Source organism: Lepus europaeus, chromosome 4 (genome assembly GCF_033115175.1).
Source record: "Lepus europaeus isolate LE1 chromosome 4, mLepTim1.pri, whole genome shotgun sequence".
Lineage (NCBI taxonomy): Eukaryota > Metazoa > Chordata > Mammalia > Lagomorpha > Leporidae > Lepus > Lepus europaeus.
Window position 1 is genome coordinate 129123056 of NC_084830.1, and position 62091 is coordinate 129185146.

Genomic DNA, 62091 nt, shown 5'->3' on the forward strand with positions numbered 1-62091 from the left:
GATGAACTGTGATTTCTTGCTATTAAGCATGGCTAATGTTAAAATGTACTATAGGGGGTCTGCAGTGTGGTGTAGTGGGTAAAGCTGCTGCCTGTGATGCTGGCATCCCACGTGGGTACTAGTTTGGGTACCAGCTGCTCCACTTCCAATCCAGCTCTCTCCTAATGTGCCTGGGAAAGCAGTGAAAGATGGCCTAAGGCCTTGGGTCCCTGCACCCATATGGGAGACCTGGAAGAAGCTCCTGGGCTCCTGACTTATGCCTGGACCAGCCCTGGCTGTTGTAGCCATTTGAGGAAGTGAACTAGTGGATGGAAGATATCTCTCCCCTCCCTATAACTCTGCCTTTCAAATAAAATAAATAAATCTTCAAAAAATCTTAATAGAGGAGGGCCTTCAAAATGCTCATGGGAAATATGTATTATGAAAAAAAACTACACATAGATTTCAAAATTCTTTTGTACTAAAACAAATTTATCTTGAATTCTGTTTTGTTCCATGAGCTTTTTGAAGTACCTCTGTATACCAGGTACCCTGCTAGGTCATTTGCCTTTGTTGTGTGATTTACTTTCCATGACATTCCTACGAGATAGATAACATTCTTTCACCTATTCTACAGAAGAGAAAATCGAGGTTCACAGAGGTCCAATAACTTGCCTAGAAAGTCACTCACCCAGCCTGTCTGCAGCTCCTGTGGGTGCAGATGCAGCATGGTGTGGCTGGAGCTCAGTCCTGATGGAGGGGCTCTGAAGGGATGACAGAAAAGAGAGACGTTTAGAGCCACGTTGTTTAGCTTGAATTTCTGGCTTAGAGCTGAGGCTTTTTCACCATCATAGGGGGCCACAGAGCATACTGGGAAGAAGGAGTAGGACAGTGATGGGGGCTGTATTGCAATTGCCATGGCCATGGGAGAGCTCCGTGAACTAGTCTCTTATCCTTCAACTGCCTTGTCATGTGGCTGTTTGGGGCCAGGGCACCCTCTGCTGTGGGTGGCTCTCCTGTGTAGTGGCATTGCTGGCATCTGCCCACCAGTAGAACTCCCCCCAAGCCGTAACAGCCAAAAACATCTTCAGACATTGCCAAATGACCTTTGACAGGGCCTGCACACAGAAGGAAGTGTTTCTCTCCTAACCTGCACCCATGCTTTCTTTTGTACCAGGGTTTTGGGAGTTTTTTCACCATGACTATTGCCTTGCTGGGTCTGGTCATTTTCTTGCTCCATTGTGCAACCTGTGAGAAGCCCCTAGAAGGAATCCTTTCGTCCTCAGCTTGGCACTTCACACACCCCCTCTACAATGCCACCATCTATGAGAACTCTGCCCCCAAGACCTACGTGGAGAGCTCCGTGAAAATGGGCATCTATCTCACGGATCCCCAGTGGACAGTGAGGTACCGGATCATCTCCGGGGATGTGGCCAATGTATTTAAAACAGAGGAGTATGTGGTAGGCAACTTTTGCTTTCTGAGAATAAGGACAAAGAGCAGCAACACGGCCCTCCTGAACAGGGAGGTGCAAGACAGCTATACACTCATCATCCAAGCCACAGAGAAGACCTTGGAGTTGGAAGCGTTGGCCCGCGTGGTGATCCACATCCTGGACCAGAATGACCTGAAGCCTCTCTTCTCCCCACCTTCGTACCGAGTCACCATCTCCGGGGATGTGCCCCTCAGGAGCCCCATCTGCAAGGTGACCGCCACGGACGCTGATCTGGGGCAGAACGCTGAGTTCTACTATGCCTTTAACACGAGGTCAGAGATGTTTGCCATCCATCCCACCAGTGGCGTGGTCACCGTGGCAGGGAAGCTCAACGTCACCTGGAGAGGGAAGTACGAGCTGCAGGTGCTGGCCGTGGACCGCATGCGCAAGATCGCAGAGGGCAATGGGTTTGGCAACTTGGCTGCCCTTGTCATCCACGTGGAGCCCGCCCTCAGGAAGCCCCCCGCCATTGCCTCGGTGGTGGTGAGTCCACCAGATGGCAGTGAGGGCACCACCTATGCCACCGTAGTGGTCGATACAAATGGCTCCAGAGCCACTGTGGACTCAGTGGAAGTTGTTGGCGGTGACCCTGGAAAGCACTTCAAAGCCATCCAGTCTTATGCCCGGAGTAACGAGTTCAGTTTAGTGTCCATCAAAGACATCAACTGGGTGGAGCACCTGCACGGCTTCAACCTGAGCCTCCAGGTCAGGAGCAGGAGTGGACCTCCTTTTCATTCCCAGATCCGGGGCTTTCACCTACCTGCTTCTGCGCTGGCTTCTCTTAGATTCGAGAAGGCCGTTTACAGGGTGCAGCTCAGTGAGTTTTCCCCTCCTGGCAGCCGCGTGGTGAGGGTGAAGGTAACCCCGGCCTTCCCCAACCTGCAGTATACTCTGAAGCCATCCTCGGGGAGTGCGGGGTTCACACTGAATGCTCGCACTGGGCTGATCACCACCACGAGGTTCCTGGACTTCCGTGACGGAGCTCACTACCAGCTGCATGTCAGAACCGCCCCGGGCCTGGCCTCCACCACGGTGGTAATTGACATTGTGGACTGTAACAACCACACTCCCGTCTTCAACAGGTCTTCCTACGAGGGCACCTTGGATGAAAACGTCCCTCCAGGCACCAGCGTTCTGGCTGTCACTGCCACAGACGGGGATCACGGGGAGAATGGGTTCGTCACTTACTCCATCGCTGGTCCCAAAGGTGTGCCGTTCTCTATCGACCCTTACCTGGGGATCATCTCCACCTCCAAACCCATGGACTATGAGCTCATGAGGAGAATTTATACCTTCCGGGTCCGGGCATCGGACTGGGGCTCCCCGTTTCGCCGGGAGAAGGAAGTGTCTGTTTCTCTCAGGCTCCAGAACCTGAATGACAACCAGCCCATGTTTGAGGACGTCAACTGCACGGGGTCTATCCGCCAAGACTGGCCGGTGGGGAAGTCAGTGATGACCATGTCGGCCATCGATGTGGATGAGCTTCAGAACCTGAAGTACGAGATCGTGTCAGGCAACGAACTGGACTATTTTGACATAAATTATTTCTCCGGAGTGGTCTCCCTCAAGCGTTCTCTGACAGATCTTACTGTGGGTCAACCCACCAGCTATTCACTGAAAATTACAGCTTCCGATGGCAAAAACTATGCATCGCCGACCACACTGAACCTTACTGTGGTGAAGGATCCTCGTTTTGAGGTCCCTGTAACATGTGATAAAACAGGGGTGCTGACACATTTCACAAAGACCATCCTCCACTCGGTGGGACTTCAGAACCAGGAGTCCAGTGAGGATGAGTTCATGTCCTTCAGCATGTACCAGCTCAATCGGCATCCCCCCCAGTTTGAGGACCACTTCCCCCAGTCCATCGACATCCTTGAGAGTGTACCCATCAACACCCCCTTGGCCCGCCTGGTGGCCACTGACCCTGACACTGGCTTCAGTGGCAAACTGGTCTATGTGATTGCAGATGGCAATGAGGAGGGTTGCTTTGACATTGAGCTGGAGACAGGGCTGTTCTCTGTAGTTGCTCCCCTGGACTATGAAACCACCAGTTTCTACATCCTCAATATAACGGTGTATGACCTAGGCACTCCCCAGAAGTCCTCCTGGAAGCTGTTGCCAGTGAACGTGAAAGATTGGAATGACAATGCACCCAGATTCCCTCCTGGGGGTTACCAGCTAACCATCTCAGAGGACACAGAAGTTGGAACCACAATCACAGAGCTGCAAACAAAAGATGCTGACTCTGAGGACAATGGGAGGGTTCGCTACTCCCTGCTAAGCCCGACAGAGAAGTTCTCCCTCCACCCCCTTACCGGGGAACTGGTTGTCACGGGGCCTCTCGACCGGGAATCAGAACCTCAGCACATCCTCAAAGTGGAGGCCAGGGATCAGCCTAGAAAGGGCCACCAGCTCTTCTCCGTCACTGACCTGATAGTCACCTTAGAGGATGCCAACGACAACTCTCCCCAGTGCATCACAGAACTCAACAGCCTGAAGGTCCCAGAGGACCTGCCCCCAGGGACCGTCCTGACGTTTCTGGATGCCTCTGATCCTGATCTGGGCCCTGCGGGGGAATTGCGGTATGTTCTGTTGGATGACGCCCACGGGACCTTCCGGGTGGACCTGATGACCGGGGCACTCAGCCTGGAGAGGGAGCTGGACTTCGAGAGACGGGCTGGGTACAATCTGAGCCTGTGGGTCAGTGACAGTGGGAGGCCTGTGGCCCGCCGGACCCTGTGCCACGTGGAGGTGATGGTCCTGGATGTGAATGAGAACCTCCACCCTCCCCGCTTTGCCTCCTTCGTGCACCAGGGCCAGGTGCAGGAGAACAGCCCCTCAGGAGCTCAGGTGATGCTGGTGGCTGCCCACGACGACGACAGTGGCTTGGACGGGGAGCTCCAGTACTTCCTGCGGGCTGGCACTGGCCTCGCAGCCTTCAGCATCAACCAAGACACAGGTACTGGGAGCGAGGGGCATGGGAGTGAAATCAGGGGCTGTTGTGGGAGAAATCAGGCTGCAGGCAGAAAAGCAAGTCCGTAAATAGGGATTCTCTTCCCTGTTCCTTTTATCTTAAATTTCTTGCAACTAGAGTTATATATGTATCTACATGTATGTGTATGGAACCATGTATAGTTACTTCACAATGTTTGTGGGAAAATTAAATAAAAAGATTAATTCCTTGTTGGAAAAATTTTGAAATCTATATATACAGGAATCTTTAAAAAGTTCATGAAAAACTATGTATGAATTTAAAAAATTCTACCTGTCAATATATATTTAATCTCATTTTCCACAAACTTTTTGAAGTACTCTCATATATGAGAGTATATAAGCATACACATGTACACACATGCTCGTATATATTCTATTTATGAAATTAACACGTGCTAGTTGTGAATTCTTATAAATAACTTAAAAAATGAATGTTCCCCTGTGTTTCATCTCCCCAGATGGAATCTTTATTAACAATTTGGTACATAATCTTCTAAATTTTTTCTCTTTATACCTGATATGTTATTTTTGCTCATTATGTTATTATGAAAATATAATATAATAGGGATACTTTCATAACTTTCTTTCTTCCTATAATATAACATCAGGACATTATGTTCACCAGTACAAACATTTTCTGTTATTTATTGGTTGCACACTATTCTGTCATTTGACTCTAACATCTTTGTTTAGCCTACTTTTATTCATATGCATGTCTCTATAGGAAGACCTCTTAAAAATGAAGTTTCTGAGTCAAAGGATATTTGTACATTTCAAATGCGAATAGGTATTTCCAAACTGCCTTCCAAAGAGGGGAAACCAACTTATTTGTTTAAAGCTTCATAGAAAATCAGTGCACCAAGCACCCACCACATGTAAGGTCCTCAGCTGGGCACCTTGAGAAGACCCCAGGGGAACAGAGGCAGGTTACTCCTGCCTTCAGGAGTTTATAGCCTGGTGGAGGGTTTCCAGGGGAAAGGGCAGGGTGGTGTGATAGAAAGAACATCAGACTGACAGTCAATTCCAGACCCAGTTCTTCTTCCCCTTACTTGCTCCATGATCTTGGTCAAGTCCTGCTCCCTCTCGGTGCCTCAGTTTCCCCCACTGCCTTCTGTGACATGCTCTGGCTCTGAGTACAGGATGTGTGTCCATCCCTCATTCCCCTCTACCCGTGCCACCACTAACCTGGCCTGCTAGGTGACTGTGATCTGTGAGAGTTTAGGGTGTTAGCTTCTTTTGCTCATTCTTGGACCCCAACTTTTTTTAAAAGACAGATTTATTTATTTATTTGAAAGGCAGAGTTAAAGACAGAGAAGGAGAGACAGAGAAAGACTTCCACCTGCTGGTTCACTCCCCAGATGGCCCCAGTGGCCAGGGCTAGGCCAGGGTGAAGGCAGAAGCCAGAAGCTTCATCTGGGTCTCCCATGTGGGTGCAGGGCCCAAACACTTGGGGCATTTTCCCCTGATTTTCCAGGTATATTAGCAGAGAGATGGATTGGAGGTAGAGCAGCCAGGACTCGAAACATTTCCCCTGTGGGATGCTGGTGTTGCAGGTGGCGGCTTAAACTGCTGTACTACAACGCCAGCCCCAAGGATCCCCAACTTCTAAAACAGTAAGCAATCTGTGGAGTGGATGTGGTAAAGAATGCAACTAAATCATGAAGAGGATGGAGAAGGAATGGCAATTTATTTATTCAGTCCCTAACCCTTAAACTGATTAACTGCCAGGACTTAAAAGTGTGAAGGAAACTATTTAAGGACAGCCAAAAGGGAATCTCACATACAGTAGGTGGAATAAATCAGTGGAACCTGGTTTGAAAGAGTCAGGAGAAAGTAGGCCAACTACCACTGCCTCCTGGAAACCCTACACTTGCCCGTATGCTGGAGTCGTGTGCCTGTTCAGCAGAGAAAGGCCCAGAGGGTCTACAGTAAGGATATTAATCCCCCTGTGTTCTACTCTGGATCTCCTAAATCACATCAGCAACGGTTCCCTGTTTCGTGGAGTATCTGTTAATACTCTATCCACAGTGTAGTTCCAGGATGTTGGGCATGGGGATTCCTAAAGCCACTTAAAGCTCTAAAACATCTTGGATTTGATTCACTGTTCCAGGAATGATTCAGACTCTGGCGCCCCTGGACCGAGAGTTTGTTCCCTTCTACTGGTTGACGGTACTGGCCGTGGATAGGGGTTCCGTGCCCCTCTCGTCTGTCACTGAAGTCTACATAGAGGTCACGGATGTCAATGACAACCCACCCCGCATGCATAGACCTGTGTTCTACACCTCCATCCAGGAGGGAGTGCCAGTAGGCACCTCCGTGCTTCAGCTAGAAGCTTGGGACCCAGACTCCAGCTCCAAAGGGAAGCTGACCTTCAACATCACCAGTGGGGACCACGTGGGATTCTTTGCTATTCACCCATTTACAGGTAAGGGACCAGGAAGCTGGACGAACCTCTGCGATGGTGGTTCTCAAAGTGTGGTTGTGGCCTGCACCGTGAGCATCGACTGCAAAGCTGTGGGAAAGTCAGATTCTCAGGAGTTACCCCAGGCCTACAGAGTGATTCTGAGGGTGGGAGCCAGCAACCTCTTTGCACAAAACATCCAGTGTGTGCGCTGCAGTTTGAGAACACAGCTCTACCAAGTCATTGCCGAAGGAAAACAGGGAGAACCTGTCATCAGCTTTCTTTCCTGGGGCCAGGGAAGCTAAGCAGGTTGCCTGGTGGTCAAGATTGGATTATTTCAGATCTCCATGTGCTCCCAAGCAGGCAAGGATGGTGGCTGCTTTAGAGTGATCCAGAGGTCATCAGTTGGCAGCAGGAAGCCAGTTTTTCTTGACTTGTGATCTTTAAACAATGATTTTCTAAGTTGTTGACTATACTTAAAATTTAAGGACTTTCACAAAACTGTCCATATTTCTGCTCGTTCTTTTAAAATGGGGATATGTGGCCACACTGTCGGCAGATTCTCACTGGGCCAACAGCAGCTCCCTGTGTTGGCCAGGCACATGTCCACTAGGCCCCACCATCTCCACCATCCTCTGCTGCATTAGTCCCAGCCTGCTTCCCTCATCTATGCCACCTGCCTGGCTCCCATTGGCCCTAGGGTTTGCGAGTCAATTCCCACTGCTGTGGACACTGCTAAAAGGCCACGTCCTTCTCCTGGGGGATGAACAATGCTGTTGTAGAGAAGGTTATTTTCTCTTCTGGAGCCAACATCCTACTCTCCAGCTCCAACACTTTACTTCTCTCCTGGAAGGATGAAACCCAGGTGAGACTGCAGGCAGGGGAAGGGGAGCATGCCAGGGAGGCAGTCCCCTGAGCCTAAGGACAAGAGGGGCAGAGTGATGGGCCTGGGGGGTCCTAGGACAGAGGCTGGCTGGTACATACAAGTGTCTATGACATCAGTTGGGGGCCTTTCCTGTTCACCTTTGACCTCAGGGTATGGATTAGTTCTCCTGGAAAGAGGACACTTTGCTCCTGGAAAACAAGCCTGATCTGGTTCTGCCCCTGGGCCAGCCCTGTCTCTGCCTCCCTGGGAGAGGGAAGAGCTCTCTCACCTAAGGCATTAGCTTCTCAACTTCTTCCAAGTCCTTGTTCCGTTTACAATCAACAGCTCCCTGACAGCAGGTCTGGCAACATGCCCAAGGGCAGAAATGCTCTGAGTCTTCCTGCTGGTGAGGAGGAGAAATCTTCATCAGCACGGACATTTATAAAACTAGAAACGTGGATCAGCAGTGAGCCCCAGGAGGCCTTTCTCAGCCCCACCATTGCACTGTCCCACTGCCCTACCCGGACAGTTTGGGCAAGATTTTTCTGGGTCCTGAAGATGAAGCCAGAGCTTGCCCTGTCCCAGAGACCTGTGCTTGACCTGCTCTACTGCCCTCTCTGGGGTCCAGCTGCAAGGCTGCCTTGGTCCATGCCCCTCCAGCCCAGGGCTCTGCATCCCTGGTCTCTCCCCCAGGGCTCCTCTCTGCTTTCATCTGGTTAACTCCTGCAGTCAGTCCTGCAGGCCCCAGCCCAGCTATTCTTCCCTTAGAGAAGTCTGTCCCGACACCAGGCCACACTTCCTAACACTACTTGCTTCCTTCTGTAACACCTGACATACAGGCTGTGACACTGTACACTTTCACGATTAATCCACAAATCTCCCAAGTCCTTGAAAGTTTCCCCAGAAAAGGAACCATGGCTGTGTTTGCCCATGGTAATATCCTCAGACCTGGCACATAGTAAAAGCTCAACAAAAAACTGCTAAATGGATGAATGAATCTCTGCCAGCATCTACAGTGTTTTGTTACCCCCAAGATTCATTCAGCAAACGTTTACAGGTATCTGCCCTTACAAGGCTTTTAACAGGTTCAGGTGTGGGAGACTTCAGTCCGTCAGGAACATGAAGAATTGGACAGAAATACTACAGGGCCCGGGGGATAGCACAGCATTGTAAAACACATGTGGATGTGACCACTGCTGCTCAGAGGAGAGAAGCAGCTGCCAGTGTGGAGAATCTGCAGGAGTTTCCTGTAGCGGGGCCTTGAGCTAAGGGTCGGGAGGGTTTTGATAGGCAGCAGTCTTAGGGGGCATCTGGGCAAGGAGAAGTTCCTGGAGGGAAGAAGATCCAGGTCCTGTTGAGGACGGAGTGAGTGGGTGGATTTTATAAGGGCATACCCCAGTCACACCACTTAGAAATGGTGAGGTCTTGGAAGGTGATTCAACTGCTCTGTGCCAGATTTTTCTCACCAGTAAATGGAGATGATAATAATAGTGATTCCCAGGACCTTAGACAGCAGGAGATGGCAGTGGTGAGATAAGGTCAGAGAGAGAGAGAGATTCTGAGATTCAGAGAGAGCCTTGGGGAGAAGGGAGAGAAGCGGATGGGGTGGTCTGGGACAGTGTCCACACTAGATCCAGGGCATGTGTCTTGAGTTTCCACTTGCCTTCCTTCCTAACTGAAGGCTGCCCAGGTAGGGGTTTTTCCAGAGACTTTGCTGATTCCTCCCATACCCGTCCTGTACTCAGTTAGGGAGACAAAAGCTGGGATGGCCTGTGTTCTACTGTGTAAGGCAAGAAACGTGGCTGAACAGAGGCCACGTCCTCACACCTCAGTCCCGTTTACAGTATGGGAGGCTCTAGCACCACTGCCTCCCCTGACCCTCACTGAGCTCTTCCCATGGAACTTCTGTTCTCTTCACTGAGCTTCATTTCATGCTTGCTTCTATTATTTGCATCACTTCATCACTGAAACAGGATCAAGAAACTTAAACTTTCCAGATGGCCCACTGCCCCCCCACCAATGGCTCTGCTTGCATTTCAAAGGGGCCTTCTGTAACTGACCAGGACATCTCAAGCTAAGGGCTCAGACTGAGCTTCTGGGACCTGGATAATCTCAACCCTGACTTCCCTGAATCCTGCAGAGAACCTGCCCCTTCCCTGCCTGCTTGCTTCAGCTGAGAGCCAGTATGGCTCAGCAAGTTAAAACCAGATTTATAGATCACTACATCCAACTTCCTAAATTGACAGATGAGAAGACAGAGCCCTCCTCTGACTCATCTGAGGCAGCCAGCTCCAGGAAAAGCTGGCACTGGGACTCATGCATGATAAAACAACAACAGCAACGAACTAAAAAAGCTACCACTTTGTGAATTTTCTAGAACGGAACATAATGATGGTGATCTCTATGGCAACTCCTGATGAGCTGCTTTTTTAAATCAGTAATTTGAGGATTCTTAAAAAGTTCAAGGAAAGCATAATTAAAAGGTAAATTTATTTGAGTGCAAGAAAAGTGGACTCTGTCTCTCTGGATAAACAGATAAAATCAAAATTAAAATTCATATGTAGTATTTTCGTAATTCACACTTCCCATGAACTGTTTGAAGACCATGCATATGCATGGATTTTAAAATGTTTTGCACTAAAATAAACTTATCTGTTAACTCCATTTTGATGAAATTTTTGAAGTACCTTCATATATAGTACATAGCATTTCTGCATCTACAAAAATATAATTTAAATGGCTGCTTTATGTTCCTTTTCAATGTGTAATTTATGTAACTTTTCCCTTTTATGGATTGTGTTTAGTGGTTTACTTGTTAAGATGTTACCATGATGAACACCCTTGGGCACACCACTTCCCATATTTATGTGTTGGTTTCTCTGGAATAAATTCCAGGACAGCGGGAGGAGACATCAGAACCTAAGGCCAGCAGGACCTTGAAGGTGTCCCAATTCAGCTCCTCCTTTGACAGAGGAGGGTGGGGCTGAGGAACCACAGAAGAGGTAGGGATAAGCAGGAGCCTCCTGGAGTCAGGGCCGGAAAGAGAGAGTTGGTGAGCCTACTGTGTGCCTGCTGAGGCTGGAACTGAGGTTGGCAGTGCCAGGGAGGGGCAGGGAGGGACTGAACCAGGAAGCACCATCCTTCCTGAGGCAGGGGTCTCGCCGTTCCAAAGACCCCGATTGCTTCCTCTGCCCCACTGTGAACCCCACCCCTGCCCTGTCCAGCACATGAAATCTCAGCGTGGATTTGGATGTCAGGACTTCTCCAGATGTAAAAGATGGAAACCCAATCTAGGTTGGCTGAAGCAACGAGAGACATTTTTCTTACCTTACTGAAAAGTCCAGACATGTGTAGTGGCAGGCACAGCTGCAGCCAGCGCTCAGATGAGGTCATGCAGGCTCTGCCTCCTCCCATCTCTCGGCCTCACTTCCTCTGAGCAGGTTCTGTTCTCAGGAGCCTGTCTCCACGCTGCTCTTGGGTTTCACCCTGTCCTCTCGGCAGATGCAGCAGCAGACTCTTTCCTGCATGGTTCTCATGTGAATGGCAGACACCCAGTTAGCTGAGCCATCACTGCTGCCTCCCAGGGTCTACATTAGCAGGATGTTGGAGTCAGGCAGGAACCCAGTCTGGAAATCAAACCTAGGAAGTCCAACGTGCAATGCAGGTGCCTGCTCCTGCTCAGTTGTTGACCTGTGACCCCCGCCTAATGGAGAAAGTAGGAAGAGGTGGGGCCTTTGGCTAACACCTTGTCCCTGCTCTGTTCTCGCTCACCTACTGCCTTCCCCATTCCTTTCTCCAGAGTTCCATCCATTCTTAATGTACCTGTTCTCCAAAGACCAGAATTTCCATCTCGGACATGATGGATGTCATGTCCTTGAACTTGCCCCAGTAAAGCAGCCCTGGGAGCCCGCTGCTCATCAAATCTTCCTCTTACCATCTCTTCCCCAGGTCTCCTCACCACCGCCAGGCAGCTAGATCGAGAGAACAAGGAAGAACACATTCTGGAGGTGAGTGACGGTGGTGAAGCCATGTGCTGTGCTGGAATGCTTCCTCAGGGAGGCCAGGCCGAGGTCCTTCAGGAAGCCAAGCCAGGCCTTGGGGTCACAAGCATGCCTCTGGTGCTATGGCTGAGAACAGCGCTGGGCTCAGGGAGGAGGACATGTTGGAGCTGAGCCTTGCTCTGAGTGTTTGCTGGCTCTTCAGCACTGAGAAGGCAAGGAATCTGAAGCCAGTTCAGCTGGGCAGGAACCACTGATTGATTAGTAATGCCTTCAGTGAGTGCAGGAAGGGGCAGTGCATGCATATCCTATGTACTTGTCAGGTCTGATTTTCAACACCCACCTCCCCTGCCCTCCACACACACACACACACACACGCCTGAGAGATGGAGAGCAGGGGAGGGAGGGTAGAGGGGAGAGAGAGAGAGAATCATCCAAGGTCAAACACTAGGTCAATAGCAAAACTCAGACTTTTGTCTATAGGATCAGTTCTTCCTAGGATCTCTAAAATCACATGGCATCCAAGGAGAAGCTTCATTCTGTGAGTGGGAGGGGTTCTAATCAGAAGAGATTCCATCTGTTTCGCCCCTGGGCTGTCCATGACTGATGAGCAGGTCTCTCTTCTAAAGGCCTCAGCAGGTGGGACACACACTCCTCAGCAGGTGGGAAGTGAATGTTGCCTGCTATGCCCCTGGGCTCTGCACCTTGCGCTCTTTGTAAGAAACAGTTGTAATTAGTCAGCAGCAGATATGAGGCCTTCTTGAGTTCCTGAGGACTGAAGCATTCTCCGTAGTGCAGTAACAGACTTAGACACCAAAATGCTGTTTAAATGTGCAACCATTCGAGGTGGAACACCCATGTCACCCAGTGCCCTTGGGGCTGTCCATGCTGGGGATGATCTGCCCTACAGGAAACAGTTCCTGATTCTGAAATGGCTTTGACGCCTTCTCCCTCCCTCTGGGTTTCGTTTCATGCCATTGGCCACAGGTGCCACACCATCCTTTGTAAACATCTCCTCATTGGCTTTTCTTAACCTCAAGTGGCTTAAGGAAACGAGAGAGCAGAGCTTATGAGAAGTCAGCGGTCTTCCCATGGGCCTTCCCGAGCAGAGAGCCAGCTTCTGTGCAGAGGTTTGGAATCTCTCCCTCCGCTTCTTTCCTCTGATCCCACTGTCTGAGTAGGTGAGGTTCTGATAATAAACATAAGGCGTGTAGACCAAAGAGCAGACTGGCCAGTATTTCCAGGCTGTCACAGAGGTGGCAGGGTTGTGGTGGGAGGTGATGCGTAGTCAGTGCCTCATGCTTGCTTCTGTCCCCAGGTGACTGTGCTGGACCACGGGGAGCCTGCCCTGAAGTCCACATCCAGGGTGGTGGTGCGTGTCCTGGACATCAATGACAACCCACCTGTGTTCTCCCATAAGCTCTTCAATGTCCGCCTTCCAGAGAGGCTGAGCCCCACGTCCCCTGGGCCTGTGTACAGGCTGGTGGCCTCAGACCTGGATGACGGGCTCAATGGCAGGATCACCTACAGTGTTGAGGACAGTGACGAGGAGGGCTTCCACATCGACCCTGTCACGGGCGTGGTGTCATCCAGCAGGACCTTCGCAGCTGGAGAATACAACATCCTCACGGTGAGTGGTGCACAAAGGGAGACGGAGCAGCACAGCTGCGTAGCCGTTTTCCTGGAGGGCGCAGGGGGTGGGAGCCAGCCAGGTGGCAGGATGCAAGTGGCACTCCCTTCCCTCGGCTTCTCCAGAGCACCTGCAAGTACCACCTTCTATCAAAGGACCAGAGTCTGGGCCTGTCTGGTTGGGAGCAATGAAGACCTTGCCAGGAAATCCTCTCCAAGAGACAAAGATTTTAGTGAGGATAACAGGGTCTTTGGAATCAAGAGAAGCCTGGATTCTGACCTTAGTACTTTTATTTTATGCTCATGTGGTTTTAAGAACAAAGTTTAGACATACATTTTTATCTCCTTGAAAGTCAGACTGGGAGGGGGTGAGGCAGAGAGATCTTCCAACCACTGGTTCATACTCCAAATGTCCACAGCACCCAGGGCTGGGTCAGGGAGAAGCCAGGGGCCAGGGACAACACCTAGGACTCTCATGTGCATAGGAGGGGCCCGCGTGCTTCAGCTATCATCTGCTGTCTCCCAGGACATGCACTAACAGGAAGCTGGCAGGTACTCCAATAAGGGATGTAGTTGTCCCAAGTAGCAGCTTAACTGGCAGCATCATGACACCCACCTGACCTGTGCAATCTTGGACAAGCCATTTAACCCCATTTGAATCTCTATTTTATATCTGTAAAAATAAGAACAAAGCCTGTTTCTTGGAAGAAGCCAATAAACATGATGGCCAGAGCATAGGTTCTCCTATCAGACCAGTCTGAATGCTACCCCAGCCTCATTACCAGTGAGATACATAATCCAGCAGGTGGATTCGCCACACTGAGCCCATTTTCTTCTGTGAAAGGGAGATAACAGCACCTCTCTCAGGGCCCCTATGAGGATTCAGTTAGCTACTGCACACCAAGTTCTCAGAGCAAGACCTGGTAATACTGAGAGCTCAATGAAGCCTAGCTCCTGATGTTTCTGGTTGTTGGGCAGAGCAAGGGGCTCACTTGTGTAAAGGCCAGTGCAGGAGCCAGCACACAGAAAGCCTTTAGGTAAGGGTGACTTTTATTATTTTTCACTAACTATGACGTTTTTGAGCTTAGGTAGTAGGTTTTTTTCCATCACTGTGTCTGCTGCAGCAACTCGAATGGCGACTGTTGACAGTCAGCCCTCAAGTGTGTGTGGATGGAATGACTGAGGGGATGGAAGGCCTGGTGGGCACAATCACACAACACTCGGTTCTCAGCCTGGACGCCTGGGTCTTCTTGCTTGTTGACCCTAACTCTCAATTTTGTGTTGGTCTCTTCAGGTCAAGGCGACAGACGGCGGGCAGCCACCGCTCTCAGCCAGCGTCCGGCTCCACATAGAGTGGATCCCCCCGCCTCGCCCATCTTCCATACCACTGGCCTTTGACGAGACTCACTACAGCTTTACAGTCATGGAGACAGACCCTGTGAACCACATGGTGGGGGTCATCAGTGTGGAGGGCAGACCTGGCCTCTTCTGGTTCAACATCTCAGGTGAGGCGAGGCCTGCAGTCCAAGGAGGGCCAGCCGCTCCCTCCCTATAGACTAGCCTTGGTCCCGTGGTACAGCCCTGCTGCTTGCTCTTGCAGTCATGCTCCTCGGCAGCCCCCCTTTGGCTCTGTGGGCACTGCCCCTTCCCTGGCCGTGGGAGGCAGAGTGTAGTAGGAATGGCACTTCAGCCAGGCTTTCCTTCCACCCCAGTGTGATCGCAGGAGGAATGTCTGTGATCTTGCTGGTTACCCCACCAGATGTGGGCAGTGCCCCAGCTACCCCACCTGCCTAGGAGACCTAAAATGAAGGGCTCGAGGAGACCCAGAGATGAAAGTACCAGCTTTGTGTTTCCTCTTCTGCCTTAATGTGAAAATAATTCATTAACCATGAGCCTGAAGCCAGCTATACCCTGGGGTCACATTCAATGTTCTGGTCCCAGGTCCATCATCAAGATCAGAGGAAAATACCCATTCTCATCCAAGGAGGCACTTGGAGCCAGGCTCTTGAGAGCTCCTCTGGAATCCTTCTCTATCTTTAAGTCAAAATTTTGCTTAAACTTCTGGGGGCAGCAGAACTCTTTGGAAACCTGATGAATGATTAGGTCTCCTTCCCAGAAAGTCTCACTCTGTCACACACACACACACACACACACACAGAGTAAATGTGCATACACATTGAGAGATTTTTATAAACTCTCAGACCTATCCAGAGATTCTAAGTTGAAAGATCTCTAGCTTAAGAGATTCAGCACCCATGACCTATTCCAGTTTCCAGCCTGGCTCAGAGTTAGGATAGGACATGCACCTGACCCAAGCTCTTTAACCTCTTGGACTAACTTCTGGTTCTGATTCACTGCTATTCTAATTGTTTGACTTTTTTTGTTTCATACATTATTAATACATATGCCCTACACAGAATTTAGAAAACACCAATGCACAGAGAAGAAATAGAAGATAATGAAGTTAAAAGTTCAATGTATTTTCTTCTAGTCATTTTCTTACCCACACACAAACACCCTTTTAAAGTATTTTACAATGCAATATGTCATGAACATATTTCCATGTCACCAACCAAATTTCTATTTAGCAGACATTTAAATAACCTCATACTGTTATACGTGTTGGATCATTATGGTTTATTAAATCAATTCTTTCTCGCTGAAAAGTGACTTTCACTTTTTCCTATGGCAGGCCTATTGCATAGGACTATTTCTTGAAAGCCATGGGGCAGACTCCATTGTCCCTGCATGTCTCTAACCTAGGAGAAGACAGAGTTCTATGGAAAATTTTACATCTTCCTCCAGGACCCTTGAGTCCGATAGGTCTGCCTTCTTCTGTAACCTGACAGCATAAATGATAGCTTTTAACTCCTGGGGGAGGTAAACTCCAGCCACTCACACAGACATCAAGCTGTTTCTGAGAGGAATTTCAGGATCCCTGATTCCGATTCTTCCTTGAATGCCTACAGTCCCACTAGCCAAGGTTGGCATCAACCTCCACATCCCCTAAATCTGACAGCCAAATTCCACGTTATGCTACTGTTGCCTGAACCACTGAGGTTGCATGTGATTCTTCCCACTTCTCTCCAGGTGGGGATAAAGACATGGACTTTGACATTGAGAAGACCACGGGCAGCATTGTCATTGCCAGGCCTCTTGATACGAGGAGGAGGTCAAACTATAACTTGACCGTGGAGGTGACGGATGGCTCCCACACCATTACTACCCAGGTTAGAGGCCTCAGCTGGGGACCACTGAGTTGAGAGAACATGGGAGGACTCCTTGGTTGGAATGAGGCTACAGAACACTTTCAGTGGAGGTGGTGTAGCTCAAAGGACACTGAATTCAGAATCAAGGTCTGGGCTCCAGTCTTACCTAACACATGCTCTACTTTTGTGATCTTGGGGGAACTGCTGTTCTCACTCTGGGTCTCTTCATAATGAAAGGTTTGTTTAAGTGAGCAGGTATAATTAAATAGAGTGCCATAGGGGCTACCATGGGTAAGAGCAATGATGACTGGCTCAGTGGGGCTCTGAATATCCACTCAGGCCTCATGTACTGGGAGTTCATACAACATTTCATTTGAAGTAAAGGTCCTTTCATAAAATGTTTGGTTTTGTAAATCACCAGTGTGGTATCTGAAAGCCTTGTGACTTTGAAATCCTATTATTCATTCAACAAATATATATTGAGTGGCTGCTGTGTGCCAGGGATGGAGCTAAGCACAGGTGGTACAGTGGAGATTCAGACAGCCGCAGGCTCTGCTCCCATGGAAGTTACATTCCTCCCCCTCTCTTTCTCTCTTGCTGCCCTCTATAGGTTGACATCTTCATGATTGCCAATGTTAACCATCATCGACCTCAGTTTCTAGAATCTCACTATGAGGTCAAGGTTCCCCAGGACACGCTGCCAGGGGTGGAGCTCCTTCGCATCCAGGCCACTGATCAAGACAAGGGCAAGGGCCTCATCTATACAATACATAGCAGCCAAGACCCAGAAAGTGCCAGCCTCTTCCAGCTGGATCCAAGCAGTGGTGTTTTGGTTACTGTGGGGAAGCTAGACCTGAGCTCAGGGCCCTCTGAGCACACACTGACAGTCATGGTGAGTACACTGGAAAACCAGCAAAGCATGAGCCTGCCTGCCAATGCACAGGGGTGGCCATGCTTAGGGCATGCCACAGGTCCCCCTTCCCTTGATGAGTCAGGCATACGGATGCTCATAACAGTAATCCACAGGACAGGATCAGGACATTTCACAGCTGCTCAGAGGCACTTTCTGTAAGGGATGGCTCAGAGTGAAGACAGAGACAGGATGGCTGCAAAGGAAGCTTCTGTCAACCTTGGCTTTCTCTGAACTCACCCAAACAGCCCCCAGCAGCTCTCTCCCTGCTCCATGACTTCATGACCATAATGCAGATTTATACACAGTCAAATGGAAAAAACTCAGAGACCACCCCATGCACAGAGCAAGGACCAGGGTCAGGCAAGTGAGCCGTGTAAGGCCCCAAACTGCAGGAAGATTCCCTCTCTGAATCATGTACCTGCATTTTTATGACCCTGAGAGTGACAGCCTCCCTAAATGCTGCATCCGACACACCTTGCTTGCCTCACCTTAAACCCAGCTCTAAGGCTGCCCAGTTCTCTACAGTCTTAAGCCCGAGGCGCACAGATGAAGACAGACTTCTTCACTGTCATACAGTTACTTACGATGCAGCTAGAATCAGAGGCTGGTCCTCTGTCCTGAAGGTCAGTGCTCTGTGCTAATTTAAGGTCCTCTGAACACATCAGTATGTATTAAAGGCTCTGAGAGGTCCTACAACAAAGAATATCATTTAACTTCTTATTACCATTCCCCAAATTGACATGGCCATAGAACACTTTTGTCCTGCCTAACAAGTTACAGTCCTGTACTACTGATAGTCTCCCAGACCCAATTTGAAAAACATTACTTTTCCACCTATTTTGGCCTTTCTCCTGAAGTGAAATTATTCATTAAAATAGCCAGGCCTAATAATCAACAAATGATAAATGTATTTAAAAAGAAAAAAGATCAAAGCACAGCAAGATTTAAAGGAATGCGGAGTTTCATGAGTTGGGTGTAATTTTCAGTGGCATTCTACCTCGTTGACCTTACTCTAACCCCGCCTCCTTTCATTCTGTTTGCTGCTCACCCTGTTGCTCCTTGGGGACACCAGGTCCGAGACCAGGAGATGCCCATCAAGAGGAACTTTGTGTGGGTGACCATTCACGTGGAAGATGGAAATCTTCACCCACCTCACTTCACCCGGCACCATTATGAGGCAAGTGTTCCAGACACCATAGCCCCCGGCACAGAGCTGCTACAGGTCCGAGCCACGGATGCTGACCGGGGAGCCAATGCTGAGGTCCATTACTCTCTGCTGAAAGGTGAGGCCTGGCCACGAGTTCAGAGGATGGGCAAAGGCTCTTGGGAAACAAAGCAATGTGCCACACACATGGATTTACAAACTAATCGAGGACCAAGTTGTCTAAGATCTGGTAAATGATAGTTCTAGAGCTCTCTCCAGGACCATGGTGACCTAAGTGAATGCATTTCCAAATATGGTGATAACAGTAACAGAAAGACTCTTCCTGTTATGGGAGAATTTACATATGCATTATATAAGCCACTAATGACTGTATCTGTGGAGGTCTGTGAAGTCCATGCAGCATTTTAACTTTAATAACTCCATACATGTACATTAGGAAGGACCTGTAAATACTTTATGAGATGCTAAGGCCACATATTATATGGTTGCCTTCATCTCAAAAATGGGAATATTACTGATGCAAAAAAGTCATTGTAAGGATTAAAAGAGAAAATGCAAGTTAACACATGCTGCAAATTGTAAAATGTTATACAAATGTCGGAGGTTATTACTATCATTGATAAATGTTAATTATAAGTAATTAATGTAACAAAAGTGGCAATATCCAGTATCTACCTCATTATTAATGATAATTTGTCATGGTTGATAATGTATACTTAATGACATTTAATAGCAATAATTACTTTTAATAATAATGACTACTCCTTATGGCAAGATGCTGCCGAGGGACAGGGATGCACATGGCTTACTCTCTGCCCTCCACGGCATGGGATTTACCTGCTGCGTGTAGTGTCATACAGGAGGGTACTCTAAAATGTGCTGCAAAGTGTTCATGCACTTGAGGGGTCTTCATACAGTGCATGACAAAAATGCATGTTATGGAAAACAATGCATGAATTTCAAATTTTTTTTTGCACAAAATAAATTTACCTTTTACTTCCATTTTCCCCTCAAACTTTTTGAACTACCTTTGTGTACTTTCAAGGAATTTGAGCTTTTTACATGTTCCTTTTTGAGAAAAATAATTTCCTTATGACAAAAGTGTATTCATCCATGAATAATCATAACAGTAGTACAATGAATTAACTATATCACAAATTTGACTAAATCACAAGTCACCTCAACAGGCAACTGGAAAAGCGCTTGGAAGAGTATCAGATTCAAAGTTTTTTTTTGTTTGTTTGTTTGTTTGTTTTTGATAGGCAGAATGGACAGTGAGAGAGAGAGACAGAGAGAAAGGTCTTCTTTTGCCGTTGGTTCACCCTCCAATGGCCGCCGCAGTAGGTGCGCTGCGGCTGGCGCACCAGGCTGATCCGAAGGCTGGAGCCAGGTGCTTCTCCTGGTCTCCCATGGGGTGCAGGGCCCAAGCACTTGGGCCATCCTCCACTGCACTCCCTGGCCACAGCAGAGAGCTGGCCTGGAAGAGGGGCAACCGGGACAGAATCCGGCGCCCTGACCGGGACTAGAACCTGGTGTGCCGGCGCCGCAGGCGGAGGATTAGCCTAGTGAGCTGCAGTGCCGGCCAGATTCAAAGTTTTATGATGAAGCTCAGCTGTTTGCTTTGCTGTAGAAATCACAGTATTTGCACCTATGTGATAAAAGGGAATAAGAAATGTGAAGAGAATTATTTCCCTGAGTGCAAGACCTGCAGCACTACTGAAGAGAAAAATAACTCAGGTGTTACTCAGTTACAGCCTTAAATAGGTAATCAGAGGTGAGCATTTGGCCTAACAGTTAAGATACCCACATCCTATAATCCCAGTCCCTGGGTTTCATATTCATCTCTGGCTCCAGACTCCAGCTTCCTGATAATGCAGACCCTGGGAGGCAGTAATTTTAGCTCAAGTAATTGGATTCCTGCCACCCACATGGAAGACTTGGGTTGAATTCCCAGGCACCAGCTTTGACCTTGGTCCAGCCCCAATGGTCTTTTGCAAAGTGAGTCAGCAGATAAGAGCTCAATCTGTCTTAGTCTTTGTCTGTCTCTAAAATAAATAAATAATAAATAATAGGTAATCAGTTATGGAAAAAGTTCTTTTTGATTCTCATCAAGTTTCCTGATCAAATCTAGCACAAATCTTCAGTTAGGTTCTAGACCCTCTTTAAGTCTTTCTAACACTTGCTACTCTTAGTGTTTTTTTTTTTTTTTAAAGATTTTTTATTTATTTAGGAGCTAGAGTTACAGACAGTGACAAGGAGAGACAGAGAGAAAGGTCTTCCTTCTGTTGGTTCACTCCCCAGATGGCCGCAATGGCCGGAGCTGCGCCGCCGATCCGAAGCCAAAAACCAGGTGCTTCTTCCGGGTCTCCCACATGGGTGCAAGGGCCCAAGGACTTGGGCCATCTTCTGCTGCTTTCCCAGGCCATAGCAGAGAGCTGGATTGGAAGAGGGGCAGCTGGGACTAGAACCAGTGCCCACATGGGATGCCGGCACTTCAGGCAGAGGATTAACCAAGTGAGCCACGACACCAGCATTTTAAACCATCAAAAGATGGTTTAAAGATAACTTATAGTAGCACTGGTTATATACTTGAAAATAGAAACTCTTAAGTGCAGAAATAAGCTGTCAAAACTGACAGGGAGTTTCAAAACCACCTTGCTCCTTTCCCTTATGGTTCATGGTGAGAAAGACCTTGCCAGAGTGAATGGCAAGCAGCTGGGTGGGGAGGGATTGGATCAATACCCAGACCCTGAGCAAATGCCCTTCCCTGTATTTCCTAAACTTGAGGCATTCTCACATCACCTTTTAAATGTTTTCCGGTATCCAGACACTGCCAATACTATTTTATACTATTATTTAATGGGTATTATCCTTTGAATTGACTCTTAAAATTTGATGAATACTTTTAAAAGGCAACTGGGTATCATTACTTTAACAAAGAAACAATTATTGCTTGACATAAATTTGAAGTTATCATAAAACAAATCAATGGGAAAAATCATTAAATCTGAACAAAGTCTTTTTTTTTGCCAAAGGATCTTCCTTTTTTTTTTTTTTTTTTTTCTTTTTGACAGGCAGAGTGGATAGTGAGAGAGAGACAGAGAGAAAAGTCTTTCTTTGCCGTTGGTTCACCCCCCAATGGCCGCTGCGGCCGGCGGGCTGCGCTGATCCGTAGCCAGGAGCCAGGAGCAGTGGAGGATGGCCTAAGTGCTTGGGCCCCTGCACCTGTGTGGGAGACCAGGGGTGGGGCGGGGGGAGGCTCCTGGCTCCCGGCTTTGGATCGGTATAGTTCCGGCCATGGCAGCCATTTAGGGGGTGAGCCAGTGGAGGGAAGACCCTTCTCTCTGTCTCTCTGTCTCTCACTGTCTAACTCTATCTGTCAAATTAAAAAAAAAAAAAAAGCTCTATAATGTAACTGAAGCTTTTGCTCCAGAAGGCACCACTGAAATCCAGGGTGCGCAGCATGCCTTTCCTACAAAGCCCAAGTCTCCTTTCTTTATTTCGAAGACCAACTGCAGCTTTGGTTTGTAGCGTTAAGCTGTGTTCCAGAGACTTAGTGAGAGCTGAAGCTGCCACTGAGGAAGTATCTACCATGTGCACGTGCTACAAGTTGTATGAAGTATTTCTTTACACTATATCCTAGGTGTATTAATCAGCTTCTCATTACTTTGAAGTACCTGAGAGGAGCTTCTTGACTTGCAGTCTGGAGGTTTCCAGCTCAGGATCAGGCAGCCCACTTAGGCCGGCATCTGGTGGAGGCTGGCCACGGCGGAGCTAATGCAGAGGAACAGACACGTGGTGTGCCAGGAAGCAGAGAGAGAAGCTAGGGCAAACCTGGCTTAAACCACCAGCCGTCTGAAGAACTAAGGGAAAGCCCCTGTGACTTGAAGACTTTCCACTGAGCCCACCTCCTAGCCACAATAAACAGGCCAAGTCTCCACCCTAGTCCATCAACAATAAACAGAAGACTTGGAGGCTTAAGTGTCAGCATGGGTTTGGGGGGCCAAGCCCTGCTCAATCCCTAACACTATTATCATAGGAAATCCAGGTTGGCACGGAATGCAGATTGCGTCCTACCTAACTTCTGTGTAAGAGCCTCTTTACCAATCTAAAAAGCCCAGTTGGTGCCTTTAGGAGTGTGATGACCTTCATCTTGTCTTGTCTTCGGTTTCAGGGAACAGTGTGGATTTCTTCAGTATCGATGCCCTATTAGGCATCATCACCGTAGCCCAAAAACTTGACCAGACAAATCGTGTCCGGCATACACTGACAGTGAAGGCAGAAGATCAAGGCTCCCCACAGCGGCACGACCTGGCGACGGTGATCATTCTCGTGTACCCATCGGACAACAGTGCCCCCATCTTTTCCAAAGCAGAATACTTCGTAGAGATCCCAGAATCAATCCCTGTTGGCTCTGCAATCCTCCTTGTCTCTGCTACAAGCTCATCTGAAGTCACTTATGAGTTAAGAGAGGGAAACAAAGACGGTGTGTTCTCTATGAACTCATATTCTGGGCTCATTTCCACAAAGAAGAACTTGGACCACGAGAAAATCTCGTCCTACCAGCTGAAAATCCGAGGCAGCAACATGGCAGGTGCATTTACAGATGTCTCGGTGCTTGTTTACGTAATTGATGAAAATGATAATGCCCCCATGTTCTCAAAGTCAACTTTTGTGGGCCAAATTAGTGAAGCAGCTCCATTATACAGCATGATCATGGATGAAGATAACAATCCCTTTGTGATTCATGCCTCTGACAATGACAAGGAAGGTAACTCCTTGTTGGTCTATAAAATTCTGGAGCCAGAGGCCTTGAAGTTTTTCAAAATTGATCCCAGCATGGGCACCCTGACCACTGTATCAGAGATGGATTACGAGAGCATGCCTTCTTTCCAATTCAGTGTCTATGTCCATGACCAAGGGAGCCCCATCTTATTTGCGCCCAAGCCTGCAAAGGTCATCATCAATGTCAGAGATGTGAATGACTCTCCTCCCAGGTTCTCAGAACAGATATATGAAGTAGCCGTGGTGGGGCCCATCCATCCAGGTATGGAGCTCCTGACGGTGCAGGCCAGGGACGAGGATTCAGAAGTCAGTTATAGCATCAAAACTGGCAATGCTGATGGAGCTGTTGCTATCCATCCCATCACTGGTCGCATATCTGTGTTGAATCCTGCCTTCCTGGGACTCTCTCGGAAGCTCACCATTAGGGCTTCTGATGGTCTATATCAAGACACTTCCATGGTAAAAATTTATTTGACCCAAGTCATTGACACAAGCTTACGGTTTGACCAGGATGTTTACAAAACAACAGTGAAGGAGAATTTGCAAGACAGAAAGGCACTGGTAATGCTTGGTGTCCAGGGTAATCATTTGAACGACACCCTTTCCTACTTCCTCTTGAATGGCACAGATATGTTTCGTATGGTCAAGTCAGCAGGTGTATTGCAGACAAAAGGAGTGGCATTTGACCGAGAACAGCAGGACACTCACGAAGTGGCAGTCGAGGTGAGGGACAACAGGACCCCTCAGCGGTTGGCTCAGGCTTTGGTCAGAATCTATGTTGAGGACATCAATGACAATCCCCCCAAGTTTAAGCATCTGCCTTATTACACAATCATCCAAGATGGCACGGAGCCAGGGGATGTCCTCTTTCAGGTCTCTGCCACTGATGAGGACTTGGGGGCAAATGGGATAGTCACATATGCATTTGCAGAAGATTACGCATACTTCCGAATGGATCCCTATCTTGGGGACATATCACTCAAGAAACCTTTTGATTATCAAGCTTTAAATAAGTATCACCTCAAAGTTATTGCTCGGGATGGAGGGACTCCATCTCTCCAGACTCAGGAAGAGGTACTTGTTACTGTGAGAAATAAATCCAACCCACTCTTTCAGAGTCCTTACTACAAAGTCAGAGTACCTGAAAATATCACACTCTATACTCCAATTCTCCACACCCAGGCCCGGAGCCCAGAGGGACTCCGGCTCATCTACAACATTGTAGAGGAGGAGCCCCTGATGCTGTTCACCACTGACTTTAAAACTGGTGTCCTAACGGTGACAGGGCCTTTGGACTATGAGTCTAAGACCAAACATGTGTTCACAGTCAGAGCCACAGACACAGCTCTGGGGTCATTTTCTGAAGCCACAGTGGAAGTCGTGGTAGAGGACATCAATGATAACCCTCCCACTTTCTCCCAGTTGGTCTACACCACTTCAGTCTCAGAAGGCTTGCCTGCTCAGACCCCCGTGATCCAACTGTTGGCCTCTGACCAAGATTCAGGGCAGAACCAGGACGTCTCCTATCAGATCGTGGAGGATGGCTCAGATGTTTCCAAATTCTTCCAGATCAATGGGAGCACAGGGGAGATATCCACAGTTCAAGAGTTGGATTATGAAGCTCAACAACACTTTCATGTGAAGGTCAGAGCCATGGATAGAGGAGATCCCCCACTTACTGGCGAAACCCTCGTGGTTGTCAATGTGTCTGACATCAATGACAACCCCCCAGAGTTCAGACAACCTCAGTATGAAGCCAATGTCAGTGAGCTAGCAACCTGTGGACACCTGGTTCTTAAAGTCCAAGCTCTTGACCCTGATAGCAGGGATACCTCCCACCTGGAATACCTGATTCTTTCTGGCAATCAGGACCGGCATTTCACCATTAATAGCTCATCGGGAATAATCTCTATGTTCAACCTTTGCAAAAAGCAGCTGGACTCATCTTACAATTTGAGGGTAGGCGCTTCTGATGGGGTCTTCCGAGCAACTGTGCCTGTGTATATCAACACCACAAATGCCAACAAGTACAGCCCAGAGTTCCAGCAACATGTTTATGAGGCAGAATTAGCAGAGAATGCAAAGGTGGGAACAAAAGTGATTGAGTTGTTAGCTATAGACAAAGACAGTGGTCCCTATGGCACTGTGGATTATACGATCATCAACAAACTAGCAGGTGAGAAGTTCTCCATTAACCCCACTGGCCAGATTGCCACTCTGCAAAAACTGGATAGGGAAAATTCAACAGAAAGAGTCATCGCTATTAAGGTCATGGCTCGGGATGGAGGAGGAAGAGTGGCCTTCTGCACTGTGAAGATCATCCTCACAGATGAAAATGATAACCCCCCACAGTTCAAAGCATCTGGTTATACTGTATCCATTCCATCCAATGTCAGTAAGGACTCCCCAGTCATCCAGGTGCTGGCTTATGATGCAGATGAAGGGCGGAATGCAGATGTCACCTATTCAGTGGACTCGATGGAGGACCTGGCGGAAGAGATCATTGAAGTCAACCCGACAACTGGTGTGGTCAGGGTGAAAGAGAGCCTGGTGGGACTGGAAAACCAGGCGTTTGACTTCAAAATCAAAGCCCAAGATGGGGGCCCTCCTCACTGGGACTCTCTGGTGCCGGTACGACTTCAGGTTGTTCCTAATGAAGTATCTTTGCCTAAATTTTCTGAACCTCTCTATTCTTTCTCTGCATCTGAAGACCTTCCTGAGGGGTCTGAAGTTGGGGTTGTTAAAGCAGTGGCAGCTCAAGATCCCATTATCTACAGTCTTGTGCAGGGCACCACACCAGAGAGCAACAAGGATGGAGTCTTCTCCTTGGACCAAGACACAGGGGTCCTAAAGGTGAGGAAGGCCTTGGACCATGAGTCCACCAAATGGTACCAGATTGATCTGATGGCACATTGCCCACATGAGGATACGGACTTGGTGTCTTTGGTCTCTGTCAACATCCAAGTGAAAGATGTCAATGACAACAGACCTGTATTTGAGGCTGATCCATACAGAGCTTTCCTCACAGAGAACATGCCAGGGGGGACCACAGTCATCCAAGTGACGGCCAATGACCAGGACACGGGGAACGACGGCCAGGTGAGCTACAGGCTGTCATCAGATCCTGGTAGCAATATCCATGAGCTCTTTGCCATTGACAGTGAGACTGGCTGGATCACCACACTCCAGGAACTTGACTGTGAGACCCGCCAGAACTATCAGTTTTACGTGGTTGCCTATGACCATGGGCAGACCATCCAGCTATCTTCTCAGGCCCTGGTAGAGGTTTCCATTACAGATGAGAATGACAATGCTCCCCAGTTTGCTTCAGAAGACTACAGAGGGTCTGTGGTTGAGAACAGTGAGCCTGGTGAACTTGTAGCCACTCTTAAGACCCTGGATGCTGACATCTCTGAGCAGAACAGGCAGGTTACCTGCTACATCACAGGTAAGGACAGCTGTCATTGATTGCAGGCACTGAGATACACTGAAACACGACTAGTAAAAGGTTCCCTATGACATAGATTTAAGTCCTGGCCTTGGCACTTATTAGCAATGTGGCCTTGGACAAGTCATTTAACTTCCAGTACCTCAGCTCCTACATCTGTAGACTTCATGTGCCTGGGAAGACAGGAGCTGGTAAGAAGTAACTGGAAAAAGCTCTGAAAACCCCCCATAAGTTATTTTATGTGGGATGGATGGAACAGAAGGGTCTTACCCCAACTATTATCTCATCTTCTAGAGGATGCAGAAGGCACCAACAGTTGTGTGATCCACAGCAATTCTGTTAGGTGACTGTCTTTATAGAGTAGTGTCCTGTCCAGGGCAAACTGTGGATGACAAAATCCTTCCCAGTTAATCTCAGGACTCTCAGAGGATCATCACTCTCAGTGTTTGAGTGACAGCACCTCTTTAGATATGATTCCAGCCTACTGCTCACATTCACCACATGGGAAAACCAAGCTCCAGCTAGGGAGAGAAACCCAACCAAGCTCACATCCTGAGCTTCTTTGCAGGCTGCGACTAAAACCATGCCCTATAACCCTGCTTTCTCAGTGAACATCTCTCACAAAACTGAAACTACACTACTCTCTAATGGATAAACCAGCCACCCAGTGGCCACAACAGTTTCTTCCAGTGTCTGTTCCATCCCATCCCTGGTGCCATGCTATCCCAATCCCATTAACATGGCTCCTTCTGCTATCACAGTTGTCCAGTGGAGAATTAATGAGTCTGAAGTTTCAATCCAGAATCAGAGACACCTAGAGATAAACAGGATGAGAGTTGTTTGATATAGAGTTACAGAAAAATAGTCTTACCTTGTAGTATCACAAAAGTCTTAAAACCTAAGAATAACAGAATAATAAATGTTAATATATCATTAGATACTAGTCTGGCTTAATTCTGGAACTCTGGAATCTTGGAAATGAGAAATTTCAGAATGAGAAGTCCATCTTCCCACATGCTTACCTGTGATTGTGTCAAGTAAAGATGACTTACAAGTAAGCACAGTGTTCTATTGACCCTATGCTTAATCTGTTGTCCTTAATATAGAATAGATCCTCAGACAGTTTGGTGGTGTCCATCCTTCCTCCACTGTGGTACAGTTACAGATATCAGAAGTTTTCTGTATGGAGTTGAAATTTGTTTCCTTTTAACTTCCCCCAGTGCCTACCAGGACACAGAAAGTAAGAAACCTGTTTCTCAACCTCATGTTTGGGAGCAGTGCTTCTCAGAGTGATAAATTCACTTAAGGGGAGGTCTCTGAAGTCAGCAGACGTAACATCAGAAAGCCAATTCACTATAGACATGTGGGTCCCAAGTGAAGGAAGGGCATTTTTGCCTTTCCCAGCAATCCTTTAAAAAGTGTCAGGGAGGCGGCCACCTGTGACACAAAGCCTGGTTCATGCCTGTTGCTTGACTTCTGAAGGCCCTACCCTATCTTTTAGAGGGAGACCCCCTGGGCCAGTTTGGCATCAGCCAAGTTGGGGATGAATGGAGAATTTCCTCAAAGAAGATCCTGGACCGTGAGCACCAGGCCAAGTACTTGTTGAGAATCACAGCGTCTGATGGCAAGTTCCAGGCTTCCGTCCCCGTGGAGATTTTTGTCCTTGACATCAATGACAACAGCCCACAGTGCTCACAGGTGCGAGCTGGGGAGTGGAGGTAAGCAAGGTAGAGTGAGGGGCAGGAAAAAGGAAGACTCAGGAGACCATCTTTGAGGGTGGCCATCATTGACCTTGTCTGCCCTTGCTTGTCTCAGACCAGTGCCCCGGGACACGGACAGTTGTAAGTAATTCCTGGGCACCTAAAAGGGATATACCAAACTCCTCAGGAATCACAGTCCACATATCTCCCCCTGCAGTCCCCAACAAAGATACACTTCGCTGTAGAATATATCTGGGGACCTGCGCTGTGAGTGGGTAAGGCCACCGCCTGTGGTGCCGGATTCCATATGGGTGCCAGTTCGAGACCTAGCTGCTCCATTTCCAATCCAGCTCTCTGCCATGGCCTGAGAATGTGGTGGAAGATGACCCAAGTCTTTGGGCCCCTGCACCCACATGGGAGACCTGGAAGAAGCTCCTGGCTCCTGGCTTTGAGTCGGCTCAGCTCTGGCCATTGTGGCCATTTGGGGAGTGAACCAGTGGATGGAGTACCTCTATCTTTTCTCTCGTTCTCTCTCTCCCTCTCTCTCTCTCTCTCTGCCTCTGCGTAACTCTGCCTTTCAAAAAATAAGTAAATCTAAAAAAAAAAGTATCTGGAAGTAACCTAACGTATACATTCTCCAAACACACCGTCATGCCCAATGAGCAAATGTCCTGTGCTGCTCAGCTTGTTAGCAGGGCTCCTGATAATCACACACATCCACAGAGATGCCCCTGCTCCCATTCCCACTCCCATATGTGCGTGCCCTTACATGTGCCTAGCTAGTGCAGGTGCATGCAGGTACCCTCCTTCAGACTACACACATACAAACATGCACACAGGGCAGTCACATTTGGAAAGGAAACTTCCCTAAGGACCTCATGTGATTTAGCCCTAAACTCACAGTGATAAATGTCGAGCAGGGTGTGTGTATGCTTGTGGGCACTTATCAGGAGAGGAACTGTGCTCCCAGAGGGTATAATCCAACAATTGTTATCAGAGTCTTGCTTTTAAACATATCTTTAACAAATATATAATTAATTTTTGACCTTGGGGTGATGTGCATTAAAGTTTGCAGATAATCTATTAACATTTTAATTTTGTAACGTCTCAAATTTATGTACAATCCAGCCTTGTTTATATGTATGTATATATATATATATACACACACACACAAAAGATCTATATCCCTTTATACAAGGCAATATGTACCTATATACACATAAGCATATATCTACTACCTACTATATTCACCCATGTACCCACCCACGTGCAAATATGAATTTGTCATTCAAAATACTTACTGATGCATTCATATACATACATAATTCATATTTGTAAACATGCATACATATACATAGCTTGCAACACACATAAATACGTATGTGCTTCTTTACTCTTCTCTACTGTGTTCATACAGAAGCACAGTAGGAAAATAAAGTCTGGGCTAGCAGTATGCACAGAAAGCGTCTTTTTAGGATCTATGATGACACACTTTGTCCTCTCTGGATCTGTATGTAACTCCCACAATAAATCCCCCTCTCCTTGTCTCTCCATCTCCAGCTTCTCTACACCGGCAGAGTCCGGGAAGATGCCTCCCCAGGGCACTTCATTCTGAAAGTTTCTGCCACAGACTTGGACACTGACACCAATGCTCAGATCACGTATTCTCTGCATGGTCCTGGGGCAAATGAATTCAAGCTGGATCCCCATACAGGTGAGTTTCTTGAGCTGCAGGATCAGACCAAGACCTTATTTACTGAATACCAAGTGCCCAGTGTCACAGCAGGCTCCTTGAAGAAGCAGGAATACACTTATCCATCCATCTATCCATCCATCCCTCTATCATGGACCCATCCATCAGCACACATATTTTGAGCAAGCATATACTGTCACCATGTGCCAAGCACTGCATAAGGTGCTGAGCACATAATCAATAAACAGATAAGATTAGGTCTTTTATAATCTAGAGGGAAAGCCAGTCATTGGCTCAGTGGTTTGAAGTATCCTAAAAAGAAATGTAAGATGCTAAGGAGATATTTGACAGGTGAACTTGACTCAGGCTTGGGAGTGGGGTTAAGTAAAATTTGCTGAGAAAATGTCATTTTATGTGAGCAGCTGAGCCAAGGGGTAAGGAAGTCATAGGGAAGGGCATTCAAGGAAGAAGAGTTTATATCAGGATCTTGTTTTGGGAGAGTGTGCACCTCTGAGGACCAGAAACTGGGACTCAGAGAAGGGAGGGAAAGGGTAAAGATGAGGTCCTCAGGGAAGGGAGGGCCAAATCCCACCTTGAGAGACATGGAGGGAGTGGGGCAGATGAGTGTCACGGCTGAGGATGTAATCTCCAGACACCTGTGCTGCAAACTGGGGAGGAACCTCCTGGGACTGTTAGAGGTGCATGCGTGCTAAAACACATGGGAGCCTCGCCTAGGTGTGGCACCCAAGCACAGCTTGGTCATTGTGGCTGCCACTGTCAGTGTAGCCAGGGTCAAAGCAGAGTGGGAAGTAGAGAGCCCCATAGGCAAGGCCGTGAAGGCAGGAGAGGTGGGGCTGGGAGAGTCTATGGTGAGGACAGCATAAGGGTGTTTGCTTTGGAAGAGCAGTTCACCCAGGTGGGATTCCTGTCCTGCCGCCAGAAGGGAGGGTTGGAGATGGGCAGCCCAGAAGACCCAGGTCACAAGGTCCAGCTGCCAACACTTGGCTTGGAGCACAAAGGATGACCTGGAGATTCCTGAGTAGGGAGGAGAGTGGTGTCTGGGTAGATCCTCGCCCTGGCATGGGCGTGCTGGGTGACTTGGGTGGGTCACTTTATCTCTGCCGCTGTTTGCTCAGCTGCAGGATGATACTGAAGACTTCAAAAGAAACACAACACCACATAAACAAAACCTGGAGGTTTTTTGAATATGGAATGAATTACTAAACCCCTCCCCCAAAGATAAGGGCTCCAAGTGCCGCCTATCAGACTTGTTTCCATGTATCCCCAATCTCTATATAATTATTTCATAAAAACATAATATTATTTTTAACTTGCTTCTTTCTTTACTGAGCAAAGCAGTACATGAAGCTCCATCCTAATCCATGTTTGGTTGCACAATACTTTAATGTATAGCTAAATTACAATATATGCAACTATGTGCCCTTTTTGGAAGACAAACAGGATGATTTAAATATGCTGCTACTATAAACAATGCTGCAGGTAATATCCTTACATATTTTTTTTCCTTTGGGGTCACTATTTTTTTTAAGATTTATTTATTTTATTTGAAAGGCAGAGTTACAGAGAGGCTAAGGCAAAGAGAGAGAGAGTAAGAGAGAGTCTTCCATCTACTAGTTCACTCCCCAGATGGTTGCGATGGCTGAGCTACACCAATCTGAAGCCAGGAGCCAGGAGCTTCTTCCAGGTCTCCCATGTGGGTGCAGGGATCCAAGGACTTTGGCCATCTTCTGCTGCTTTCCCAGGCCACAGCAGAGAGTTGGGTCGGAAGGAGAGCAGCCAGGACTTGAACCAGCACCCATATGGGATGCCAGCACTGCAGGCGGAAGCTTTACCTGCTATGCCACAGTGCTGGCCCCTAGGGTCACTATTTTATAGGAGATACATACACACATGTGTGTGTGTATTCCTAGAGGTGAAATTACAGGCCAAGGGATAAACACTTCTCAAATGTTGTTAGAAATTTCCTAATTTCCTAATGGGCCGTTTAAAATGTTGTATTTGTAGCTTGCTGACTATCCTACATTGGTGACTATTATGCCGCCACAAAACACACCTAACACCAGAGTAAGGGAAAGAGTTTATTGGGGGGAAACCTGACAGACTGGAGGGAAGGGGCAAAGAAGGAAAAGAGGGGGAAGGAGAGAGTAAGAGAGAGAGAGACAGAGGTCAGAAGACAGAAAGGGAGAGGGAGAGAAAGAGAGAGGACACGCGAGAGTGCGCCACGTGTTCAGGAACAGGTCCTTTTAAAATTTTGCGGGGGTGGGGGCAGGCAGGGAAGTAGGAGCAGCAAATCCCATTAGGATGGGGGTGGGGCTGATACTGGTGGTTAGGCCACATGGCCCCCTGGCTTCCAGCAATGGGGGTGGGGATAGAGTCTAGGATGGTGTCAGGGTATAGATCACGCCATAGATAAGACTGTGCCATCTTACTAACAGCGAGGTGGTCGTGGAGCATGTCTGAAAGAATTAAGGAGGTGGGTGGGTGTGAGAGGGTACAGGCAGGACTTCTTTCCTAACTTTGTTGCATAGTACCGCTTTTCACTGTGACGAAACTCTGTGTGGTTAAGGTGGTCTTCTGCAGGTGCTCCGGTAATGCACCCCAGAGAAAGCTCAGCTTCTGTCATTTTTCTGGCCAGGGGAGCTGACCACATTCACAGGCCTGGACCGTGAGAGGAAGGATATATACAGCCTTGTTGCCAAGGCGACAGATGGCGGTGGCCGATCGTGCCAGGCAGACGTGACCCTCCACGTGGAAGATGTGAATGACAACGCCCCACGGTTCTTTCCAAGCCATTGCTCTGTGGCTGTCTTCGACAACACCACAGTTAAGACCCCTGTGGCTGTTGTATTTGCCCGCGATCCTGACCAAGGTGAGTCTGAGAAAGATTGGAGACCACTGTTCCTGTTCTGCCACAGGCTCCCTGGGTGGCCTAGGGTGAGGGAATGGCTCTGTCTCTGGGACTGGCAAGGAGTGCAGCTCCTGGTTGAGTCTGTGGACACTTAAAAGTGGAAAATGCCTGTTACAAGTTGCTGCTTAGGTGCTAGGTGATAAAAGATGTTAGCAGTGTTTTGAGGCAGGTACAGGGCATTTCAGCCTCATGCTTCTTCCCTGTCACTTAGACCCAGAGACCTTTCGATATTGTCATTGCTCCCTAAAGGCATTCTTTTTCTTCTTCTTTTTTTTTTCTTTCTTTTTTTTTTTTTTTTTGGACAGGCAGAGTAAGACAGTGAGAGAGAGAGAGAGAGAGAAAGGTCTTCCTTTTTTCCGTTGGTTCACCCCCCAAATGGCCGCTATGGCTGGTGCATTGTGGCCGGTGCGCTGCGCTGATCCGAAGCCAGGAGCTTCCTCCTGGTCTCCCATGCAGGTGCAGGGCCCAAAGACCTGGGCCATCCTCCACTGCACTCCCGGGCCACAGCAGAGAGCTGGACTGGAAGAGGAGCAACCGGGACAGAATCCGACACCCTGACCGGGACTAGAACCCAGTGTGCCGGCGCCATAGGTGGAAGATTAGCCTAGTGAGCCGAGGTGCCGGCCCCTAAAGGCATTCTTAACACAAACATTTCAGCAGAAATACACCAGTCTGAACTGTCCAAATCTGATTAATGTAGCACAAGAAAGGGACTTCCTCATTAGACCTATTAAATTCCTTCATCAATTTTGTCACAGTGAAGTTGACCCACTTTCAGTATTTCATATTTTAATTCTCATGACATTATTTTCATTGGGCTTGTATCCCTTCTAAAATTTGCAAGGGAAATTGGACTCATCCAGGAATATTTATTGCATATTGTACCAGTTATAGCTTCCACCATCATGAAGTGAAATATATATAGCCCAGTTTCCCAGAGTAAAATATTATAATTCAGGCAGGATACAAAATGTCCTGAAGGCCCAAGTAACCAGATCAACACAGGCGAATAACAATGATGACAAAAGTGAGATCAAGGCCACCTTCGGTTGATACCAGCAGAGTGAATTTAAGACTTCCTAGAGAAAGTGAGCTTGAACTTGGTGTTGAAGGAGGTGAGAGACTAGGGGGCGTGGCGGGCAGCAGGTGTGGTAGCAGGATTCCAGGGAAGGCAGACAATGAGTGCAGAAGTATGGTAGCTGGACCTGGGAAGTGTGTGTGTGTGTGTGTGTGTGTGGCCTGACAGGTGCGGGCAGACAGACTCTGTTGAGTGTAGCACTGGGTTTGAAAGGACAGATGAAGACTACTTCAGAGCTGGAATTCCCCACAAGCTGTTTCCTCTACTCCTTAATGTCAGCAAGGCCCTGAGGGGGTGCAGTCGGACACTGCCTGCACACTCCAGGCACGGGAAGCTCCCTCCTCCCTAGGGAGCCGCTTCCTCGTGGGTTTATCCAGTGCTACTGCTCTAGAGCTGACACCTGCCCATCCCCATCCTGCCCTCCGCAGTCACGCAGCTCTGCCAGCCTCCTGTCTGTGACAGTTTCTGGCACTAGGAACGGGCGACCACCTGCCCCAGCCCCAGGCCTCCCTCTCCAAGGGGAAGAGCCCTACTTTCTTCAGTCACGCGGTCCCAATTCCACCTTCCTTCTGGGAAACATCCTCTCACCTTGTACCAGTTTCTCATCAGCACATCACAATCATTATTTCAACTCAAATATTCCAGGCCTGACTCCACCATCTCTGCTCCCTGGAAAAACAATGGTCTCTCCGTAATAATGCATTCATGGGAGTTGCACAGTATGTGCATTGCATAGATTATCCCTGCCACCTCCCCACCACAGGGACCTGTGTCCCCACGTGTGTGAGATGAGACACGCTTAGGCTCAAAGCCTGTGTTCATCCGACAAGGGGAGGATCTCATGGATGACCCTTAAATGTAGATTTTTTTCATGCACTGTGGCCCCTCTGTGAGCCAGCTGCTTCATCTGGCACACAGCCCAAGAAAACAGAATCTGAGCCAAGTGGGAGAGACACAGCCCATTTATGGCTTACTAACAGCTTTCCATGCTACCTTTTTATGGAGACATGATAATGCACTCAAAGGAGGCTGCGATAACCATGATGAAGTATACTCATCCAGCTTCCCCCAGCACAACACCTCACACAGTGCAGTCCAGTAACCGGGCTGCAAACCTCACTGGGACTTGAGCAGCTTTTATATGCACTCGGGTTTGTGTATTTGTGTTTAGCACGTGTTTGTGTGCAGCTCTATGCCGTATTATCCCACACACAGATCCACAAAGCCAACACCCCAATCCAGACACACAACTCTTCTGGCACAACCAAGGACCTCCGTATGGGGGTGGGGGTCGGTTATCTTGCACAATTTACATTTCCAAGCTGACAGGGGAACCTTATCCCCACATAACATGTTCAGATAGTTCTGAGAGGTTTGAAGACGGGACCACAGCCTGGCCCCAAGAATCTTTCCTTGCGCCTCTGACCCGCTAGTCTAGGCTCAGAGCCCCTGCTTGGGCGATTCTCGCTCCGGCTGCACCCGCGCAGCTGCTGGCATCGCCCCCAGCCAGAATCGCGGCCTTGGTCTCCCCACAGGCTCCAACGCGCAGGTGGTTTACTCCCTGACGGACTCCGCCGAAGGCCACTTTTCCATCGACGCCACCACGGGTGTGATCCGCCTGGAGAAGCCTCTGCGGGTGAGGCCCCAGGCAGTGCTGGAGCTCACGGTCCGCGCCTCGGACCTGGGCACCCCCATACCGCTCTCCACGCTGGGCACCGTCACGGTCTCCGTGGTGGGCCTCGAGGACTACCTGCCCGTGTTCCTGAGCCCGGAGCACGGCGTGCGGGTGCCCGAGGACGCGCCGCCGGGCACGGAGGTGCTGCACTTGGCCCCACTCACCCGCCCGGGCGCTGAGAAGAGCGGCTACCGCATGGTCAGCGGCAACGAGCAGGGACGCTTCCGCCTGGATGCGCGCACTGGTGAGCAGCGCGCATGCGCCAGCCCCACTCCCGCGCACGCGCGTCTTGGGGAGCCTGGGATTCCCACGCGCCAGGGTGGAGTTTGTGGAGAAACGGACTTGAAAGATGACAAGGGACAGGGGGAAGGTGAATCCGTGTCCCCGCCTTTGTGGCTCCTGCTGCCTCACTGTTCCCGTTGCTTCTCGCTTCTTCAGGGATCCTGTATGTCAACCAGAGCCTGGATTTTGAGACAAGCCCCAAGTACTTCCTGTCCATCGAGTGCAGCCGGAAGGGCTCTGCCTCCCTCAGTGACATGACCACTATCCTGGTCAACGTCACAGATGTCAACGAGCACCGGCCCCGATTCCGGCAGGAGCTGTACGGCACGAGGGTGCTGGAGAGTGCCGTGGTGGGGGCCGTCGTCCTCACAGTAAGGATCCGCGGCGTGGCTCGGGGGGCGTGGCCTCGGGCGTGGGTTCTTGTCTCGCCTTCCACCCTGTCATCCGTGAGCGTGGCTTCGTGTATCAGTTACACTGTGAACTTGGCTCTGAGTCACAGCTGCTCAGCCGGCTGTCTGTTGTGATAGAATGTCTCGGAGCCATTTGGTAAAATCCGTGCCGATAGAATGGGTGTGGGATAGGCGAGAGGTAGCCCCCAGAGGCCCTCCAGGGGCTCCAAAGCCAGGGGCTGAGGGGACATCGGGCCATACCCGTTGCTTTTGAGTATGCAGTCGCTCGCCGCTTGCGTGGGTGAAAGCTGCCTCGGCATGCCCACGGCCACTGTGCCCCTGCCTCTGTGACCCCCCGCCCTCCATGCCACGTCCCCTGACGTGCGCCCTGTATGCAGCCGCACAGACACATGTGCCTTTCCCCCGCTACCTTCTGGGCTTTCCCGCTGCTGGACTCTCACTGTCTGCCCTGCCTGGAGGTCGTCTCCACTCCCAGAAGTGCTCCTTACCCGGTGGAGTGTGTCACTGTTCTCTGTGCTCTCACGGGCCTCCTCACCCTGTGCTTGGTTTACAATGACCTGTACATTAGACGTTCAACTTTCTGCAGGCAGTTTCATCCAGGAACATTTCTTTCCCGTCCCCCCAGCCCCCACCCCCGGGGCCCTAGCAGCCGGTCAGTCTGAGTGAGTGAGGAATGAATGAATGAACCGCATCTGTACTAGGGTGTAAGTGAAGAGACTCCTTTGGCAGGAAAGACCATGGGCCAGGGACTGCCAGCCCAACAGCATCTCTGGGTCAGGGCCATACTCTTGGCTTACACTCCTAGACCCAAGATTCTTGGCTGGTCCCTCTTGACCTCCACTCACAACTACCTTTCCCCACCGCAGGTGTCAGCAACTGATGAAGATGGACCCCTAAACAGTGCCATCACCTATAGTCTCGTGGGAGGGAACCAGCTCGGGCACTTCACCATCCATCCCAAGAAGGGGGAGCTACAGGTGGCCAAAGTGCTGGACTGGGAACAGGTGAATCTTGTAGGAGGGGGCCCAGTCTGAGCTCATCAGAGCAGAGAGGTGGGCCTGCTGAAGGCCACTCTACCTGACACTTGCCTGGAACGTCTCCCACTTTCTCTCTGTGGGGCCTCCATGGACCCTGAGGCCAGGGCCAGAAGAGGGACTAGGTGACCCTTCGGCTTCTCTGAGGAGTTCCGATCGCCTCACACAATTGCCGGGGCTCATCAGGTCATCACAGGAGCAATTGCTCTTTAATGGTGCCTGCTCCTGCCAGGCAGGTTGCTAAGTGCTGTTTGATCCTCAAAATAACCTAAGGAAGTGGGTGCTGATGTCATCCCCGCAGGAGCTTCTTCACTCCCAGTCTCAGAGCTGGTGAGTGGTGGAGATGGAAATCCACCTCTCTCTGCCTTGCTTCAGCACCTGAGCCCTGACATGCTGGGCATGAGCCATGGGGGTGGGCACAGGCAGGTGTCTCCATCTTGTTTTTCTGAAAACCTTAGCAGTGAGTCAGGGGGCAGAAATAAGGGGGCTCATGGCTAACTCTCCACTGGGCATCTCTGACAGACCCCTAGCTACTCCCTGAGGCTCCGAGCCACAGACAGCGGGCAGCCCCCTCTGCATGAGGACACAGACGTCGCCATCCAAGTGGTTGATGTCAATGACAACCCGCCCAGGTTCTTCCAGCTCAACTACAGCACCACTGTCCAGGTAAGCTCTGGCCTGCAAAGGCTCTGAGCCTGTTCTCTGTTTGCCTCCCAGAGGAAGGAGGCGCTCCTCAGTGGTATCAGTCCACCCAAATAAGGCCTGTGACCTTGCTGCCGATAGCCCAGAAGACAACCCACTGCTGGAGGGAATTGTGGATTATGGGATTAGAAATGATCAGGTTCTGTGTTAGGGACTTCCTGCCCGTTGTCTCGTGTGAGGCTCACAATAGGGAATAGTCCTAGGACCTGTTTGTGTCACCCAGGGTTGTTCCGCTTTGGCCTTTTTTATGTGATATGGATATGAGTTAGGATGCTTTGGCTGGAAATAACAGGTTGGTTGACTAAAAGTTCATTAATTAATAAGGACTTATTATTTCACATACTAAGAGGTCCGATGGTGAAAAATTCGATTTTGGCATTGGTTATTTAGTATTTTGGCATTAGCTTAAATTCTTTGAAATTCCCTCACCTTCTCCCTCCTGGTTACAAGATGGCTGCTGCAGCTGCAGCATCCTACTCCCTTGCCTAAGCATCTTCAAAGGGAAATTAGAAGGGACTCCCTTTGAAGGATGTTTTTATCCGAAAAGACTTCTCAGGAGCTCCACCTGGTAGATTTCTCTAATGGTAAGGGTTGGATTACAAACTCACCCTTAAACCAAGAACTGGCACAGGAAATAGATTTTTATTTTATTTTTTCCTTTTTTTTAAAGATTTATTTATTTATTTGAAAGTCAGAGTTACAGAGAGAGAGGAGTGGCAGAGAGAGAGAGAGGTCTTCCATCTGCTGGTTCACTCCCCAGATGGCCGCAATGGCTAGAGTTGCGCCAATCCGAAGCCAGGAGCCAGGAGCTTCTTCTGGGTCTCCCACGTGGGTGCAGGGGTCCATGGACTTGGGCTGTCTTGTACTGCTTTCCCAGGCCATAGCGTGAGCTGGATCAGAAGAGGAGCAGCCTGGACTATTATGAGCATCCATATGGGATGCTGGCACTTCAGGCCAGGGCGTTAACACGCTGCGCCACAGCACCAGCCCCAGGAAACGGATTTTTGTAACAGACTTAAACTTATCGTAGTCCATCTCCTCTCAGGAGGAGCTCATCTCTCTTAGGATATACCCACTCCATGAGTGAATGAAAACAGGGCTCTGGAGGAAAGAATGTCTGTTTCATCGGCAGTCATCAGGTTCTGCCCATGAGATTGCATTTGTAGGTGAGATTGTGATGCTAGAAGGAGGGCTGACAAACGCTGTTAGAGCAAATTGGATTCCCCTGTGAGAGAAGGAAGGCTGGAGTGGCACTCAGGGGCTGATTTTTCTCAGCTGAATTCCTAGTCATTTTTAAATTTGCTCATCATACTTCTTCTACTGTAATGGTCCTGGGAGCAGGCACAACTTACAGGTGTCCACTGATGCTGAAAATGACAAAATTCTCTCCTGTATCTCCTGTATCCTGTATCCCTTGAGCAACCCATCTCTCTGCAGGATAACGGGCTGGGCCTTTAGCCTCATATTTCTGCCAGCCGCAATGGTCTTGTGTCTAAGACCCTGTTCTGGCCATGGGGAGCTCATGGCCTAAGGTTGAAAAGTTGACACCTGGCTTAAAGGCCGGCAGGATGAGTGAATGCTAGCTGGTGATTCAGGCACAGCCTGGGAGCAGTGAGAGGTTGAGGATTTATCCATGGTAGAGGATCGGGAAAGATGCCAGAGGAAACACCAAGATTCACTGGACACTTGGGTGTCCTGTCGCTCTGTGTTGCAGGAGAACGCCCCCATTGGCAGCAAAGTCTTGGAACTGATCCTGAGTGACCCCGACTCCCCAGAGAACGGCCCCCCGTACTTGTTCCGAATCACCAAGGGGAACACCGGCTCCGCTTTCCGAGTGACCCCAGATGGCTGGCTGGTGACCACGGTGGGCCTGAACAGGAGGGCCCAGGAGTGGTACCAGCTTCACATTGAGGTGAGAGCTGTTCTGGCCCCTGCAGGTGGCCTTGGGGACAGTAGCTATGCTAGAAAAAGCTACCAGTGCTTCTGCAGTTAGAAGAAATGTACAGAGCTTTTATGTCATGTCAGACACGGGCTGGGTGCTTCCTGTGCACCATTGCTTGAAAGCCTCACAGCACTGTTTAAAGCAGGTACAGGTGAGCAATGGAGGCACGCACAGGTTGAGTCGAACTATTAGTGGGGGGGGGGGGGGGGGGCTGAGTTGCTTCAAACCCCAGCACTCCGACCTCAGAGCCCAGACTCTTAATCTCTGCACTGTTCCTGCACAGAACACCCTCACTCTCACTCGAACTTCTTGACCTTGGCCAGAACTGCTCGCTGAACCCCAGGTGCTAACAAGAGAAGGGGGTGGTTCCTGTGCCTGTGGGCTTGTGATTGTAATTATGCAGACAAATCATAACCAGGTGAAGAAAGGAGTCATGTCCTTAAAAACTGTGGTGAGGAAGTGAAGTCGTGAGAGACTCGGAAGGCACAAGGGACCCACGTATTTACATACACTCACCCCGTGAGCTGACAGTGAGTGGAGAGCTAGGCAGTCAGCCATGGGACACGGGGGCAGGAAGAACAAGAGGAGCAAGGCCCCGGGTGAGGAAGAGCTTGAAGTGACCTGAGACGGAGCTCGGGAGGTTAGAGCTTGTGAGCTGCGGTGGGACTGAGGCTGAGGGGTGGGCTGGGCTGATGGCAGAGGCCTCGCGGCTTGCGTGACCGTTTATTTGGGGTCCAAGTTGTGACTCTTTGAGACAGAGGCCCTGTCTTGACCGGTTCAGGCTGCAGTAACAGAATACCATAGATTTCTGCCTTCCTGTGTGCGCCCCTGGCAGAGAGAGGGCTAGTTAGAGTTAGCCATCTGGCCCTTCTTTCTGTTCTGTGTTTATTTGAAAGGCCAAGATACAGAGACAGACAGAGAAGGTGAGCAGCCATCCATTAGTTCACTTCCCAAATGCTTGGCATTGGGTGAGACTGGGCCAGACCGAAGCTGGGCCCTGGGAACGTGTGGGTGGCAGGAACTCAGTTTCTTGGACCGTCAGTGCTGCCTCCCAGCACCTGCATCAAAGGGAGGTGAGCTAGAGCCAGGAATGAAACCGTGGTGCTGTCCTGGGGGGACACAGGCACTGTAACGGCTGGGCCAAGCACCCATCGCTCCGGGCTCCTCCTGCACAAGCGCTAACTCATTCACCAGGGCTGCAGTCTCACAACCTAATTACCCTCCCCACCCCGAGGCCCCACTTCCAGATGTCATTACATCAGGCATTAGGTTTCAGCATATGAGTTGGAGAGGACACAAATATGGACCCCATGACATTCACTAGTAATAACTAATTATCTACAACGGCCAAAGTCATCCCAATTATAAGCCTTACCAGTGCTTACAGAGTCTAATCTAAGGGCAGTGAGCAGGGATTGGAGGGTTTCAGACAGGGAAGGGGCCCTTCTTAGGGCTCAGGAGCCTCACTTGGAAGCTCTGTAGAGAGTGAGTGGGTGACGGACACCAGTGATACGGGTCATACAAGCTGGAGATGTTGGTGCCCAGACCTTGAGGTGATGGTGCAGATGCAAGAAGTGGGCAGAGTTAGTGCATATTTTCCATGTAAGTAGCCAGTCGCTGGTGATGGATGGGATGTGGAGAGAGAAAGAAGAGAGGAGAATTGGGGACAGCTCTCAGATTCCCGCCACCGGGGAAGACAGGGCAGCAGTGCCATTTATGAGGCCAGTGAGGCCCAGGGTGGGAAGTAGGACATGTCTGTGGACTAACGTTACCTCCCAGCTGTCTATGGTGGCAGTGTCTAGTTGGGGGTTGGGAATAGGAAGCACAGAAGACAGGGCTAGGGTAGGTAGAGGATCTTTCAGACCAAGAGCAAGAACATGATTGCTTAGGGAGAGGTGAGAGAAGAGCTTCCTGACCTCTGTGTTCTGGCAATGGGCAGGGTAGGCACTTACTGACTGTTGGAGTTGTCACCATCGCGTTTGTCCTGCATTTCCATTTCCATCCACTGGGAGGCAGCAGAGACCAGCAATAAAAACAGGCATTCAGCTGCTGCTCAGGCAACCTTGAGCAAGTTCCTTTACTTTGAGCCTTTGTTATATCTTTTGTAAAATGAGAAACTTATCGGTGACCATCTCATAGGAAAGATAGCTATGATGATGCATTTAAAGCACATACTATAATTAGTATTACTGTTGCAGTTCTTGTGAGCTTCACTTGATAATGAGTAGAAGAGTAAATCTCCACTCCCTCTCCAGTTTCACAGCAGAGGGGAGTCTCAAAGAGACTGGCAAGGAGCCAGGAGAGGACTCGCTGAGAGACTTCGCGACACTGGAGGAGAGAGGCAGGGCTAGGACGGTCAAGAGAAAGGGAGCCGGTGCCTCTGTGCCTGGAGAGACGTAGGACGAGGCTCAGGGAGATGTCACACGGGAAGATCGAGTTGTTTCACTGTGTGATGGGGGTATAATATAAATATAATATGAATCTCCTCCTCTGTCCTCTCCAAAACCAGTATATTGCATCCCAGTGCTTTTAGAATTAAACTTTTGTTTTTCAAATGCAGCAACATGCATTTGGGGGGCAGCAGGGAGACACAGCTCCCCATGACACCGGCCCGGGAGGGCCAGACCCGCAAGAGCTCCTCTAGGTGATGTCAGTGTTTGCTTTGCCCACAGGTGTCAGACAGCGGTGTCCCTCCCCTCTCATCTTCCACCCTGGTCAGCGTCCACGTCACAGAACAGAGCCACTACCCACCGTCCGCCCTGCCACTGGAGATCTTCATCACCGTCGGGGAGGAGGAGTTCCAGGGCGGCATGGTGGGCAAAATTCATGCCACCGACCGAGACCCTCAGGACACGCTGACATACAGCCTGGTGGAAGAGGAGACGCTGGGCAGCCGCTTCTCAGTGGGCGTGCCCGATGGCAAGATCATTGCTGTCCAGGGACTGCCCCGGGGCCGCTACTCGTTCAACGTCACAGTCAGTGATGGGACTTTCAGCACCACTGCCGGGGTCCACGTGCACGTGTGGCACGTGGGGCGGGAGGCTCTGCGGCAGGCCATGTGGCTGGGCTTCCACCAGCTTACGCCAGAGGAGCTGGTGAGTGACCACTGGCGGAACCTGCAGAGGTTCCTTAGCAACAAGCTAGACATCAGGCGAGCCAACATCCATTTGGCCAGCCTGCAACCTGCAGAGGCCACAGCTGGTGTGGACGTGCTCTTGGTCTTTGAGGGGCATTCTGGAACCTTCTACAAACTCCAGGAGCTGGCATCCATCATCACTCGCTCAGCAAAGGAGATGGAGCACTCGGTGGGAATTCAGATGAGATCAGCCATGCCCGTGGTGCCCTGCCAGGGGCCAAGCTGCCAGGGTCCAGTCTGCCAAGAGACAGTGCGCCTGGACCCCAAGGTTGGACCCACATACAGCACGGCCAGGCTCAGCATCCTCACCCCACGGCACCACCTGGAGAGGAACTGCTCCTGCAACGGTGAGCAATGGCCTTCCCCCGTTAGCCTGCACTGTTGGGCCAGCTGTTTAACTCTCAGCGTGGAGATGCCAATGAGGCTCTGCACAGTGGTTCAAGGGAAGTTTAAATGTGGCTAAAGGCAACAGATAGCCATTAAGATGGGCACTGGGCTCACTTTTATCTAGTTGTGGAGTAATTGCTGATTCCTGACCATTTTTTTGGAATTTTGAAAATAGCTTAAGAATGCAATAGATAGTTTAACTTTGTGGCTGAGACCACAGGCTCTGGCATCAGAATATCTAGGTCCACATCCCGGCTCTAACATTCACTAGCGAGGTGACTTGGGAAAATTGCTTAATCTCTCTGTGCCTTTGGACTGGCTATTGTAGGGATTACATGAGGTTAAAATCAAGTATTTACTTAGAACAGTGCGTGATACGTAGAAAGTGCGCCATAAATGCGCGATGCTCATATTACCACTATCATTACTATAGTCTGTTAGTTATCAGCTCAAGGTCAACTTAGATTTAAACCCTAGCCCCGTCACTTACTAGCTGTGTAACTTTCCATTTCTCTATCAAATTGCAAAAATAATAATATCTGCTTCCTGGAGTTGGTTTGCGACATGAACTACTAGCAGATATCAAAGCACATGAGCCATGGCCAGCGCATGGTCAGCCCAGGACCGATGGTGGCTGTCACTCACGTGGGAGCAGTTGTCACTGGCAGGAGCCTGCCGTGTGCCAGCCTCTGTGCAGATGGCCCCTAAACTGAGCAGAATCATCAGCACCTTCTACAGTTGAAAGAGAGGAATGGAGAGTGTATTGGTTTGCCTGAAAGTGTGTGGCCCCCAGGAAAGCCTGGCTGTGCACACAGCTGTGTGTGCCACACTCAGACTGAACTCCTCACTGACAAGATTCATGCAGCAGCCTTGGCGTCAAGACCAATGCCCTGGGACAGCTCAGGAGCATTGAGGAAAGTGGTGTTGCCCTCAGCTCGCCATCAGCCCCTGCTCAGGAGTACCACGCTTGTGTCAGGGAAGTTCTTGGATTTGTGGACTCTCTCCAGGAGCCTGTGGATTTAGGCTGAGTGGCCTACTGTTAGTGGAGGCGGGGGCTCCCCTTCTGTTTGTCTCTTGCTCCAGAGCCTGTTAAGGGAGAGCTATGGTGGCTGAAGGATCTCTCTTGATTGCCTGGCATTAGAGAGCAGAAGTTCTAAAGTTCAATGTGATGTGAAGCCGTCTGAGTTTTACAGCCTACCTGCTCCTGGATGCACCTCCAGATTCTGTTGTTCAGAAGTTCTTTTTTTTTTTTTTTTTTTTTTGACAGGCAGAGTGGACAGTAGAGGGAGACAGAGAGAAAGGTCTTCCTTTTTGCCGTTGGTTCACCCTCCAATGGCCGCCGCAGTAGGCGCGCTGCGGCCGGCGCTCCGCACTGTTCTGATGGCAGGAGCCAGGTGCTTCTCCTGGTCTCCCATGGGGTGCAGGGCCCAAGCACTTGGGCCATCCTCCACTGCACTCCCTGGCCACAGCAGAGAGCTGGCCTGGAAGAGGGGCAACCGGGACAGGATCGGTGCCCCGACCGGGACTAGAACCCGGTGTGCCGGCGCTGCAAGGCGGAGGATTAGCCTATTAAGCCACGGCGCCGGCCAAGTTCAGAGGTTCTTAATGGAGCGTGGGGAGCCCTGGGCTTGGCATTTAATTCTGAAGCAGGTGACCCAAGGGTCGCACTTTCAGGAATACTAGCTGGGTTCACTAAGCACCTTAAGGAGAGGGGTTTTGTTTTGTTTTGTAACATGTTAGTCAATTACAGGATGACACACAGGAAATCGATTCATGCATCCTCACTCAGCATACACCTCAGTGTGTTTTCACAGACCAGATACATCTCTGCAGCCACACCCAGAGCAAGGGTCAGAATACGACCAGCAAGTCCAGAGCCTCCCTTTGGATCCCTTCCAGGCCCTGCGCCCTTTAGGGGGGAGTTTTTAAAACACAGACTTCCTGGTGCCGCCCAGAATTCCTGAATCAAACTCTCCAGTGGGAGAAGGTGGGATTCTGTGTCTTAGACTACTCCAGCCACTCCTGACAGGTCAGCCAGCTCGGGAACTCCTGATCTGGATCATCTACCCTGTCCTGTTGGTCACGGCCACCACAAGGGACTTGCCACTGTCAGAGAACTTTAGACTTCTGCTGTGCTAGGGTTTAGCCTTCGTGCCTCAGGCTTCTGGGTTCTTCCTCCTCCTCCCTTTGGCCCATGTTTCCTGTCTGTCCTCGGTGTCTGGGGCCTGGATCGCTCGCCCTTCCCCCTGACAGCTGATGAGCTGGGGTTTTCAGGGTTTACCAGCTGAACTTGCTCCTGGGGCTGGAGGATTGTTCAAACTCAGGAGAGCGGCGCTTCCACACGCATGCCCCAGAGGGAGTCCTGCAGAATGGTCTGTCTAGGGCGGTCTACATGAGAGTGAGCCTTGGTCAAATAAGCTTCAGAAATTCAGGTTCAGGCAAAGCCACAGCCTCCTGACGGTGCAGCTGTGTGTTGCTAGTTCCTGAGGCATACGGGAGGGAGGTCACAGGGCTGTGTAGCAGTTTGGACCACACAATCTATCAGTACTCCCCCCCCCCCCCCCCATCACAGAGTGGCTCTCGAGCTGTCAGAATACTGCATTTGGAAAGTGCTTACTCCAGATTACACTCCTACTGATGCAAGGAGATACCCTTCAGTCTCACCTATGTGCAGACTCCTCTCTGGTTGTACCCCCTTCTTCCCCAAGTGATGTCAGAAATAAATAGGAACAATTCAGGCTAAAAATTTTGTTTTGTACACGTGATTGATTTTTTTTTTTTTGACAGGCAGAGTGGACAGTGAGGGAGAGAGACAGAGAGAAAGGTCTTCCTTTGCCGTTGGTTCACCCTCCAATGGCCGCCGCAGCCAGCGCCCTGCGGCCAGCGCACCAGGCTGATCCGAAGGCTGGAGCCAGGTGCTTCTCCTGGTCTCCCATGGGGTGCAGGGCCCAAGCACTTGAGCCATCCTCCACTGCACTCCCAGGCCACAGCAGAGAGCTGGCCTGGAAGAGGGGCAACTGGGACAGAATCCGGTGCCCCGACCGGGGCTAGAACCCGGTGTGCCGGCACCGCAAGGCAGAGGATTAGCCTATTGAGCCATGGCGCCGGCCACATGATTGATTCTATTTCTGGCTTTAAGCTTACAGCTCCCGACCCAGGCTTGGGAACCTAAGGCAGAGGACCTTCCAGCCACAGGCAGGCGTGTGTGGTCCTAGAAAAGTGATCACACCCCACTCCCAGCCTAGTTTCTTCATGCATAAAATGGGAACAGTGACTATGCCACCTGAGGACTGAATGCGACAACGTTAGTCCCAGGCTGCATGGGGAACACTTTGAGGAGAGGTGACAGCTCTGGCTGTTTCCGCAGGTACTGCTGTGAGTTTCCACGGGCAGAGTTATGTGCGGTACACACCCCCGGAGGCTCAGAACTGGCGCATCCATTTCTATTTGAAAACACTCCAGCCACAAGCCGTTCTCCTGTTCACTAATGAGACAGCACCGATTTCCCTGAAGGTGAGGCACTGTGGGCCTGAGAGACTGTGGGTGGGTGAAAGGGGGGTGGCTGGGGAGTTTGAGGGGGCAGGAGGCCCTTTGAGAAGCCATTTTTCTGGCAAAGAAATCCCTGCAAGGTTTTCAGGGATGCTGAATGTGAGTTGGGCTGGGATGCAGGACGGGGTGGCCACAGCCACCCAACCTGGACATAGATGTCGAGGGACAGCAGGAGTGGGGCTACTTGCTCAGTAGGGTAGGTAAAAGAGGTGGATGAGGCCCCCTAGCCCTTTTCTGGGTCAAAGACTGGTGCTTCCTGGAGGATGGGGGACTGGTGATTGCTGGGGGGTGCTTAAGCTGACACACCTGTGTGAAGTCGCAGGGAACCCACACAGAAGATAGGTGAATTTCCATTCTAATGGCTTTTCGGTGCTTCTGTTGATGACACGTAAAAACTCGACGTGTACCTGCATGATTTGAACACCTCTGTCATGCAAACCAATCACCCATTTTGACAAAGAGAAAGCTGACTTTGGCAGCTAGATTTTAATACACTTAGCACATCTCTATTACGCACCTACTATATGGCAGGCACTGTTGTAGGTGATTGGGTCTCAGCAATGAATAAAATCTCTCTTATAGCTTGTACTCTGTAGGTGAGAAACTGGCATTAGACAATAAATCAGAAACTTACAGAATTTGTCTACATTTGCTGAGTTCTATGTGCTAAAAAGAAACAAGGTTAAGGGAGACCAGAGGTGAGGGGAGTTTCTGATTTAAATGAGAGAGGCAAGCCTTCATTGAAATTATTTGAAGAAGGTATGGGAGTAGCTCTGTGGACATTTTGGGGGAACAACCTTCTAGGTAGAGGGAGTAGCAATGCAAATGCTTTTTTTATTTTTTATTTTTAAATGTATTTACTTATTTTAAAGGCAGAGTGACAGAGAGACAGAGACCTTTCATCTGTTAATACATTCCCGAAGTGGCTGCAACGGCCAGGGCTTGGCTAGGCTGAAGCCAGGAGCCTAGAACTCCATCCAGGACTCCCAGATGGGTGGGAGGGGCCCAAGTACTTGGACCATCTTCCTCTGCTTTCCCAGGTCATTGGCAGGGAGCTGGGGTGGAAGTAGAGCAGCCATATTGGGGCGCAGGTTCAAGCAGCAGCTTAATCCCCTATGCCACAGTGCACGGTGGAAAAGCTTTTAGACAGGAGTAGGATTAGCATGTTTGGCAGCAGCCCAGAGTTGTGTGTGGCTCCCCTAAAGTGAGAAAGGGAGGCAGTAACAGTAGGAGTCGAAGTCAGAGATGTAATGGGCTCCAGGTGTGCATGTAAAAGCCTCAGAGGCCATTGTGAGGACTTCAGCTTTCATTCTGAGCAAAATAGAGCATCAGAAGGTTTTGAGCAGATAACTGCAACAGTCTAGCACATTTTAAAAGGTTCTTGTTGAGAACAGACTTTAGAGGAAGAAAGATAGAAGCGGAAAGACCCAGTCAGGAGGCTACTGCAGCGAGTTGAGTGCCAGATGAGGATGTCCACCAGGGTAAACACAGTCACGGGGAAGAATGTAGTGGATTCTGGAAAGATTTTAAAGCTAAAGCCAACAGGACTTTTCAGTGACCCGAATGAGGAGTGGGAAAGAATGGAAGGAGAATTGGCCTGGGCAACCAGAAGGATGGAGCCAGCACCAGCAGACCCCGGGAAGGATACTGGTGATACAGCTTTGGAGATTGGTGGGGAGGGGAGATGCAGAACTCAGTGAGTTTGAGAGGCCAGTCTGGTCTCGTGAGAGAGGTCCGGGCTAGAGATGGAGACGTGGGAGTCCACAGTGTCTACATAGTGTTGGAAGCTGTGAAGCTGGTTGGGATGCCAGTGTAGATGGAAGAGAGTGTAGTCTGAGAGTGAATCTTGGATGCGCTCCAGCATCAAGAGATCTGGGGGATCTTAGGAAGGATCCAACAAAGGAGGCTGAAGATGAGCAACCAGAGATGTTGCAGGAAAAACCAAGAGATGGTTGTGTCTAGGAAGCCATGTGACGAACAGGCATCTGGAAGGAAGGCGTGACCGGCCAGGTGGCATGCTGCTGAGGGGACACGTGGGATGGGAGTGACATTAGGTTGGATTTGGCGACACAGAGGTCACTGAACGCCTGGCACTGGTGGTTCTGGTGGAGTGGTGGGTGGGAGAAGAATTTTACTGCAAAGGGGAAACAGAAAATGATGTCAAGTTCAAAACAACCTTTTTTTAAAAAAATAGAGCAATAACAGCTTCAGAAGGTAGGGGGTGGGGGTGGGATCCAGTGTGTAAATGGAGAGACTGCTTGTAGCCAAGGTGCGTGGGCATGATGGTGACACTGCCTGCAGTTGTGCATTGGATGGCTCCCACGAGGAGAGAGAAGTCATGTATACAGTCTTCTGGGTGAGTGAATGGACTGAAGAAGACAGAACTGCTGGGCAGTGTTAACGGCTCATTTGAGATCATGGTCGTGAAATTAGGCAGAGAACAATAAGCAAGGCTCTGCTTCTCTCCAGTCAAGTTCAGCTCCATGTCTGAGTAGGGTAGGTGGAGAGTTGGAATTTTTTCATAGTAATGAGTTTGCAGAGTGTATCAGAACAGCTTATTACTATAATGAAATACCTGGGACAGCCTGACTTTACAAAGAGGTTTGTTTTACCTCACAGTTCTAGAGGTTCAAGTCTAAGATCAGGCGGCCCTACTGGTCTGGCCTCTGGGGAGGGTGGTGAATGGCAGTGGCAGCGCAGGACAAAGAAGACTCACATGGGAAGCCAGAAAGCAGTGGGTGGGCCCAAACTCACTTTATGTCCACCTTCCTGTGAGAACTCTAGAGGTCAAAGAAATTGCATTCTGACAGCACACCCCTGTGACCTAAGAACTTCCCGTTAGGCCCCAGCTTCTCAAGGTTCCACTTCCTCCCAATAGCGCCACCTGGGGGCTAAGTATTTAATACACAGGCCTTTGGCTGACCTGCAACAGCCAAATTAATACCCAAACCATGGCAGCATGTGAGTTCTATGAATTAAGAGAGACAGAAGTCAAGAGTAGATGAAGGGAATGGTTGGGCTGGTAGACTACAGGATTTAAGCTTGCTAAGAAGAGAAGCAAGGACGTTACAGATGGGACAGATGGTACAAACAGGTGTGGTCAATGGATTTGTGGGCTGGGCTGGGGAAAAGGAATGATCTGATTGCAACATTTTGTTTGAATTTCACTTATTTTGTTTTTTTTTTTTTAAAGATTTTATTTACTTGAAAGGCAGAGTTACAGAGAGAAGGAGAGATATAGACACACATGTAAACACACACAAACAGAAAGAGAGAGAGAGAGAACGAACACACTGTTTCACTCCCCAAAAGGCCACAATGGCCAGGGCTGGGCCAGGCCAAAACCAAGAGCACAGAACTGCATCCAGGTCTCTCACGTGGGTAGCAGGGGCCCAAGTACTTGGGCCATTTTGCACTGCTTTTCCAGGCATATTAGCAGGGAACTAGATAGGAGGTGGAGCAGCCAGGACTCAAACTGGCACTCATATGGGATGCCAGCATTGCAGAAGGCAGCTTAGCTCACTGTGTCATAACACCAGCCCTGTTAATCCCTTGTTTGATAGCAAGTGATACTGAGTTTTTATTTATAGTAATATTATCGAAAATATTATTTCCTTACATATACCAGAAAAGTTTCATTTAGTTGGATTATAAGTACTGACATTTTCAGTATTGGAAATTAAAACGGAAATTGTAAAATAATTTATTTTTTCATTCAAACATAAGAATCGTAATACATGGTAGGATAAATACCATACCGGTCACATTTTCCAAAATAAGATAAAAGAAGAGCGGCATTGCTTCTCATGTTTGCAGGTTTGTCTTGTTCTGACTTGGTGATGGCTGCTGTCTTCTCATTCATTGGTGATCACACGTGTCTGGAAAACTCCCCTGTATGCTTGTGAGGAAGCAAGGGATAAAAAAGGCAGATAATGTCTTAGGATTGTTATGAACACAGATTTCCCCTGTGGCTCCCCGGAAAAGGTCTTAGAGGCTTGCTTTGAGAACGGCTCAGCTCTTGAATAAGGGGATGGGAATAAGAAGGAGGGTTTTTGAAATCCTGAAAGCTAACATTTACCACTGCGAAGAAGAATCCAAAGTACAGGGCCTTGATCAGAAAGGCATCTCTAGGCCTCATTTGCCTTATGTGTGAAATGCAGAGGTAGGTCAGCCTCCCCATGCCGTCTGCCATCCCATGCATCGTGGTGGGAGCCAAATGAGTCCATAGACAGAAGTGCTTTGAGGACTTTCACGGTCTCTGAGTGGATTGTCTAGAACAGCCTTGAAAATCACCAGATACTACCTATCGCGCCCATGAAAATGCAAACAGCGTTCTTCAGGCTGGCGGCCTGTTAGCAGCTTCACTGATGGCTGCCTTGGTCTTCTCTGCAGCTGGCCGACGGAGTGCCCCAGCTGGAGCACCGCTGCCCGGGTGGTGTCCACCGAAACCTTCCCTCGCAGCACCGCGTGAACGACTATGAGTGGCACTCTGTCCTGGTGGAGGAGACGGCCGTCTCCATTCAGCTGCTGGTTGACGGTGTGGGCAACACCTCCCTCCTGGTCCCAGAGAACTGCCGTGGCCTGCGTCCCGAAAGACATGTCCTGCTGGGTGGCCTCGTCCTTGCGCATCCTTTCTCAAATGTCTCTCAAGGCTTCGAAGGCTGCATGGATGCCATTGTGGTCAACGGAGAGGAGCTGCTGATCCCTGGCAGGAAGGCGGCGGGCTTGCTGGAGAAGCGGGCCCTCACCCACTGCTGCCTCCCCAGTGACGACTGCCACCACAGCCCCTGCCTCAATGGGGGGAGGTGCTCACAGACCCCCGGGGCAGGTAAGGCCTGGGGTGCATGTGCATGGGAAACCAGGGCTCACCCAGAAGGCTCTTCCAAGGACCCTGCCTGTAGTGTTCTGTCATTGCAGCGTTTACAGAAGCAGGTTCCTTGACCACAGCCGAGAAGGGAGCCATTGTTGTGTACCATTTTACAGCCTGGGACACTGCTGAGCTGGCAGGGCCCCAAGACACGTAGAGGAGCTTGCCCAAGGCCAGGTGGCTTTCAGGTGGCAGAGACAAGTTCAGGGTGGAGATCTCAGTGGAGGACTCCTGCCTTCAGATTCCACATTTTCCTGCTTGCCCCTCCCTCACTGCCTTGAGAAATGCCAGATCTGCTCCAGGGGAAGCCAGGCTCCCTCAGCAAGAACTGTGTGTCTTTCTCCTTTCTCGGGGATGAATAGGGACCTTGGTGTAGAGGGTTCAGTTAATCGTGCCCCTGACTGTCGTCACCGGTCCATCCCATGTTTCCTCCTAGTTCCACCTAATGTGTCCCCCTATTCCCATCCCCTCCCTTGACCTCAGAGGCAAATACTTATTGGAAGTGTTTCAGTGAGTTCTTGCAGTCTACATGTTACTGGTTTTCATGTGCTCGACTTTTCATTTTATGTAAGTGACCTGTTTTTTTATGTTGTCACTCCGTCACGGGTTTTTCAGATGCATCCATGCTGCTGTGAGTGATGACTCAGCGCTTTTAACTGCGGCTCAGAACTCCATGGTGCGCATCCATCACATTCCACTCCCCACTCTCCAAACTCCCATCTCCTTCCCCAGCCTACAGGGACATCCTTGTATATGTCCCCTGCGGACCTGTGTGGGAGTTTCCTGCTCACGCTCACGCATGGAATTCACACACCCAGAGTGTACACAGCATTATCTTGAGTAAACATGGCCACATTGCATTCTGCACAGCTGTGGCTGTCTACACTTCACCAGAGTGCACAAAGCTCCTACGTGCCCATACCCCTGCCAACACTTGGCATTATCCTATTTTCTGATTTTTGCTGGTCAGTCATGCTACCATTTCTCCCTGCACAGTAGCCAAGGAGTCATCGCTACTCCCCCTACACCCTCTGACCCCACCCCCTCAGCACTCGCTCAGCTCACCTTTTCTCCGGTGCTAGCCACCTGCCTGTTCTTGCCCAGCTCTTGCCCAGCTCCCAGCAGGAGCCAGATGAGCCTTGTAAAATGCAGATGTAAGCGATCCACTCCCCTGCCAGGCGCCCTTCTGTCAGAAGGAGTCCAAATCCCTTGGCCAGCACCATGGCTCACTAGGCTAATCCTCCGCCTTGCGGCGCCGGCACAACAGGTTCTAGTCCTGGTCGGGGCACCGATCCTGTCCCGGTTGCCCCTCTTCCAGGCCAGCTCTCTGCTGTGGCCAGGGAGTGCAGTGGAGGATGGCCCAAGTACTTGGGCCCTGCACCCCATGGGAGACCAGGAAAAGCACCTGGCTCCTGCCATCGGATCAGCGCGGTGTGCCGGCAGCAGCGCGCCTACCGCGGTGGCCATTAGAGGGTGAACCAACGGCAAAAGGAAGACCTTTCTCTCTGTCTCTCTCTCACTGTCCACTTTGCCTGTCAAAAAAAAAAAAAAAAAAAAAAAAAAAAGAAGGAGTCCAAATCCCTGCTTAGGGCGCATCCTGCAGGATGTGTTGGGCTCCCCACCTCCCAGGCCCTGTGGCTCACACTGTCCAGGTTCCTCAGTCCTTGCTAGGCCCAGCCTGGTGTGGTTTCAGTTGTTGAACGTGCCACACTGTCTCCTCCCAGCCTTTGCACATGCTCTTCAGCCTGAAACACCTTCCGCCCCCTCCCTCCGCCCACCCTCGCCTGGCACCCTGTCTTCTTCTCTGATTTCTACTCATCCTGTAGGTCTCAACTGAGATATTTCCCCGAGTCCCTAGACTAAGCTAGCCCACACCCCCAACATTTCCCTTCGCTGAAGCTAATTTTATTATGATTACTGAAACACTGACGTGATAGGTAACTGCCTGGGTTTGAATCCCAGTGTTGCCATTTACTTCCTATGTGACCTTGAGTTTTTGTCATTCGTTCGCTGTGCCTCCTTTTCTCCTCTGCCATCTCCTTGAACCATCCCTTGATGAGGATGGTAACAGCAGCCAGTCTCTGGGTTATCATGAGGATCAAATGAGTTCATACACCAAGACTCTACAGCAGTGACTAGCACTAAATAACTATTATTGTTTTTTAAAATAACTATTATTATTTTTATTTATTTTTTATTTTTATTTTTTGACGGGCAGAGTGGACAGTGAGAAAGACAGAAAGGTCTTCCTTTGCCGTTGGTTCACCCTCCAATGGCCGCCACGGCCGGCGTGCTGCTGCTGGCTCGCCGCGCTGATCCGAAGCCTGGAGCCAAGTGCTTCTCCTGGTCTCCCATGGGGTGCAGGGCCCAAGCACTTGGGCCATCCTCCACTGCACTCCCGGGCCATAGCAGAGAGCTGGCCTGGAAGAGAGGCAACCGGGACAGAATCCAGGGCCCCGACCAGGACTAGAACCTGGTGTGCGGGCGCCACTAGGTGGAAGATTAGCCTGTTGAGCCACGGCACTGGCCTATTATTATTTTTTAAAAAGATTGATTGATTTCTTTGAGAGGCAGAGTTAAAGAGAAGGAGAGACAGAGATCTTCCTTCTGCTGGCTCACTTCCCAAATGTCAGCAATGGCCAGGCCTGGGCCAGACCACAGCCAGGAGCCAGGAGCTTCATCTGGTTCTCCCACGTGGGTGCAAGGGCCCAGGCACTTGGGCCATCTTCTGCTTTCTAAGGTCACCAGTAGGGAGCTGGTTCAGAAGTGGAGCAGCTGGGACACACATTGGCATCTTGGCTTAACTCACTACACCACAACACCAGCCCCAGCTTTTATGATTATTATGCTCATTAATGTTCTTTATTTTTTTTAAAGATTTATTTATTTATTTGAAAGACAGAGTTACAGAGAGGCAGAGACAGAGAGGTCTTCCATCTGCTGGTTCACTCCCCAAATGGTCACAACAGCCAGAGCTGAGCCATTCCGAAGCCAGGAGCCAGGAGCTTCTAGGACTCCCATGTGGGTGCAGGGGCCCAAGGATTGGTCCGTCTTCTACTGTTTTCCCAGGCCATAGTAGAGAGCTGGATCAGAAGTGGAGCTGCTGGTACTTGAACAGGCACCCATATGGAACACCACCTGCTTCTCATTAATGTTCTTTAGATGCCTGTTTGCACTGCTGGGCTGTAAGTTCTCTGAGGGCAGGGCCCCAGTGCTCATGTGGGGTTCGGCACGGTAGAGGCACCCAGATGTCAATGGCCGTTGAATGGCTCTCCAGGAGCACTTGTGTGCACACATGTTGAATGGCTCCGGGAGCACATGGTGTACACACATGCCGAGGGGTCCCAAGCTGCTGGTGGCATGCTCTCTCACCTCCTTCTCTTTCTCGCAGGATACAGCTGCAGGTGTCCCCCCCAGTTCTCCGGGAAGCACTGTGAGCGAGGGAAGGGGAACTGCACCTCCGCACCCTGCCTGGAGGGTGGCACTTGCGTCTCCTCCCTGGAAGGAGCTTCCTGTGTCTGCCCTCACCTTTCCCCAGGAGAGCGGTAAGCACAGGAGGCGCCTCCTCCCCCGGGGTTGGCATCCTCAGGGCACGGCTATGGCTTCTAGAGAGGCCAGTGGGAGGCCAGGGGCGGAGTGCTCCAGAGACCTGGCCTCTGGCCCTTTTCCACGAGTCGAGCCTTCTCCCTCGTACCTCCTGAACACACTGGAAGGAGGCAGGTGCTTGTTAAAAAAAAGATGTCTTAAGCCCTATTTAGAATCTACTGATTCAGATTCATGGGCTGGGGCCCACCAATCTACCCTGTCAACAGCCCCTTTCATAGCTCTGATCTTTGCTGAAAATGGCTGGAGTTCTTTTTCTCTTGTTCTGGGGCTGTGATGTCCCACAAAGTGGCCTGGGGAAAACCACTTAGTAGAGGCACTACTGTGTCTGGAACTCCCCTGCAAGCTGATCTGTGCCTTGTATCATGCTGGGCTGCAGGGGACACAAGGGGAAGAAAACCATTCCCGGAACCCTGGAGGTAAAAAGGCGGCAATTGTGACTTCCAAAGTTGGGAGCTTTAAAACATTTCTGAGGGAGACTGGTGGAATATGTAGATTCCTGGACTCCATCTGGACCAACAGGAACAGAGTCTCTGAGAATGAGCTTGCATTCTGTTTTTAGCAAGCTTGCAGGCTACCTCCCTTTCCCCGTCCCCACACTGCCCCCGCCAGCCACACGTGCGTGCGCACTGTCAGTCTGTGTAGATAAGAGTGATGTAGGGGCCGGCGCTGTGGCTCAACAGGCTAATCCTCCGCCTTGCGGCGCCGGCACACCGGGTTCTAGTCCCGGTCGGGGCACCGATCCTGTCCCGGTTGCCCCTCTTCCAGGCCAGCTCTCTGCTGTGGCCAGGGAGTGCAGTGGAGGATGGCCCAAGTGTTTGGGCTCTGCACCCCATGGGAGACCAGGATAAGCACCTGGCTCCTGCCATCGGAACAGCGCGGTGCGCCGGCCGCAGCGCGCTACCGCGGCGGCCATTAGAGGGTGAACCAACGGCAAAGGAAGACCTTTCTCTCTGTCTCTCTCTCTCTCTCACTGTCCACTCTGTCTGTCAAAAATTAAAAAAAAAAAAAAAAAAAAAAAAAAAAAAAGAGTGATGTAGGCCACCTTGCAGGTGGGGAAATTTCTGCTGTAGGACAGCTCAGTGTGTCTGACGACTACTGCAGTGCCATGGTTGGAAATCTGACCTCATTTGGAGACTGTCTCCAATGCCTAGAGCCCAGTGGTGGAAAATAAGGAAGATGCCCAGAGTTCAGGTCCTAGTGGTCACAAATGGGGGTGAAGCTGAGGCCCGTACATCCTGGTGGAGGATGGACAGTTTTGATGCAGACATGTTTAATAATTTCTCTCTCTTTGCGGGGAGGTAGGGAATGGGAAAGGGCAGGCTGGAGGTGGGGAGCCTCTATCCAATAGCTGTTTGTAGGAGGGGGCCCAGAAAGGACCGGGTAATGGCTGGGCACCCTCACGACTTCTCTGTCCCTGCAGGTGTGAAATGGAAGCAAGAGGCTGCTCCGAAGGACACTGCCTGGTCACTCCTGAGATCACAAGGGGAGACTGGGGACAGCAGGAGCTGATGATCATCATCGTGACCACATTCTCCATCATCGTAACCACCACCGGGCTGCTCTTCTACTGCCGCCGCTGCAGGTCTCACAAGCCTGTGGCCATGGAGGACCCAGACCTCCTGGCCAGGAGCGTCGGTGTCGACACCCAACCCATGCCTACCCTTGAGCTCAACCCCCTGAACACCAGCTCCTGCACTAACTTGAACCAAACAGAGCCCGACAAGAGTTCAGTTCCAAGTGAACTTGTCACTTTCGGGCCCAGCTCTAAGCAGCGGCCGGTAGTGTGCAGCGTGCCTCCCAGACTGCCACCGGCCACGGTCCCTTCGCACTCTGACAACGAGCCCGTCATCAAGAGAACCTGGTCGGGCGAGGAAATGGGTGAGTACAGCCAGAGGCCCCGAGCCTCGGGGTTGCTGGAACAGGGCAGTAGATCCAGGCTCTCCCCTGTCTGAGGGACACGTGTTTTCAGTCCCCATCCAGTCCGGGCCTTCGGGATGGGACTCGGAGGGACAAGCTCAAGGTCACGGTGCACTAATGGTGACTCAAGGTCTGTGGCTCGTTCTGCTGCACCCTAACCACTACTTTAAATTCCAAGTCCCTCCACATGCTTGATGCTCGTGGCAGAAAGTTGTAGACTTAGGACATGAGTGGGCGGATCTCTGCATTGAAAAGGGGACAGCAGCACATTGGTGCTTTTCTGGGAAGGGGAGGAGAAGTGAGCGTTCAAGCTCTGGTCACCCCATCTGGAGGCACAACAGCCCTGGGCCAGACCTGGCTTGCCTGGAGGGGGGAGTTCCACCCTCTTTGTGTCCTTGGCTCCGAAGGAGCTGAATTTGTAAAGCATTCTATATTTTCAGGTGTACTCACCAGTAGTTACTACAGGTATTTTGGCTACTTGTTGATAGGCTCACTGGGGTCCTTAAGGACGAAGTGGCTTGTTCTCCTCACCCATCTCTTGGGCGAGGGCTGGGGTTGCTGTATCCAGCAGCAGGGCGCCGTGCCTACTCTTCCCTTGTTCAGTGACCTTTGGAGCCGTGGCAGAAGTTTGCAAGGTGGGCTGGCTTTGGGTTAAGCCTCTGGCCTCAAACCTGCCTTGCTGAACTCCATCTCCACCCAGCTCACTGCGGGCAGCACACGGGCCACCTCCACCGCATGCTGATTAAGTGCAGGAGCTTTAGGGTCAGCCAAAGCCTTCACCAGGAAAACCCAAATCTCACCCTGTCTTGCTGTGCCCTTTCAGTGTACCCAGGCCGAGCGGCGGTCTGGCCCCCCACCTACTCCAGGAAGGAACGCTGGGAATACCCCCACCGTGAAGCCACGCAGGGCCCTCTGCCGCCCTCACCGCACCGCCACTCCACCCCGGCTGTGATGGCAGAGCCTGCGGGCCTCTATGGGGGCTTTCCCTTCCCCCTGGAGATGGAGAACAAGAGGGCACCGCTCCCACCCCGTTATAGCAACCAGAACCTGGAAGACCTGCTGCCCCCACGGCCCCCCAGTCCCCGGGACCGCCTGCTGGCTCCCTGTCTCAACGAGTATACTGCCATCAGCTACTACCACTCGCAGTTCCGGCAGGGCGGGGGAGGGCCCTGCCTGGCAGAGGGGGGCTACAAGGGGGTCAGCATGCGCCTCAGCCGGGCCGGGCCCTCCTACGCTGACTGTGAGGTGGCAGCGGGGCCTCCTGCGGGCCGGAGCCAGCCCCGGGCCCCTCCCAACTATGAGGGCTCTGACATGGTGGAGAGCGACTACGGGAGCTGCGAGGAGGTCATGTTCTAGCTTCCTGTCCTCAGAGGAAGGCAGGTGGGAGGCCAAGGACTTGACACCTTCCTCCTGCCTCCTAGGGAGCCGGCTGAATGTGGCTGGGAATGTGGCCTCATCCTCAGTCCCGAGCGCCATCCCTTGAAATGTGCACTTCCGGTCCCCTAGCTGGCCTCTGAGCATGGAGGGCAGCTGAGGGCAGAGCTCCAAGAACAGTGTCAGGGCCCCAGGCCAGAGGGGCTGCACAGAGCAGTTCCCTGGGAAACTGGGATCAGCTGATGCCCAAGAAGGACAAGAGACGGGCTGTTTCCGTGATTCAGCAACTGCCCGTCTCCAGAAGGCAGGGCCTGAGCACGGATCTGCTTTGCCAGGTGCACTGTTAGACCTGGGCACAGCTCCACTGCCGAGGAAGGCAGGCAGGCCGGCCCACGCCTGACAGGGGCTATGGGGACGAGGGCCGGGATCGTCTGACCACGGAGGGCCACGTGGTACCCTCCAGGGGCTGTGGTGAGCAAGTCCACAACCACCTGTGCGCCTCCTGTGACGATGCACTGAGCGTTTGTCAAGTGGCTGCTCCATGTCAGACCCTGTGCTAGATACCAGGGACAACAAGGGACCTCCCCGCCAACCCCTGCCCTCACCCTCACCCCCACCCCCACCCAGTGTCAGGTGGGCCTCAGGCTCCCAGAGGGCCTTGCTCCGCCTTTGAAAGTCACACAACCTTGTACCAGCCAGGGGGCCTGGACTCTGCGCAGCCCTGAGCATTCTTTGAGAGAAGAATTAAGACCTCATGGAACTCTGGTTCTTTATCCCAGGTTTCCCAGGCACTTTGGCCAAAGGCAGGAAGGAAATGATTGTTCATTTTAAAAATGCTTAGGCACTTTTCAACCTTGCTGTCTGGGCAAGTCTCCCCCAAGGGGTTTTTCTTCTCTAGACACAAGGACTCGGAACTCCTCTCCAGGGCAGCGTGTGGGCCAGCAGCATCCAGGCTGGACCCCCTGCCCTTCCCTGCCCTCTCCTGTCCCTCCATCTCATATGCCTGCCAATCAAGTGTTATCCTGCAGTGACTCAACCCTATGCATGGAGGGTCAGTGTGGGCACATGTCTACACACGTGGGTGCCCATGTACAGTATGTGTGTACACATGTGTGGAGTGTATGTAGCCAGGTGTGGTGGGCACCGGAAGCCACTGTGGCATCTGGTAGCCGCCCCCTTCCTCCCTCCCTCCCTCCCTGCCCATCCCTCTCTGGTCCACTGCCTTTTCATGTGAGTTGCTTCTGGAGACAAGAGTCAAAAGGAAGAGCAATGGTGGCACTCAGCCACAGGGTTCAGCCGTGTGGGTGAGAGCATGTTGGTCTGTGTGTGTGTGTGTGTCTGAGTGAGAATGATGGGATGCCTGGTTTGGTTGGTCTTTTTTTTTTTTTTTTTTTTTAACAATAAAGTATCTTTTTTACTGTTACTTTCTGTGTCACTTAGCCTGTTTGAGTCATAGGAATACCACAAGGGTCTACAGGCCTTTCCAAGCCAAGATTCATGGAATTTGGGAGCTAGAAAGGATCTTGGAGGTCATCAGACATGGGACTTCCCAAGCCTCAGAACGACTCCTGAGCCCTACCCCAACTCAGACGTCTGAGGGGGGGGGGGGGTGCCTGGGAAAATATTTGGGAAACAGAAAGCCTCAAACTCACACAACTACTGTGGTTTGAGCCTCTCGGTTTCACAGTGGGAAACCAAGGCTCTGAGTATGAGAGTCCCCTAACCGACAGGGTAAGACTGGGGGGCTCCTGACCCCGCCCCATCCTCTCTGCACATTGTCCCAGGTCTTGGGTGGCCAGCCCTTCTGGTGCTGAGTCAGCACCACACTGTACCCCACAGCCCAGATGGCGCCAACTTCCCTGGGCAACAGTGGTCACAGGGAGACGGGAAAGCCCCGTCAGGCAGAGTGGGCAAGTCAGTGCAGAGTCAGACCACAGTGGACTGGGGCTCAGGGTCAAACAGGCTGGATGCCAGGCCCATCTCTAACTCTGTGGCCTTGAGCAGGTATGAGTTGGCCTATTTTTTTTTTTTAAGAGCAGTTTTAGGTTCACAGCAAAACTGAGAGGAAGTATGGAGCTACCTCTGTCCCTGGGGCATGCACAGCCTCCCTACTATTAACACCCCCCGGAGAGTGGTATATTTGTGACAGCTGATGGACCTGCACCGAGTCGTCATCAGAATCACCCCAAATCCAAGGTTCACATCGAGGCTCATTCTTGGTATTATAAGCTCTATAGTTTGGACAAAGATTTATTATTTATTTTTCTTGAAATCATACTGACAAAATGGGCTTCCACCTGCTGGTTCACTCTCCAAATGCCCATATGGACAAGGCTGGGACTCCATCTGGATCTCCCATGTGGGTAGCATGCACCCAAGCACTTGGACCATCACCTGCTGCTTTCCCAGGCACGTTAGCAAGGAGCTGGATTGGAAGCATGGCAGCCAGGGCTCCAACTGGTGCTCCCATATGGGATGCTGGTGTCGCAGCCAGTGGCTAAACCCACTGTACCCCAATGCCAGCCCCATTAGTTAACATTTTATGCCTCAGTGTGCTAAATGAGGGTACCACTAGCACTTCCCTTGCTGGATTTGCATATCCATGAGCTATTAGAGGTGAAGTGCTTAGCAAGGTTGGTACATGAATGCAGTGATGCTAGATGTATTTGAAGGCAGGTCTTCACACAGTATCCATATCCTTTGTTCCAAGGCCAGGATAAGAAGACATCCCCCCAGCTAAAGGCAGGTAGGTGCAAATGTTCAAAGGCATTGGTTTTCAATAGGGGAAGATGGGAAATTTCCAGCATTTTACCCCCACCAAGGGGATAGTTGCTAATACCTGGAGATGCTTTTGGCTGCCATCACCTGTGGAGTACAATTAGCATCTAGTGAGTAGAGTCACAATGCTGTCAAGTGCGCCACAGTG

General features: G+C 50.4%; 1 protein-coding gene across 1 annotated transcript; it reads left to right on the forward strand.

Annotated features, from left to right (window-relative positions):
• The first annotated feature begins 1177 nt into the window (after positions 1–1177).
• On the forward strand, positions 1178–60530 carry FAT2 (FAT atypical cadherin 2). The gene is made up of 23 exons (XM_062188807.1): positions 1178–4436; positions 6582–6896; positions 11686–11744; positions 13054–13365; positions 14659–14869; positions 16455–16594; positions 17184–17465; positions 18559–18769; positions 22826–26884; positions 28386–28582; positions 30145–30298; positions 32934–33167; positions 35820–36203; positions 36398–36612; positions 37518–37655; positions 38208–38351; positions 40102–40299; positions 43002–43812; positions 47220–47365; positions 51794–52229; positions 55660–55813; positions 57295–57752; positions 58615–60530. The coding sequence occupies exons 1-23, from the start codon at positions 1178–1180 to the stop codon at positions 59145–59147; spliced, it is 13050 nt and encodes a 4349-aa protein (XP_062044791.1). The 3' UTR covers positions 59148–60530.
• The last annotated feature ends 1561 nt before the right edge of the window (positions 60531–62091 follow it).

Bases quoted from the DNA above. Each gene is read 5' to 3' on its own strand.
- FAT2 (XM_062188807.1), top strand. From the start codon at position 1,178: ATGACTATTGCCTTGCTGGGTCTGGTCATTTTCTTGCTCCATTGTGCA. The intron at 47,366-51,793 runs GTGAGGCACTGT...TCTTCTCTGCAG, and splicing joins CAGCACCGATTTCCCTGAAG to CTGGCCGACGGAGTGCCCCA. The intron at 57,753-58,614 runs GTGAGTACAGCC...GTGCCCTTTCAG, and splicing joins CTGGTCGGGCGAGGAAATGG to TGTACCCAGGCCGAGCGGCG.